Genomic DNA, 69,275 nt, shown 5'->3' with positions numbered 1-69,275 from the left:
GCCATGTCTGCGACCTACACCACAGCTCATGGCAAGGGCAACGCCGGATCCTTAACCCACTGAGCAAGGCCAGGGATCGAACCCGCAGCCTCATGGTTCCTAGTCGGATTCCCTAACCACTGAGCCGTGACGGGAACTCCCAATTCATTTTTAAAATGGTCTATAAATTGCCCGGGCATAGGAGGTGAGAAGTTAAGGTTGTTTGAGTTTGTATTTTGATTCATTTTAGAAAGGGGTCAATAGAACCTATTTTTTGTAAAGTTGGAGTTTGCTATATTTTTTAAAAAACTATATGTATATATAGAGTCATTTTAGGATAGCAAAACACAGAACAGTGGATCTCAATCAGGGACACTTTCACACCCCAGGTGACATTTGGCCGTGTTGGGAGGCATTTGGGTTGTCACAGCAGGGGGCAGGGAGGGGGACAGGAAGCTAGTGGCATCTGGTGTGTAGAGTCTAAGGATGCTGCCAAACATCCTACATTGTGCAGGACTGGCCCCCAAAACAAAGGATTTTCTGGCCCCAAATATCCATGGCATGAGGCTAAGAAACCCTGGCATAGAGATTAAGGATGTGGATTGTGGAGCCCAGTTCTCTGGAATTAAACCCTAGTTCCGCTGCCTGCTACCTGTCTATCCTTGGGCCCCTTCCTTGACCTCTCATCTGAGAGGAATAGTACGTTTCTGCCAAAGGGCGTGTGTGTGAGGATCACTAAGACCTAAGGTTCGCAGAGCATCGCGAATAGAGACTGGCTTCCATGGGCTCCCAGTGAGTGTCCACTCTTGTTTTAAAAACTTTTGAATAAGCACCAGACTTTGAATAAGCACAATACCTGGTGGCCGAGACCAGGACCTCAGGTAAGTTACTTAACTCCTTGTGCCTCAGTGTCTTCATTTGCTAAAAAAATATTGTGGCGGACAGATGAGATGAAGGGTAAGACAGCATGATGGAAGCCGTGGAACATCTGGCAGCAAATCCACTGGTATCATTATTATTGTCTCAGACTCCAGTAAGAGAATGTTCTGGGGGTGAAGCAATAAACTCTCCTGGGCCAGGCTGTAACTCAGCAGAAGGGACAGCAGAGAGAGGAGGTGCTCAGAGCAGGCCCAGGACGGCGCCTTAAGTGCATCCTCAGCTGTGAGTCCAGGAAGTCGCCGTTATTGCCTGGTTATGTGCAAGCTGCGTCCTGGCTTCACATACCACTTTCCCCGGAGGCGCTCTTGGCGACCCAGCAGACACGCCTGCTCTGCAGGCTCCTAGCTCTGGGAAAAACAACAGCTCAGATGGAAAGAGTGCCCCGAAAGCCCCTGGCCAGGGATCTGCTCCTCCTCCTCTTCTGTCTTCTCTGGCAGCAGTTCTCTGAGCTCTCGGATGACAAAACTGGATTCCTGGCCCGGACTCCAAGGCGCTCTGGCTGCAGCCACACAGGATTGAGTGAGGGTTATTATTATCTTCAACAATTATTGGCAAACAGTAATCTAGCAGGGACGGTGTCAAGCTAGTCACATAAATAAACTCATAATTCTCAGAACAACCTTGTGAAACTGAGTATTATGACCTTATTGCTGATGCTGTCACTGAGGCTCAGAGCCATTAAACAACTTGCCCAGAATGCGCAGAGCCAGATGCACATTGCTCTCAACCAACACCCGCAGCATCGCAAGCCAGAATGTGCACAGAGCCTAGCGAACACTAGGCACTTAATGTTTGTTCACTGTGTTTAATGAATCAGTGTCAAAGGGCGAATCTCGAACCAGCGTGCCCCTCATCCAGCTCTGCCCATCCTGCCGCTCACCGCCCCCTGCCCTGTCCCTGCTGGGCTCCCAGTGCCTGCTCACTCTCGCCTAGGGGCTCAGTGCCCTCTCGGCAGCAAGTAAAACTGTTCTTTCAGGGGCCTTCAAGTGACAGTTGCAGAGACTAGCCCGCTGCTCCATCTGGTGATACTGCTCTGTGCCAAGCACTTGGGGGGGAGCTTGGGGACACAGTGCTGAGTCATCCCCAGCACCTGACCTGAGGGGAGTCCACATCTGTGCGAGGGGGAGGGGGCGAGAGGGGAGACGGACGAGGAAACCAGCTGGCCACCAGCAGCGTGATCCAAGCAGCCCTTCACGGGAAAGGCGCAGGGACGTCTTCCCGAGGCTGAAGCTGCTTTTGAAATTCACATACCTGTACTTGGCATAGACTGGGCCACAGCTGCTTTCTTCCATCCGTCCCAATTTACCTCTCATTCTGTCCTGACACCACACAATGGAAAACTAAGAAACAGTCTCTCTAGCAGCTCAGAATCCACACTAGGGAAAAAGGGATCGAGAAACTGCTGTTAAGAACCTACTATGCGGAATTCCCGTTGTGGTGCAGTGGAAACGAATCCGACTAGGAACCATAAGGTCGCAGGTTCAATCCCTGGCCTCGCTCAGTGGGTTAAGGACCCAGTGTTGCCATGAGCTGTGGTGTAGATTGCAGCATGGCTTGGATATGGCACTGCTGTGGCTGTGGTGTAGGCCACTGGCTACAGCTCTGATAAGACCCCTAGTCTGGCAACCTCCATATGCGTGGGTACGGCCCTAAAAAGATAAAGGCAAAAAGACCAAAAAAAAAAAAAAAAAAGAACTTACTATGTGCTTGATACTTCTACTTTTTTTTTTTAGGGCCACACCTGCAGCACATGGAAATTCCCAGACTGGAGGTCGAATTGCCCAAGAATGCAATACACTGCAGCCACAGCAGTGCCATATCCAAGCCACATCTGCAACCTACACCGCAGCTCACGGCAATGCCGAATCAACCCACTGAGCAAGGCCAGGGATCGAACCCGCATCCTTCTGGATACTAGTCAGGTTCAGAAACTGCTGAGCCACCACGGGAACTCCTCTATCTACTTAAACTAAATGCTCATGAGTAACCACTGAGATAGGAGTTCCCACCTTGGTGCAGTGGGTTAAGAACCTGACTGCTGCGGCTTGGGTCACTGCCCTGGGGAAGTGGGTTAAAGGATCCAGCGTTGTCGCAGCTGTGGCATAGGTCACAGCTGTGGCTAAGATTCAGTCCCTGGCCCAGGAACTTCCATATGTCAAGGGTGCAGCCATTAAAAAAAAAAGCAGCCAGTGAGGCAGATGTAGCCATCGCAGAGCCAAGGGAAATGAGGTTCAAAGAGGTGCAATTTGCTCCAGGGTCCAGAGAAAACTGTTGATATGGCAACTTGTTTAAAGATAAAACAGGTGACGTGGCCTCTTTCCGTTTTGGCTGCCTGTGCAGGTCCATCCTCCTCAGTGTCGGGGTGTCCAGTGGGCAGCAGGGTCTGGATGGGGCGCAACGACAGCTCAGTTTCTACAGGCCCCCACGGGTTCTCTGGTCAGAACAACCCAGGCGATGCCCGCCTCCTCAGGATGCTCGCGGGGACGGTCTAACGGGCGTGGCATCTCAGACCCACATCCCAAAGTGGGCATTTTTCTCAGTGGGGCTTTGGGTAGGAATGAGGGCTCAGGGAGAGGCTCGGAAGAGAGACCCCTTTGCTCTAGCTGGGGCTGCCCCCACCCCTCCATAGCCCTGGCCCTGTTCGCACCCCTCCAGGGAATCCCAGGGTGAAAGAACCACGTGTGTAAAGACAGGCAGCAGCCTGCGGGGGGAGATGGGGTCCTGGGGGCGATGTCACTGGGGGAGGGGCTGAGACCAGACCCTGGGGCCTTGAAGGCCAGGCTCAGGCCGGGAGAGATTGCTAGAGGTGATGGGGGCCAGAGCCTGGGGGCTGCTTCCCGGCCTGGAGCCCCGGCCCCAGGGTTCCTTACAGGCGATGACAAGGGTGAGCAGGGGGGCTGTGGGGAGAGCCAAGAGCTCACAAAGGTTCTGCTGTGCCTGGCCAGGGCCTCCGCCAGGGCCTGCCGGCCCGCTTGCTTGGAGGGAAGGATCTGATTTAGAAAGGTGATTGCCGGGGGCTCAGGGCCAGGCCTGCTGGCTGCCCGCCGAGCACAGCACCCCTGCTCCACACTCCCCAACTCGGGGCCTCCTCGTTCCTCTTTATTTTGGTTCTCCTGGTTAGACCAGATAGGATTCCATAGCCCTGACCTGAGGGCTTCCTAGGCACCGGGGGCCCGTGCTAACTGGGGCGCCTGGGGTTGAGAGGGGCTCACAGTACCAGCCCGCTGGGCACTTTGTAGAGAAAGAAATGCACGAAGGCTGCCCTTCACTGGGCACCTACCCTATGCCAAGACTGGTTTATAGGGCTCGTGTTTAGTCCTCTCAGCAATCCAGCAAGGTAGGTACTATTATTTCCATTTCACAGATAAGAAAAGAGAGTCCTGGGAAGGTTAAGTGTCTTGCTCAAGGCCACATAGTGAGTCAGTGGTAGGGCCAGAATTCTAACTAGACGAGCCCTGCCTGGGAATCTAATCTCTGTCTAAGCCCTCCTCTGCTTTGTGCAGGCAGTGACCCCGTGTGTCACACATGTCTGGCAAAGAGTCGAGGGCAGCGGTGCCGGTGTCCTACAAATGTGGGCTTTATCAGACGCCTTCTCTGCTGGAGCTTGTGACCCTCACAGCCGCCCTGCAGGGGCAGTCAGGCTTTTCTCAATGTCATGATGCAAACCCAGAGAAGCTGAGCGACCTGCTCAAGTCACCCAGCTCACAGCAGAGGCTGAGGAAGTTGGGGGAAATGCAAAAGAAGGGGGGTGGCCTGGAGCAACCAGCCCAAGGGATGACAGGACCGTTCAGGAAGCTCAGGGTGCCCTCTGTCAGTGTCCCTGGAAGCTGCAGCGTTGAGGGCGGAGGGGGGTGGCTGTTTGTGGAGTCCTGAGCCCTGAGCCTCGATGGGCTCTCACCCGTCAGAAAAGCGGCGCTCAGAGAGCTGGGCTCAGGACACCTGCTGGCCCACGTGTTCCCCGTGCCGCCTCCGGCAAGAAAGGCCTTTATGGGGGGCCCATTTCCTCTTCTGTCAAATGAGAGCAAGCTGGACTAGCTCTTTGATTCTCTATTTTTACGCAGTGGCACGTTTTTAAAAAAATAACCTCACGCTAAACCTTAATATTCTTTCATCCATTCAACAAAGATTATTTGAGACCTTCCAGGTGCCTGGAGCACATGGCTACCGGGGTTTTCTTCCTGCTTGGAGGCACTCTGCCACATGGAAGAGAAATTAAGGGTTCCTACCCCTCCGCTGGGGGGGAGGAATTTGCCACCCGGGCTGCCAAGGATCCATATCCTCATCTGGGAACCCACCCGCCACAGAGCGGACCAGAGGGGCTCAGTGTCTGCAGACAGGACCCCGAGAGAGATTCCCATGCTCACAACTGGCTGTTTCACAGGTTAGGCGACGAAGGCCCAGATAGTAGACCCGGCCTCGGGTCCCCAGTCAAAGAGGCTTTGTGTCTAAGAGGAAAGAGCAGCAGGAAAAAGGCATGGCCTGAGCAAAGCCCTCGAGGAGGAAAAGAAGCCGTCTTGCAGAGGCCAAGCCCCCCACGCCCTTCCCTCCCCTGCCTGGCAGAGCCTTCTGAACCGCCTCCCCCAGTACCCACCCCCGCCATCCTCTGCCCAGAGCCAGGGTGTCAGGTTGAGGTTGGTGACAGCAGCCCCCAAGGAGGTGCTGGATGGCTGAAGCCCTCCATTGTAGAAGCCCTGGCATCTTCGATGAGCCCAGCCTCGCCAAGTCGTCTTCCTGCCAAGCTGGAGAGCGGCTGACTCCCCGGAGGACCCACTCCAAGCAGGTAACTCGATCCCCTGCAGCCCAGCACTCCCCTATCTCTGACCACCAGAGCCGGAGCCCTGAAGAGTTCACGGCAGCATCGCAGGACCTGTGAGCCACTTTTGGGGTCAGCAAAGGCGACTGCCAGGAGCCCAGAGCCAGGAGGGGTGGGGAGAGCACAGGGCTGCAGGCCGGAGACCCAGGTTCTAGCCCCAGTTCTTCACTAACGTGCTGTGTGACTTTGGGGAAATTGCTTCCTCTCTCTGGGCCTTCACGTGAGAGTTTGGCGGGAGGCGGGGTGAGGTTCCCAAAAGTTAGCAGAGAGGCAGACTGGCCGGGGTCTCTAACCAAGGTCCCCTCAGTCTGCAGCGCCCCTTTCTGGTAAAGGTCTGACTGCTCTGTTCCAGGTACTCAGGGTGCCTGCCGGCTGTGACCCCAGCACCAGGCCTCCTTCCCTCAGGCAACAGGGGAGCAGGGGCTGCTGGTTGCCATCTTGGTCCTCAGCCTCTCTCAGCTCTGGAGGAACGTTCCAGATTCAGTGAAGTTACAGTGGGTATGGCTTCTATTTCCCTCACGATAACCAAGTGAAACAGGATTTTCCTCAACAACTCTGATAAAAGTTTAAAAACAGGCTGGATATAGACTCCTAAATTGGCAAAAGCAGTGTATGCATAATATGTGGAATAAAGCTTTAGTTGTTTCTCCTCTGGAATTTTTTTTACTATCGTCCATGCAAAGTGTGGTATTATAAATGTACCACTGCCTCTTTGTAGAAGGACGGACTATCCTTTATTGAGATTATGCCTTTCCCATTTTATAGCATCAAAATAACTTTTCTTGGAGTTCCCGTTGTGCTGCAGAGGAAACAAATCCAACTAGGATCCATGAGGTTGCAGATTTATCCCTGGCCTTGCTCAGTGGGCTAAGGATCTGGCGTTGCCGTGGCTGTGGTGTAGGTCACAGACCCGGCTCAGATCCCAGGTTGCTGTGGCTCTGGTGCAGGCAGGCAGCTGTAGCTCTGATTCTACCCCTAGCCTGGGAGCTTCAGTGTGCCACGGGTGTGGCCCTAAAAAAAAGAAGGTCTATTCTTTTTTGTTTGTTTGTTTGTTTGTTTGCCTTTTCTTGAGCCACTCCCACGGCATATGGAGGTTCCCAGGCTGGGGGTCTAACTGGAGCTGTAGCCACCGGCCTACACCAGAGCCACAGTGACACGGGATCTGAGCCGCGTCTGCGACCCACACCACAGCACACACAACCCACACCACAGCTCACAGCAATGCCGGATCCTTAACCCACTGAGCAAGGGCAGGGATCGAACCCACAACCTCATGGTTCCTAGCCGGATTCGTTAAGCACTGAGCCACGACGGGACTGCCAAGAAAGTCTATTCATAAAGATGAAATGATGGTGTGATAGTACATGGCAATTCTTTGCATAAACTTTTTACAAAGTCTAACACATAGAATCATCTTGCTCACAAGTGTCCAGCTTGATCTGTTTCCACCAAGTTCACACTCTATAACCACCACCCAGATCAAGAAATAGAACGTTTTGCTAGTTCTTTTTTAAATCTTTACCAAGCAAAATAAAAAGCTGGCAACTTTAGGTTGGTCTCTCACTTCTTTATTTAAAATTTACACACCTGGGGAGTTCCCGCTGTGGCACAGAGGGTTAAGAATCCAACTGCAGTGGCTTGGGTTGCTGCGGAGGAGCGGGTTTGATCCTGGCCTGAAAACTTCTATGTGGTGTGGGTGCAGCCATTAAAAAAAAAAACCAAACCATTTACCCACCTGTAGAACTTAAAATGTGGCTAGGTGATCTCACGTCCCAGGTCGTGTGAGCACTCCGTGGCGCTCCCTGAGCCCAGAGGGAAACGGGGCTGGCCTGGGATTCTGCCCGCCCAGTTCTGGGAGAGAGGGAGGATTTGGACAAATGTCCCTCTGGGCGCCGCCAGCTGCTGGAAGCCAGGGCTGAAGCGCAGTGAGGGGGAGTGGCATTGGGCGGAGATGCTGGGGCTGACCCGCGCCCCCACGCAGCCTGCTTTTTCGCAGATTTCCATTGGCTCCTACTCTTCCCGCCCCCCTACCCGCCCTCCTAGACACCTGCGAATCCCTGGGGGCTCTTCTGTGTACCGTCTCCTCTCTCCCCGACCCCTCAATTCCCAGGTCAATCCTCCCAGACCCAGAAAACCATTCCCTACCATTTTTTCCTCTTTACTGATACATGGAGAAATCCTGGCAGCCTTCTGAAAGGTTACGAAATTCTTAACATCACGCAGCAGGCTGGGAGGCCGGGAGGCTCCGCCCGCTCCGCCGAGGCAATGCACACTCACCCAGGACTTGCTTCGTGCCCAAAACCCAGGGGAGCGTGATTCTAAGGCAGAAGATCCTTTCTGTTCAATTACTGTTATTCCCTTCAATAAGTATGCGCCCACGCCTCGCTGGGTGAGGGACTGTTGGTGCATTCAGCGAATATTTACTGGACAGCTTCTCTGTGTCACTTGGCTGAAGTCACTGTCCTTGGGGAGTTCACAGCCTGGTGAGAGAGATGAGGCCAGTGGTGACAGTAATGAGAGTGGGATGACATGGGACGAGCAGTGAAGGGGACAGAAGCATCCTATGGAGTTGCAGGGACCACAGAAGACCCCCGAAGGCGTGGCATTGGAACCTGCCCTCCACAGATGAACTGCCCACTCAGCTCAGCCCCCCAGCATCTCCCAGAATGTTCCTCTCCTGCTGGCATTTCAGGCCTGGCCACTGTTAGGCGAAGCCTTCTGCTGAAAATGACTGCCTTCCTGCCACTAGGGACCTTGGCTTAGGGGCTTTATATGACTCAATGTAAAAATATTGTCATTTGTTTCCGCTGTCGTGGCACAGCGGAAACAAATCTGGCTAGGATCCAGTGGGTTAAGGATTTGGTGTCACTGTGAGCTGTGGTGTAGGTTGCAGACGCAGCTCAGATCCTGTGTTGCTGTGGCTGTGGCGTAGGCCAGAGGCTACAGCACTGATTCGACCCCTAGCCTGGGAATCTCCATATGCTGTGGCTGCGGCCCTAGGGGAAAAAAAGCGGCCATAAAAAGACAAAAAAAAAAAAAAATTTTTTTTAACCTTTAGCTATACATGCACATAGTTTAGAAATTCTATAAGGCTTGTAATGGAAAGCAGCAGTCCCTGCCTCAACACACACACACTCAGATCATTTCACACTCTGCAGAGGCAATGACTTTCAATTCTAAATTATTCCCTTATATTGCTACTTCTTGATTTTTTTTTTTTTTTTTTTTTTTTTTTTTTTTTAGTTTTAAATACCTTTCTCCAATACACCCACACTTTCTCCTTGCTCCCTCCCAGGCACATCTCCGTCTGTGTTCCCTGCCATCCTGTATAATTGTCACAGGTTCGGTTGGAACCATATTCACTGTTTGCATTATTAGGCTGTGTAAATGCTGTTGACAAGTGAGCCATATAATAGTCTATGATTACTTCTTCTTTCTTGCGTCACAATTACAGTTATGTAATCTCCTCTCGGTGTGTTTAAATGTGTTGGATAATGGACCAGTTTCATCTTCTTGAAGGAATCCCTTCTAGAGTCTTCCATCCTGTTCCCGTCAGGATGAATTACTTCCTACTGCACAACCGCTGGCCTGGGGATTCCTCCCCCCACCTCCTTTGTGGCTTCTTCTCTTCCTTCAATGCCATGACCTCTTCTGTATGGTTTACTCACTCATTTCTGTTGAAACACATCCTCCAGTAGCTTCCTGAGAATGTATGCAGACACCTTACATGACTCAATATGTCTTTAGGGAGTTCCTGTGGTGGCTCAGTGGTAACGAACCTGACTCGCATCCGTGAGGACGCAGGTTTGATCCCTGACCTTGCTCAGTGGGTTAAGAATCCCGCATTTCCGTGAGCTGTGGTGTAGGTTGCAGACACAGCTCAGATCCTGCGTGGCTGTGGCTATGGCTGTGGCTGTGGTATAGGCCGGCAGCTACAGCTCTGATTCGACCCCTGGCCTGGGAACCTCCATATGCCATGGGTGCAGCCCTAGGGAAAAGAAAAGACCAAAAAAAACCCAAAAGCCTTTATTCCATCCACATCTTTGATAATCACTTGGCTAGGATAGGATTCTGGGATGGAAACAGCTTCCCTCAGAATTTTGAAGGCACCTTGCCCTTGGCTCCTGGTTCCCATCTCGCTGTTGAAAAATCCAATGTCGCTGTGACGCTCAAGCCGTTGTAGGAAGACTGCTTATTTTTTCCTTCTCTGGAAGCTCTTTTGTTTGTTTGTTTGTTTGTCTCTTTTTTTTGCCATTTCTTGGGCCGCTCCCGCGGCATATGGAGGTTCCCAGGCTAGGGGTCTAATCGGAGCTGTAGCTGCCGGTCTACGCCACAGCCACAGCAATGCATGCGATCCAAGCCGAGTCTGCGACCTATACTGCAGCTCATGGCTGGACCCACTGAGCAAGGCCAGGGATCAAACCCGCGACGCCATGGATACTAGTTGGGTTCGTTAACAAATGTTTACTTTATTCCAGTTGTCAGAGTCCCCCCCAGTATAGACAGCCCCTCTTACTCCATCCTGAGAATAGACCTTTCACCTTCTACCAGGTGGGAAGGGTGTCTGGGAGTCTGATTGTTCTTAAACAGATTTCCAAACGATTTTCCTGTTTTTAAGCCTCCCCAGCCACCCAATTTCCAGAAATACCTGGGGCCGCCAATTCCTAAACCATTTGGGGGTTTCACAGTGAAAACTGGGCTGCTCTTCAATTTTCTTTACTGCCTCTTTAGGATCCAGGCAGTTACCATTCTTTGTTGGCTGTGCCTGCTTTCCAATAGTTTGATAAATCCCTTTCCTGCTGTTTTAGCTGGTTTCAGGAGAGACCACAGTGTGTGTTCAATTTGCTATCTTTATCCCATTTCAATTTGTAAGTGAACAGCAACCCATGTCAGAGCAGGAATGCTCTGCTGCCAATTTATAGAAGTAAATAGAGTGTAACCAGAATATGGAAGAGCCTGCCCGCAAGGGTGGGGGTGGGGGGGCTTCCCCAGCGGTTCTGTGCATGTTTAGGCCTTTCCTGGCTCTAAAAGTCCAGGCCAGAAGCCACCCGTTGTGATGCTTCCCCAGTCCCCCAAGTATGTATCTTTTTTTTATCCCAGTTGGGCTTGCTGAGTGATAGACATTTTGGAATTTTTTTTTTTTTTTGTCTTTTTGTCATTTCTAGGGCCCCTCCGGTAGCATATGGAGGTTCCCAGGCTAGGGGTTGAATCAGAGCTGTAGCCACTGGTCTACGCCAGAGCCACAGCAACGCAGGATCCGAGCCATGTCTGTGACCTACACCACAGGTCACGGCAACGCTGGATCCTTAACCCACTGAGCTAGGCCAGGGATTCAACCTGCAACCTCATGGTTCCAGTCGGATTCATTAACCACTGAGCCACAACGGGAACTCCGACATTGCGGAATCTTATAGCCATGATTCCACTTGAAGCTTTACATGTTATAGCTATAGAGGCTACAAGGTGTGGAGCCAATGAGTGACAGGACTGAGGTGTGAACTGTGTCCATCACCCGGCCCCTCTGACCTTATCCCTAATGGCACGTGTGGTACCAAGTCAGCCCCAGGCCCAGGAAAGGAGTACCTAATAGGCGAAAGAAGCTGAGGGGCATGCAGACCAGAGGAAGGGAGGCTTCCTCCCGAGTGACTGAATCAGGGTGGTCTTTACAGAGGAGGTGGCATCTGAGCTCATCGCCATTACCACTTCAGGCTGACCTCTCTCCTTGATAGGCGGTGACAGTGAATAATAACGATGGTGGTGGTTTAATGTGCAAAGCATTTTTACACAAACCTCTTTGCTATTACAGAACTTTGTGGCTGCATGTTATGTCCATTTCAGACAAGAGACACATCAAAGCCCAGAGAGGTTAATCAGTCATCGGTTTCTGGTTACCCAGCAGAAAACGATGATTTCAGGATTCCAGTCCATCCGAGTCTAGGTTCCCTGCCTCCCGGCCCGGTCCACTCTTGCTTTATCCTGCCCATCGACTGAGGGGAGCCTTCCTACTCCAAAATATCGCTCTACTAATGTTTCCCAGTGTGTGGTGTGTGACCTGCCTGCTTGCTTTTAAAAGCTTTCATTGGGTCCTACCTTAGATCTGCCTAATCTCCGGGAGATGGGCCCTGGAATCCGCCTTGTAACAACTGTCCCTCTGATCCTAAGAGAAAACCCGCCCTCGACTCACAGCGGTGCCAAATGGCGAACGTGGACAGAGCAGGGACCCTGGGGTCAGCACAGCCCCTCTCGGCTCTGTATCAGTTTCCTGCCAGTGAAGTGCGCGAGTCACGCAAGGTTCCGAGGGCAGAAGGGCCGGGGGCCGGCCTCCCTCCCCACTTTCATCCGGAAGCCGCTGCACGCTCTTGGCTTCCAGGTTGCGGTCGCTCCTGATCCGCTGCGGCTGGGGGCTCGGGGCCACTTTCCGCACGTGCCGGGCCCCCGCCTGGGGACCACAGGGGACCCGAGGGCGCGGCGCTTTCCACCCGCCAGGCAGCCGCGACCGCGCCTCCCTCTGCCCAGCCCTCCAGCAGCCCCTAAATATTCCCTGGGTGCCCAGGGGGCGGAAACGGACTTTGCAGCGCGCCGTCAGGCCCTGGCCCACCTTCCCGCGCAAATCGTGCGAGGAGATGCCTGGACCCGGGTCAGCGCCTCTCGGTCCCGCCGGCCCCGCGCAGCCTAAGGAGCGCATGCGCGCTCGGGGACGCTGCCCTTGCGCGGGGTGCCTGGGCTGCGGGAGGCAAACGCAGCGGGAAATCTGCCGGAGGACACTGCCCTCGACACAAGGGTCAGGGAAGGCTTCCTAGGGATATTTAAGCAGCGTTCTGGGAGAGGACAGCACATGTGGACAGATGGAACCGACGATGCAAAGGCCAAGAGGGCGACCATTGGGGGAAGTTGCCAGCATGATGTGCCACTCAAGTACTGAGTTCAAGGTGAAGTGTCACAAGACCCGGCGGGAGAGAGTGGCAAGGACCCACCCGAGCATGCAGGGCGGGCACTGTAAGGTTCCAAGCAGGACCTGTGATTCAGCCAGATAATTCTAGTTGAAGAAAGACCGCTCCGGCTTGGCGGGGGAAGTGGAACAGAGGGACTGCAGGACATGAGTGAGGAGTCTATAGACAGGTCAAGGTGCCTGGGCCAAGGTAGCCCCCGTGGGAGTGGAGAAAAGGGGATGGTCTGGAGAAGCTCTGGTCCTTCTGGGTAGCACTCTGTGATGGACTGGATGTGGGGGTCAGGAAGCAGGTAACAGGTGGATGGCTCAGCCTTTCCCAAGTAGGAAGCAAGGGGGATGAGGGTGCCTCTTCCCACAGGTGTCCCTCCTTCCCTCTCCATCTAGCTTGGCTCCAAGGCCTCATTCGGTGCCCCACCTCACCACCTCCAGGAAGCCTTCCATGCTCCCTTATGGATTTCAGAACCTCAAATCTTATGTTTGGGTATTTGCTGTTTTGCATTGTTCTAGACTTAGCGTGTGTGCATCGGCCTTAAGGGGAGCCCTGCCTGATAGTTGAGACAACACTAGAATCCTAGCAGGCCTGCTCTGTGACCCAGGACAGTCATTCATTCCCTCTGAGCCTCACCTCCGGCATCCTCGCAATGGCGAGAACATTCCTTCGCTTGAAGGCTTCTGTATGCCAGGCACGTGGCGCATGCGCAGTGAGGGAGCTTTGTCCCACTAGCATTGCTCAGCCCGGAAACTGAACAGAGGCCTCTAGAATGTCTCCTGAAACTTGTTCTCTTGGGCTGTGGATGGAAGTGAGAGAGTGGGGTAGCAGAAGGATTTTAAGGCTGGGGTTGGGAAGCATGAGGCCCTGCTCTGGACTTTCCCTGTGACTTCAGGCAAGTCAGGGCCCCTTTGCCCACCTTGGAGGACAGGTGGTGGGCAGGATGGCTCCTGCGGTCCCCAGGCTGCCTCCATCATCCAGTTTCCAGTGGAGTTCCACAGCTCCCCGAAAGCACTGCTCATTCCCAGGCTCCCGTGACCCCCTCCCTCCAGCTGGTGAGTCTGGCTTCCCGCTAGGACCATTCTAATGGTGTGAGAACATTCTACAGACTTCCAGAGACCAGACCTGGGGCCCATCCTCCAGCAAGGCTTGGGGCTAGTGGGTTTGGGCCTGGGTTTCCTTGGGAGGCAGAGGCATCTGGCACATAAGCTCAGAGCTGCAGTTTCTAGAGGACAAACTGGCAAGGGCCTGGCTCGGAGCAGCTGCAGCAAGGGTCCGGACCTGGGAGGTGGGCTTCTTGGGAAGAGCAAGAGGAAACGTGTGAGCAGAGCCATGGGGGTTAGGAGACCTCAGCTGAAGGAGCCGAAATAGTGATTATCACACCCTTTTCTTTTGCCAGATGAAAATTCAGCGAGCCACCCATGGTCATGCAGCAGGCTATTGGCAGGGCGTTTGGGCTGCCAGGAGGAGCAGGAACACAGTGCTTCTGTGGTCACCATAGGTGACCTGAGTCATTGCGGTCAGGTAAGTCATGGGGAAGCATCTAGTCCAGTAGATGCTTAATCACTGCTACTTCTTTGAACACCAGACCCTAAGCTGAGAAGCCACGGGTCGCCCACAGTCTCTTTCCTCAAGGAGCTTAGAGCCTGGGAAGAGCAAGAGATGGACACAGAAACATTCTCGGCCTCAGTAGGGGTAAGAGGCAGCCCAGGGACTGGTGGGGGTACCCAGAAGAAGATGGGCTTGAACTCCTGCTGTCGGGCAGTCTTGGTGCTTGGTGGTGAACTTGGCGTGAAAGGTATTTTAAGGAAGGCTTCACTCAGGAGGTGACATTTGCACTGGTCTTTGGTAGCTCTGCAGGAGTTTTCTGGGTTTTTTTTTGTTTGTTTGTTTTTTGTTGTTTGCCTTTTAGGGCCGCACCCAAGGCATATGGAGGTTCCCAGGTTAGGGGTCCAACCGGAGCTACAGCTGCCAGCCTACGCTACAGCCACAGCAAACGCAGGATCCGAGCCATGTTTGCGACCTAAACCATAGCTCACAGCAAAGCCAGATAAAGATCCTTGACCTGTGGAGCGAGGCCAGGGATCGAACCCGCAACCTCTTGGTTACTAGTCTGATTCGTTTCCACTGCGCCATGAGGGGAACGTCTCTGCAGGAATTTTCTAAGCCGAGAGGTCAGAGACGGGTATTTTAAGAAAAGGCGGGAACATATGTAAGGCCTTGGGGACAGGGAAAAGATGAAGTGTTTCGGGGGCTGGTAAGTATTTTGCTGTGTAGGAATGGAAAGGGCCTTGAGTTAGGCTGAAGGTGCGTGGAACCCAGGGGCAATAGGGAGCCATGAAATGTTTCTGAGCCAGAGAGCGATGTGATCAGAACCCGTTAGAGAAGGGAACTTTGTGTCTTCGGGAAGCCTCCTGGAGAGGCCGGGGAGGGGAATCTGGGGCCTAGGGCCCCGTAGGAACCCCTTGCTATGCTTCATTCCACTGGGACTTGTTTGGGTCAGAGCCAGACTCCTGGGACTGGCGGCCTCTTCCCAGGGGGACAGTAGGTGGCGCTGCATCCATGTGCATCCGGCCTCATGGGCGGGGCTACCTGCCCCTCACCTAGGTTGGTGAGACCTCTGGTCCTGTTTGGGCCGGGTCCTAGGGCCCTGTCTGTGCTGGTGAGGCTCCGAGAAAGGCTGAGTTGGGGGTGGGGGTGCGGCCGGCCTTGCTCCCCCTCCCGCAGAAGCAGAGAAGGGCCCTTGCCTTGTCTCGCACAGGACGTGTGAGCAAAGAGTGCCTCCTGAGCTCTTCTGGGCCGTTTCACAAGGGTGGGGGGTCACTGAGGCCCAGAGAGGGCGGGGCTGGCTTGAGTCCCCCAGTGGGTTAGTGGCTTGGGGGTCGTTCCTGGATGCCACATGCGGGAAGTAGTCCTGTCCTTCCTCCTCCCATGTCCCTCATTGGTTCGCCTTGCCCTTGTCCCCCCCACCCCGCCTCTTTGACACTCAGTCCTCCGCCATCTACCTGGCCTGGGCGGTTGTCCCTGTCTTTTCCCAGGTCCCTGCACAGGGGCCTCTTCCGTGTCTGCCTGTGCCTCTCCCACCCCACCCAGCCCCACTGTCCAAGGATTTTTCTCACACGCTGATCCAACCTCCACCCTCCCTGCTGAAGCCCTTCGCTGCCCCACCAGCTCTGGGGGCCCCTTAGCCTGGCAGTCAGGCCCTGGAAACCAGGCCCACATCCCTCTGATGGGCCTCAGCCATGCAGATCTGCGCTGGGTCCCCTGTGCTGGCCCTCCCTTCCTGCCCTACTGTCACACCCCCACGCATCCTCCACGACTCGGCGGGGCCTCTGAGATGTGGGTGTTTAGGTATCCTCCCGGGCTCCCAAGGCTGTGACTGGTGCTCTCCTGGGCCCATCTCCTCGGCTGGGTGACGGGCGAGCCTCTGGGCAGGGAGCTCAGGGCAGCCTTTCTGAGGGACCAACTGAACCACAGTCTGGGAGGTGCGTTACCAGGTCCGTGGCTGCCACTGTGAACCAAGCGTCATGCTAGGCGCTTTTGCACACTCCCAGCCTCTCTGTCCCAACCTGGACAGGTCCGAGACTGCACTTGTTATCCAGGTTTTGCAGAACAGGAAGCGGAAGTGCCAAAGGTCGCACAGGGGGTAAGCAAGTGGAACCTGGCTCTGCAGGCTGCAGGAAGGGCAAGGTCTCAGGCCACAGCTGGACAGGACCCAGCCGTCTGAGGAAGGCTCGTGTGGGGCTGGCAGGTGGCCACACAGGGTGCCTGGGGCAGATGGGTCCTCCAAAGCGAACTCCTGCCCTCTCTGAGTGCTTGGGGAGCCCCCCCCCCAACTTTCTAAGTCAGGCAAGGACCTGGGGCCTGGGTATCAGGCGTGTTCACGTGGCGGCTGTGAGGCAGAGGCCAGCGGCTGGAGGCCAGGGAAGAGGCTGACCTGCTGAGCCAGGGAGGGGCCAGGCCCAGCTGGGCAGGCCGCTCAGGGTCTGAGATGAGGCCGGGCTCAAATACCAGGACTTTCCAAGGAGCCCTGTGGTGAGCAGGCCGGATGCTGGGAAGCCAGAGGTAAGGCTGCCCACAGAAAATAGGCGGGCGGGCCGGGCGGGACGTTGTGACCAGCTGCAAATATTTGCTATAGAGAATCCCAGGGCCGGGGGTGGGCAAAAGGAGGGGCCCACAGAGTGTCTCAAGCTTCGGGGTCACAGCCTCAGTGACGGGAGTGTCCTCAGCTTTTGCTGTGTGGCTGTGGCCTGGTCTAGGCACCAGTGAGGAAAATTCACGCCCAGTCCCCCACAGGGCCTGGTGACTGCTGCCCAGTCTTGAAGCTACACGCCGAAGTCAGAGACAGGAGGCCTCGGCCTCTAAGCCTGGGCCCCACATTGTCTGAAGGAGAAACTGAGTCGCCGAGCAGGACTGCGCCCGCCCCGTCCTACAAACAGCCAGGCCCAGAGCCCAGGCTTCCTGATTCCCAGTCTTGCTTTGGTGATGACTCAAAGCACGTCCCCTCCTGTTCTAAGCTGTGCGCTCACATTCTTTGGGGGCACTTTCTGGGGGTCGTTTGATGCAGCCCTTGTGGCTGGATTTCATCCTTCCCCTCTAGGAGGGGTGTTCAGAACGCCTTCCTGGGCTAAATCTGCTCCAGACAATGCCCGGGAACCTCCTCCCATCCACCCGGCTCCCTCTAGCCGCAGCCGTGCTGCGGGGGGCTGTGTTTGGGGCCCCGCATCACGAGGAGTTGCTGGTGAGGAAGGTGGGTCTCTGGCTACCGGCCCCGCCCAGCTCAGCCTGACGCATGCGCGCCCGATGGCATCTCTCGGTGGGTGAGGTCATCCACTCTCTGGGAGGCTTTGCTCCCCAGACCTCCTGTGGGGACCTGGTCAGGTCTTTTCCTGGCCTCAGCCAAGGGGCCCAGCCATCTCTAGAAGGCACTTTTTCCTCGGGGTCCCCGATCTCCGGGCGGGGCGCCTCTTCCAGTGACCCCTTCTGGATGGCAGGGTTTCCAGCCAGTGCTCCCCAGTGTTGCTGCAGGGAGACATCCCTGCTGGTTTCCCGGTGGGAAAGGTCAGATCAGCTCCTGGGGGACATGAGAGGGAGAGCATCATCCCAGCCCAAGTGGGGGAATCGGGCGAGTCTTAACGTGCCCCGGAGCCTCTGCTCCTGGCCTCCTGGCTCTTCCTCCTGGTGTCCCCTGCAGCATCCCTGAAATGCCCTCTCCCTTCCCAGGGAAGGCGCACTGGGGGTGCTCGCCCTGCCAGTCTCAGAGAGAAGGGACAGGCATTGACTGAGCTCCCACTGCTGCTTGGTATACATGGCTTCTCTGCCGGTCCTCATAGCCACTCTATGTGGTGTGGGTGTCACCAACCCTGATGGCCCACTGAGACCCCACATTGCCAAGCCGCTAAGTCCGGGAGCCAGGATTTGAAGATGTAAGTCTTTCTGAATCCTTACAGATTCAGAAGCTGTCCCCATTCGTGCGTCGGGAAAGACCAGTATTGCTTTGTCTTGAAATGATTGTAGCCGGTGAGAATGACCATGCATTTCAGCGGCGTGTTGTAGAGGAAGGGAGTGACTGGGCCAGTTCTCGGGGACGGGGGCTGGAGGAGAGGACCTGCCCTTACTGGTTGGTGTTCAGCCCTGGCTCAGGAGGAGTTGCCTCTTGGGGCCCTGAGGACAGAGACATCCTTGGCCCTTGCCACTGGCTGGGGTGTCCTTCCCCGTCCCCGCTCCAAGGGGTAGGCGAGACAAGTCTGAGGAGGGGTGGAGAACCAGGATTTGGGTGGGGGCTGACTTAATAGTGGGGTGTCCCTTGCGAGGGCTCCTGTGACTTGCCTTCCCGTGGGGCTCTCCTGCCTCTGTGCTCCCTGCCCGACTGGGAATCCAGCCCTGGGGCTCCTTGTCCCACAGACTCGACCTGCTCCACGAAGCCTCTGAGCACCCGAGCCTGGACTGGCCTTTGCGCTCTGCTCCCTTGTGAATTGTTGTCGCAGAAGTTCCATGTTGTCATTGACTAGTTATGTGGTTGTTTCCCCATCAGACCGGGAGTTCCCTGAGGGCAGGGCTTGTCTGATTCTTCTCTGAGTCTGCAGCTCCCATGACACGGGCAGGAAGGAAGGTTGTTGGCTGAGTGAATAATTGAATGAAGGAATGAATGGATGCAAGAAACAGGCAGCACACATATCCCCAGTTGACGAGCCTTGGGCTTCAGGTCTGTCGCCAGCCGCTGGGTGATGTTGGGCCAAGCCCTGTCGCCCTCTGGTTTCAAATCTTCCATCTGTCCACTGGGGGGATGGGGACCTTCCAGCTGCCGCGCAGAAACCAGGAGTCAGCATGAAGCTGCCCCCTCCCCACCCTTGTCCCCGCAGCCCCTCCCCTGAGCCCCAGCGAGGTAGGGTGGGGGAAGGACCTATCAAGTTACTTTAGTCCCATGCTGTCACCTTGGAAACGCTCCATCTCAGCTCTGATGGCTCTGCCCTGAGCAAGCCTGCTTGGCCAGCGGACCCACTGACCTCAGCCAGGGCTTGCTGGGGGCAGGTCCCGCCCTCTTCTCCCAGGGTTGGGGTCTGCAGTGCTCTGCAAGTGGCCGAGCCGGCACCCCTCCCCGCAGCCCAGGGGGCCAGCCTCTCAGGGGCGAATGTGGGACCCAAAGCGGCAGGGGCCAGACGGGCTCTGAGCATTGAGTGGCCCAGCTGGGAATCTGAAATCGTCTTTTTTTTTTCATTTAATTTTTTTTAATTTTAAAAATTTTATTGCAGTATAGTTGATTTACAATGTTGTGTTCCTTTCTGCAAGTGACTCAGACATGTATGTCCTTTTTCATGTTCTTTTCCTTTTTTTTTTGTTTTTTTGTTTTTTTGCCTCTTTTAGGGCTGCTCTGGCAACATGTGGAGGTTCCCAGGCTAGGGTCCAATCGGAGCTGTAGTCGCCAGCCTACGCCAGAGCCACAGCAACGCCAGATCTGAGCTGTGTCTGCGACCTACACCACAGCTCATGGCAACGCCGGATCCTTAACCCCCTGAGCAAGGCCAGGGATCAAACCGGCAACCTCATGGTTCCTAGTCGGGTTCGTTAACCACTGCGCCATGACGGGAACTCCCATGTTCTTTTCCATTATGATTTATCACAGGCTAGTGAATGGTGTTCCCTGTTTATCCGTCCTGTATATAATAGTTTGCCTCTGCTAATCCCAGTCTCCCACATCTTCCCTCCCCTGCCCTGTCCTTGGCAACCACGAGTCTGTTCTCTATATCTGTGAGTCTGTTTTTGTTTTTATTTCACGTGTCCAGTGATGCCATATGGTATTTTTCTCTTTCTGACTTACTTCGCTTAGTATGAGACTCTCTAGTCCAGCCTTGTGGCTGCAAATGGCATTGGTTCATCCTTTTTAATGACTGGGTAGTATTCCATTGTTTATATGTACCACATCTTCTTAATTCATTCACCTCTCGGATATTTAGGTTGTTTCCTTGTCTTGGTTATTGGAAATAGTGTTTCTAGTTGCCTCCTTAGCACAGTAGGCAGTGTGTCAGTCTCATAATCTGAAGGAAATAGTGTTTCTATAAATATAGGGGTGCATGCATCTTTTTAAATTAGAGTTTTGTCTGGATATATGCCCAGGAGGGGGATTGCTGGATCACATGGCAATTCTATTTTTAGTTTTTTGAGGAACCTCCCGTACTCTTCCACAGTGGCTGCACCAATTTGCATTCTCACCAACAGTGTAAGAGGGCTCCCTTTTCTCCACACCCTGTTCAGCGTTTATTATTTGTAGATTTTTTTAAAAATTAAGGCCACTGTGACTGGTTTGAAGTGGTACTTCATTGTAGTTCTGATTTGTATTTCTTTATAATTAATGAAGTGGAGCGTCTTTTCATGTGCCAATTGGCCATCTGAGTGTCTTTGGTGAAATGTCTATTTAGGTCTTCTGCCCATGTTTCGATTGGGTTTGTTTGTTTTTTGTTCTTTTTTTTTTTTTTTCCTTTTTAGGGCCACACTTGTGGCCTATGGATGTTCCCAGGCTAGGGGGCGAATCGGAGCTGCAGCTGCGGACCTACCTCCCAACCGGAGCAACGTGGGATCCAAGCTGCATCTACGACCTATACCACAGCTCATGGCAACGCCGGCTCCTTAACCCACTGAATGAGACCAGGGATTGAACCCGCGTCCTTGTGGCTACTAGTTAGGCTCGTTACCGCTGAGCCACAATGGGAGCTTCCTGGGGTTTGTTTTTCTTGAATTGCATGAGCTGTTTGTATATCTTGGAAATGAAGCCCTTATTGGTCGCATCACCTGCAAACATTTTCTCCCAGAGTCTGTAGGTTCTTTTCATTTTGTTGCTGGTTTCCTCTGCTGTGCAAAAGCTTCCAAGTTTGATTAGGTCCCATTTGTTTAGGTTTGCTTTTATTTCAGTTGCTCGAGAGACTGACCTAAGAAACCACTGGTACCATTTAAGTCACACCAAGGTTTGACTTATGTTCTCTTCGAGGAGTTTTATGGTGTCTTGTATTTAAGTCTTTAAGCCATTTCCAGTTTATTTTTGTGCACGGCGTGAGGGTGTGTTCTCACTTCATTGATTTACACGCAGCTGTCCAACTCGCCCGGCACCCCTGGCTGAAGAGACTTGCAGTCAAGCCTTAAACTCCAAACTGGTTTACTTCAATCCCTAGTTTTTCCTGAAGGTGTGAATTTGGGCAAGTTCTCGGTTTCCCCTGGGCCTCATTTCTTTATCTCTTTCAGGAAGATAACTGTTGCCTGAAGGTGCCTGGAGAGATGGAGAGGCTGCTTCTAGAGAAAGTACTAGACCCGGAGCCAGGCCTGGCTCTGTCTCTCTGGACCTCAGCAACCTGTCTGTACAAATGAGGCCCTGACTCTGTCCTGTTCCTCCTCTCCCACCCCCAACCATCAGCCGCACAGAGAGGGTACTGGCTCCAGGAGTGTCCTGCGTACTGGCCACTTTTCAGGCCTGGGCTGGGCGGTGGGATTACAGCTGGAGAGATCCCAAGCTTCTCCAGGGAGAAGCACATCTGTCTCTTAGTCTATCCTGCCTTCCATCCATCCATCCATCTGTCCGTCCAGTTAGCAAACATTCACCCAGCAGGGGTCCCAGGACTAAACTACGCTGTGATTGCAGTGTAGACCCCACAGGGTCCCCGCCCTCCGAGACTCACAGTCCATCTCCCAGCTGCCCCCACATCTCTGTCCGCAGCCTGGACTTTCTTCCCAGGTCCAGATCCTTATGTTTCACAAGTGCCCGACCTTCACCCCGTGATGTCTCCAGGCTCCTCCGTGGGAACACCTGAGCGTCACTACCCCCACCTCTTTCTCCTCCAGCTTCCCCAGGTCCGCAAAGGACCCCTCAGCTCTCAGCATCTTTCCAGACTCCTCCCTCCCGCTCACTTGCCTCTGACTCCCAAACAAGCAAGCCATAAGCTCGGAGGATACTACCTCCAAGTAGATTTTTTTGCTTTTTCCGGTTTTCTCCGTCTCCGCCAACCCTACCCTCGCTGAACCCTCGTCACTCAGGTCTTAGTGGCATCATGACGGTGGCTTCTCACTCACCCTCCACGTGGCAGTGGGACATCTTTCCAAAATGCGCACCTGACCTTGCCTCTCTCTGCTGAAAACTTCCAGGCTCGCCTTGCCCGTAGGCTAAAGCCCTGATCTGTGGCTCCGGGTCTGGCTGTGCCCACCTTTCCAGCCTCATCTTGGGTCTCCTCGCTGCTCTTTATGCCCAGCCTTCTTTCGGCTCCGCAGGCTCCTGCCTCAGAGCCTTTGCCTGTGCTGTGGTCTTTGTCTGGAAGAACGCGGCGTTCTGCTCCCTCCGTCTGCACCTCGTGGCATCCACTGCTGGTCACGTCCCAGCCTCTGTCCGCTCTCAGTTTAAATACCGCCTTCCTGGAGTTCCCTTCGCGGCTCAGCGGGTAGCGAATCTGACTGGGATCCATGAGGGTGCAGGTTCAATCTCTGGCCTCGCTCAGTGGGTTAAGGATCCAGCGTTGCCATGACCTGTGGTGTAGGTGGCAGATGAGGCTCGGATCTGGCATTCGAACAGCTCCGATTGGACCCCTAGCCTGGGAACCTCCATCTGCCGTGGGTGTGGCCCTAAAAAGCAAAATAAATAAGAAAAAAAAAAAGAACAAACACAGCTTTCCTCCCGGGTCTAGTTGGTTGTCCCGTGTGCTCTCTGACCGCTTCCCTCCCTCCCTCCCTCGGTCAGGACCATCCTTCTCCACTTCCTGCCTTCCTTCTCTCTGCCCGTCTTTATTGACGACCTAGTGTGTGCCAGGCATAGAAATACGGCGTGGATCAAGAACAGACAGGGTCCTTGCCGTCCTGGAGCTTGGAGTCTAGTAAGAGAGACATGAAGCAGGACACCCGGTTCGGAACGACAAACAGGGACGAGCATTTCTCGCGTCTCCCCCGGCACCTGTCGCGGGTTGGCTTCGAGGCCCTGAGCTGGAGACGGGCCTGTGGGGTGTTTGTCAGGACGGCCCTTGGAATGACCCGCCGTCAAGGGGCAGAGAGGAAGCGGGATCGGGTAGAAGAGACGGCGGCCGTGATGACACCGTCTCCCGAAGGCCTCGGCTGGGAACTGGGACAGGCTCAGAGTTGCCCCAGTCTGGGCTGGGGGGCTGGCCTTCCTGCCTGCGGGTTGATGGGTCCAGAAGGGGGCGGGGCACCCTCTTCAGCCGAGCTGTCCCCTGGTCCCCCAGGAAGGCTGACAGCTGACACGGCGCTCCCAGCACCTCATGCCTGGAAGAGGGACCTGGCGGGCCCAGCCCCACACACCTGAGGTCCATGTCGTCATTCTTGTGCCCTGCGTGGGGAAACTGAGGCTCAGAGAGGTCTCGAGATTTGCCTCTGCGGCTGCCCTGTGGTTGCCTGGCTTCCCAGCTTCAGCTTGTCAATCCGCTTCCAGCCTTCCTTTCTGCTCTTGGCACCTGCCTTCCCCCTGGGGAGCTGTGAGGCGGCTGAGCACCAGCGGGGTACTTCGAGGAATTAAGTGACCCCATGCAGAGGTGGAGCTGATCCCTCTGCCAGGTGGCTCACTGGGTGCTTAGAGGGACATGGCCAAAGCCACCTCTGGGGGATACGAGAGGGAGAGGAAGCTCTCCAGCCCCCTGTTGGCATTTCACAGCCTTAGAACTGTCCTCATTCAGCCTTTGGCGCCGTCTGGGTCCCCCACCCCATCAGAGGCACAGCCTGGGTGCCGGCTGAGAGCCAGCAGGTGATGTGCGCCGTGTGTTTTAGAGGAAAGATGGGTGAGGCAGAGCTGGGCCCTGCCATTCCCAGGATCATGGGTTAGACAGAATAAACAACGAAACAAAACAAAACACCCAGCTCCGCAGCCATCTGCAAGTATTGGTCGAGTGTTTCACCCATGCTCTGTGTACCCTGCAGCTAGTTCTCACAGCTCTGTGAGGAGGTACATGTAATGAGTGCATTTTGGTTTTGTTTTTATTTTTTAAACTTTTTTGGCCGTGCACGAGGCATGTGGCCGTTCCAAGGCCAGGGATTGAAGCTGCACCTTGGCAGTGACCATGTGGATCCTTAACCACTCGGTCACCAGGGAACACCTACTAGCTTTTAAATTTTTATTATCTTTCTTTTCCAGCTGCACCTGTGGCCCATGCAAGTTTCTGGGCCAGGGATCAAATCTGAGCCACAGCTGTGACCTATGCCACAGCTGTAGCAACGCCGGACTGGGAACCCATTGTGCCCGGCTGGGGATCAGACTGATGCTGCCACAGAGGCAACGGGGGCTACTTAACCCACTGTGCCACAGTGGGAACTCCCTCTTAGCTCATTTTAAAGATGGAGAAGCTGAGGCTTGGAGAGCTGTGGAGACTTGCTCACTATTAATAAATGATGGACAGGAGGAAGAGAACTCAGAATTCAGAAAGGAGGGTAGGAGTGGGAGCCCCCAAATACAACTCCCGCCTCATATACTCCCTGGGTTAGGAAGCAAAGGTCCCTGGGTAGGAGCCTTTGGTCTACTTTTATTTGGGGGGGGGATTTGGTTGGACCTGCCAACTCTCATGCCTTCCTCTAAGTCAGTATTAAAACTAGGAGCAGAGCTAATAAATAAATTGCTTTTCTGGATGCCACGTTGTAGCTCAGGGCTAGCTCGGACCCAGGGCCTGGAGCACAGGTGGGCCCTAGGAAGGGCGGTTGGTATTTCACGATGGGTAAAGGAAGGAGCAGGCCAACCAGGAAATCCTCAGCCACCCCACCCCGTTCAGGGCCCATGTCCCTTGCCTCTGCCTGAGAGGGCCTTCGGCAGGGCCTGAGCCCCCATTCATGCATGGGTGTGCTGCTTCTGTCCTTAGATCAGGGCGTCCAGGGGCCCCCAAGGCCACGTCTCGCCTTCAGGTTGGGGCTCAACCCCGTGGATTCCGTTCATGGTGCCTGATTGCTTAATGAGCTTGGCATCAGGGTATGAATAATTGCACCATAACGTATGTAAATGTAATCATAACAACAGCCCGCTGGGCAAGTCGCATTCTCTCAGCTCTCAGGTGCCCTTCTCCTGGGAGAACGCTTTCCTGGGAGCCGCAGCAGCCAGCTCCCTCCCGCTTCTCTGCAATTGTGATGTAGCCTGGCCTCAGCCCTCCCCCTCCCATCTGAGCCTCACAACCTCAATGGGCAAACATTTATGGAGGGTGTGCCGTGCGCCAGGCACAGCTCTCATCATTTTACAGATGGTAACTCATTTAACCCCCCCCCCCCCAACAGCCCCGGGAGATAAGCATTCTTCCATTTCACAGATGAGGAAGCTGAGTCTCAGGAGGGTAGCAAGCTGCTGCAGGGAGAAGCCAGGACATTCGGCAGGATGGGAAACGGAGGCCCAGAAGAGACAGACTTGCCCGACCTCTTGTCATTTTTCGGGGTTCACCCAGGTCTCCTGGGACCTCTGCAGCTGTCTTTGGGGTCTGAGAGGGCCCGAGTGTCACCCCGATATGTGCCTGTGTAGCTGTGTGTGTGTGTGTGTGTGTGTGTGTGTGTACTGGAGGTGTGGAGCGGGGCCCCATTCTGGGAACGTCAGAGGAGGCAGCCAAAGCGAAGAGCTATTTTAAGGCCTCCCCTGCCGGCCCTGCTCCGCACACAGCCCCTCTGCTGAGCCAGGCTGCCGTGGCCCGGGGCCTGGGCCAAGCGTGGAGAGTTTTGTTCCGAGAGCAGAGGGACGTCTTGGCTCCAGAACATTCACACTCAATGAATTACTTCAACGCTAGATTAGACTTGCAGGCTTGGAGCAAAGTGATAATAGGGCCCAATTAAATTAATTTATACGGACTCTATGCTCTGGGCCCCTCCCTCGGTGGTGGGGCGGGCCTGACCCCCCGCACCTTGGCCCCCGGGCCCGGCCCACGCCGGGCGATCTGCAAGGCAGCAGGGGGATGGTGCGGGGGCTGCTGCTTCCGTGGTGGGAAAGCAGGGCTGGAGCTGCCGAGGGGGAGGCTGGGCTTGTTGCTTTGTTTTTGGTCTTAGTCTGATGTGCAGGCTGGGAGAAAATGACTCTCATTAGGCAAAGCTTCGGGAAGCGCATTCCTGGTTGGTGAAGGTGAGGCCTGGCAGGTGTGGCGAGGGCCAGATGCCCAAGGTCTGAGAGGGGGCCCTTGAAGAGGCCGCTCGGGGAGGCCCTCCCCCATGGCCAGGCCTCTGTCCCTTACTACCCCAGGCAAGGGGACGTGTGGCTCTTTGTGGTAAGTGGGTGGATGCAAGAGACACCTGGGCACCTGGCTGTGGGCTGGGCTCTGCCGGCCGCCTGCTGCGTGAAGGCTGCGTCTGAACCCCTCTGGGCTCCGGCTGAAGCCCGTCCCCTCCACAGGCTCACAGAGCCCTCGCGATCCAGTCCCTGGCCCTCATCCACCGCCCCACCTGCCTCCCACCAGACGCTCTAGACGCCCTGAATCCACCTGCAGGTCTGGCTGCCGAGCTTTGCCAACCCCCACCCTCGCCCCCTGGGCCTTGGCCCCTGTGGTCACCCTGTCCAGGATGTCCTGTCCCCACTTTCCCTAGGGAGCACCTGCTCCTCTCCCTACTCTGCACTTAACACCCTGATACGGTCCTCTGTCTCACCAGGAGGTGGAGGGCGGGCAGATCCGATCACCTCCGTGGCTCCAGGGCCAGGACACAGAGGTGGCATCGAGGGAGGGTCGTTTGCAGCGCTAATGCTGGGACACTGTCGAGGTCCTAGCCCAGGCCCAGGGGACCACTCAGCTGCATGGGCCACACTGGGTGAAGAACCAGGGGCCTCGTGCATGACTCGGCTCAGCCACTGGCCTCAGACTTGGTACCTCCCTCTCCGTTCAGGTTCCCAGTCTGCCAAATGTGGCACTTGCTGTCCTGCATCTGGTGCTCGGAGATTCTCGCAGCTTCGGCAGGCTGACATGGGGGAGACCTGAAGCCATCGGGGGTGGGGGGTGTCTTGTTGCCCCAAGTGGAGGCCAGGGCTGATGCTGTGAAGCTGGGGGTGGCAGAGGTGGGCCCTCGGGGCTGAGGCCCAGCCTACAGGCAGCAGGCGGGATTTCGCAGGAGCTGGGCCTCCTTGCCGGTGCTGGCCGGGCTCACTCCCCAGGTTTTTTATCAAGAGCTCAGTGCTCCCTGCCTGCGGCCACGTCTGCCAGGGACACTCCACCTTGGGGTCCGGGCTGCCGTCGGTAGGTCTGGCAGCTTCAGCCGGGCCTGTACGGCCCTGAGCCCCAGAGAACCCCCCAAAGAGTCTGGGGTTAAGGAGTCAACCTTCCTCTTCCCCCAACTGGCCCCCCTGTTTTTTGAATCCAGATAAAGGAGTTTGACTGTCACCTAAGGATGCGGGAGTCCCTGCAAGGCTGGAAATGGCCTGGTCGGGCTGGGGCCCGGGCGATGCACCTGTCTGGAGATGCTTGCACATCGAGTCCCCGTGGGCAGGCTCCGCATCCTGCCCCGCCGTCCCCACGTGGATAAAATGCTCTATATCCCTCAGACTTTCCAACACGTTATTGAATCGGTGGGGCCAACCATGGAAAAACTCCCACCCCGCCCCACCCCCACCCCCAAAGACTGGGTCTTTGCGGGGCTGTAAATTTACGGCGGAAGCTGAGGGCCAGGGCCTGCCTTTGAACCTCAGCCCCACGCTCTGCACCCACCGAGGGCCTCTCCTTGGCCAGGAAGATGAAAGGCATCCGTGGGGAGGCACGAGCCGGAGTAACTCCCCGGATCCCCGGCTCAGCCCAGAGGCAGGCCCTGCTCGCTGAGCTGTGGGACAGGCTGACATGGGGGAGACCTGGGGCCATCGGGCCCTCAGCCTCCTCAGGCCTCCCCGGCACCTTTCTCTGGTCACAACATCCAGTGGGGTGCGGATCTAGAGCTTGGAATCCCAACCCTGCTTCCTCTGGGCCTCAGTTTCCTTTGCTGTAACAATCCGTAGCTCGTTAAGGTCATCTGTAAGCTTTATTACGGGTCTAATGTTCCATCGCCTTCCTTGTTCCTTTCTGAGCCCCTCTTGTGCCAGTGCTGGGATCCACAGAGATGCCAGGGGCCTGTTGGGGTGTCGGGGGCTCGGGGGGGCAGGGTGCAGGGAGCGGGGCCGAGGGAGCCCAGAACAAGCTCACCCACCCTGCAGGCAGGAGGCAAGAAGACTTCACAGAGGGCAAGAATTCTGTGGAGGACTGGAAGTACAGATGCGTTTATGAATTGATTAGATAAACATGGAGTGCCTCCTGTATGTCATAAAACGTTCTAGATGGTGATGATGTGTGTGTGTGTATAAAACAGTCGTGAAGAAAGACATGCATTGTGCTGAGAATAGAAGTTTTCACACAGGGGAGCTCCCATTGTGGCTCAGCAGTAGTGAACCCAGCTAGCATCCATGAGGATACAGGTTCGATCCCTGGCCTCGCTCAGTGGGTTAAAGATCTGGCGTTGCCGGGAGCTGTGGAGTAGGTCGCAGATACATCTTGGATCCCAAGTAGCTATGGCCTTAAAAAGCAAAGCAAAAAAAAAAAAAAAAGAAAAGCAGTTTTCACACGGACGTGGTAGGGGCGCGTTCCTGGCAGAAGGAGCCCTAGGCCAAGGCAGTGACTCATGAAAGGACATCGTGGGTTTGGACAGTGACACAAAGTTCTGGGTGGCTGAATCAGGAAAGAGGTGACTGCTTTCTGGTGTAAAATGGCTCTGGAATCAGAGAGACCCAAGATCGGATCCCAGCTCCGCTCTTACTGGCTGTGGGGTTTAGAGGGTTGTTTGATTGGTCTGAGCCCTTGGGGATTGTAGGGACTGGGAGAGAATCCAGCATCTCGGGGCTGTGAGAATTAGATGGAAGAAGGTAGGTAAAGCAGCCCGCCTAGTGACCAGCAGAGGTTGGGGCATAAGTAACCAATGAGGGCACCGCCCATAAGCAGAGCTTTCTAGCAGCCAAAATCTTACTGTGGGAGCAGCTGCCGGGTGGGGGGCAAACGCCCTGTCACGGGAGGTGTGCCCTGGATTAGGGGTTAGCAGTCAGAGAGGCTATGGGGGGAGAGTTCGAACCAGAAAAACCTCTGTGGTCCTCTGGTTCTCAGGTCTGTAATTCCACCAGACACACGCGACCTTCTGTCCCCAACATCCTTCTAGAGGTTTTGGACTAGCACCCACTTTCCCGGAGTCTGCTTTTCTCCGGGCTGACCTGGCCCAGAAACCTCACCATTCTTTACGTGTGTTGGGTTCCAGAACTTGGAACCATCCCTGGTCACCTCCTCTGGTCACAAAGTTCCATTTGCACCTTGGTCGCCACTCTCGAGCAATCTCGTCCGTATGGAGCAGATTGAGAAATCACCTCCTTGGACCTGGGCGCAGTCTCTGTTGATATGACCGAAGAAGTCAATGGCTCTTTGGCTGCCTGCCTTTCACTCAGCTGCAGCAGGAAGACCCACCCTCTTTGGCGAGATGCTCTCAGACATCTCAAGATTTGTAGAAGCACAGTGCATTCCAGGGAAGCAATAAATCCTTGTGGGATGAATGAATGAAGGGTGCAACGTTGGGCTCAGGCCAGCCCCGAGGAGGGAAATCCAGAGAAGTACGGGGCACAGAAGGATCCTCGTGGCGGGGGATGTGTTGCACTTTTTCCTTGGGAGCTTAGAATGCTTCCTGTCGCCCCATTCATCATCACCCCACCCTGCTGGCTGCTGTTTTCAGAATACCCCTCTTTGGGGGATGGAACGGCAGGCTAATAGACTCATAGACTCACAGGTTGTCAGCGCTAGAGAGGGTCCAGTTCGGCCTTCTCATCATGCAGCTGGTGAAACCGAGGCCGGATAGAGGGAGGCTGGCAAGGTTTCCTGAAGTCACTCGGCGAGTCCCCGATGGAAGGCAATTCAGGCAGGCGGTGAGGACCATGTTGGATGATGTAAATGCAGGTGGCCCCTGACCTAGTGGGGGACAGCTGCCCCCCCCCGCCAGATCTCTAGGTTCACCCCATTCATCACCCAAGAGCTGTGCAGAAACTCACAAAATCTCTGGGCTCAGTGACTCGGGCCAATTCCCAGAGCCTGGACCCCACCAGAGGACCCCGGCAGGGGACCATGGGAGAGGACCCATCCTGCGGTGTGGGCCTAAGGCTGGTACAGGGCGGGGACCTTGAACTCAGGTTCTGGTCTGGCTTCTGCTCACGCTCTCTCTGTGACCCTGGGTGGGACCTACCCCTCTCTGGGCCTCAGTTTCCCCATCTGTGAAACGATGGCCCTAAACTGGACCCAGAGGCCTCCGAGCTCTCACTCGCTGTTTATCTGAATGCTTTAGCAACGGGGGAGCTGCACTTCCTGCCTTGGCACACATCAAGCCCCCTATCTAATCCTGGGGTCCCAGGCCTGCCCTCCGGGGAGAAATTGCCGTGATTTAAGGGTCCAGATTTCCTGGACCATTAGTGTCATGATACTTTATATCTGGGCCTCGATGGCTTTTTAATTAAAAACGAAACCCTCCCAGTCCCTGCTTTTACATCTGTCTCCTGGAGCCTGCGGAGGCCCTGCTCTCCCTGATGCTTTGTGTAGCCCTGCCTCCTGCTCTTCTGTTTCCTGAATCCCCAGCTCCCCTTGTTTTCGGAAGAGCAGGACCTGGAATTCTCTGTGGACGCCTTCTTGGAGTGGGTGCTGAGGCCCCAAATCACACACCGCAGGCGCCCGGTGCCCCTTGTTTGAAGGCATCTGCGCAGGACAGGTAAAAAGAAACGATTTCAATCCAGTTCGGAGTCTGGTACTTGCGTCCAGCCCAAGCATGAGACCAAGCAAGGGCTGGAGGGACAGGCTCGGTGTGCAAGGACTGTCCGCCCCTCGTGCAGATCCTGGAGTTCGGGGGCGGAGGGCTGTGTGCCTGACTCTCACCTCACACATGGAAGGCTTGGGGCTGGAGGGAGAGGAGAGGGGGCGGCAGGGTCAACCCAGCCCCGCTAAGGTTTGCGGGCAAAGAAACAAGATTCCTGGGGATGCTCTGGAATGGCATGGGGCACAAATCCTGTAGCAAGGACCAGTCTAAGGCCTCCCGCCTGCCAGGGACGGTGACCGGAGCCAAAGGTGTCTGCCTGGGAATTGAGGGGAGTGCGGGAAACGGCAGCTGGAAGAGGGGGCATCGCCCCTGCCAGATGTTTTCTTAGCCAGGAGGAGGGGAGGTTGTTGAAAATCCACAGGAGGCCTCAGAGAGAGAGGGCTGGGTTGGGGCATTGCCGCTGTGGCCTCCGGCCAGATTCCGGCCACCCCAGAGAGCCCTGCTGTCACCGTTTTCTGTGGCTCCTCCCCCTCCCCTTCCACTCTGTCCCCCCTTCCAGGCCTGGCTCTGAGAGCAGTGGGTGACACAGAGCGGTGGAGGGAGGTGAGGAAATAGAAGAAACCCACCAACCCCCAACCCCAGCAGCCCGATCTGAGTTGGCGGGGGAAGGACCTTTGAATTGGGTGTGAGAGTGACCTGCTGAGGTCAGATTGGATGCCCCCGTTCATATCTGGAGATGAGGCTCTCGCTTTATCCCTCACCTGGAGCAGGGAGAGCCCACAGGGCCGGCTCGAGAGACAGTGTGAAAGTCATTTTTGGCGCTGGCACGCCGCAGCATCCAGCCTGTGCCGCATACATGCCAGTTAAACACACAGTATTTCATCGAATCTCACAGCCGTCCGTGGGGTCGATTTTATCATTCCCGAATTACAGATGAAAAAATGGAGGTTCCGAGAAATTCAGTGACTTGCCCCGGGACCCTTGAGTCAGGACGGAATGGATTCCAGTGTCTGGACAGAACTTTCTAGTCGAGCATATTTTTTTTTTCCGCCTTTGGGCTCAACCCCTCGAAACTCTGATTCAGGTCAGGAGTGGGGCTGAGGACTCTGCCCTGTCACAGTCGCCTGGCAGGGGGATGCGGGTACAAGAAATGGTCCCTCACTCCTGTTCTGGGAAACACCCCCCTCGCCTTGACGCCTCTGCGGTGAGAATAACACGGCAGGTGACGGGCAGCTCCAGAAGGTCCAGGCCAGAGGTTGTCCCCTCCGCCCCACGTTCTCTGTGCTCCCCAGTCCCCACCCACGTCTTATGCGTGAGCACATAGCGTGGGCCAGGAATCGCCATCCTGGGGCTCTAGAGCCAGACCCCCCCAAGCACGGAATCCAGCTCTGCTCCCTCCTAGTTGTGTGACCTTTGGACAAGTTACTTCTCTCTGTGCCTCGGTGTCCTCCTCTGTAACCTGGGAGGATTTGGGACCCTACCGCATAAGGTGGTGGTGAGAATTAATTGCGTGGGGTCACGTCACTCAGTGATCGGCCACATGTGAAATGCACGGGGAGTGAGCACCCCGTAAAGGCTAGTTCTCGTTGTTACGAATATCCGTAGCAGTCGTAGCATGACCTGTGTGAGTGAGACACCTCGGGTCCTTCAGGGCTCGGGACCCGGAGGGCCATGGCAGGTCTATGCGGGCTGGTGGAGGAGGTCCCTGAAAACTAGGTTGGAGAATTTGAGGTGGGCTGCTGCTGGGTGTGGAGAGAGGACACTGGAGCCAAGACTTCTGTTGGCAGATCTTGGCACTCCAGGAGCCGGGAGCCCGCCGTCTGCAGTGGGGTAACCCAGAGAGAGGTGGCCGTGGGGCCGACAGGAAGGGCCCATCTATTGGGTCAGTGGTTGGCGCCACCTTGCCTGGAGGGCAAAGCTCGGAGGCAGTCACAGCACCTGCTGGGCAGCTTTGTCTTGTTTGACCCCCACAACCACTGGAGGCAGAAAAGGCTGCTCTGTTCTTCTCACTGAAGGGATGAGAAAGCGGGAGCTGGCTTGCTGGTGCCTCGCCTGAGGCCGCAGGGCTAGTGGCAGAAGCAGGACCAAACCCGGGGCTTTAATCGCACCCCCACAGGACAGAATCCCTCCCGATTACACATCTCTGGATGCCCAGGGCTCAGCCTGGGTGTGGGGACAAGGCCCTCCCTCAGCTCACGCGGCGCACAGGTGAGCCGTCTTGTAGCACCTTCTCCGCGGGCCCCGGCCGGCTTGGAGCCATTCCCAGAGCCCATCAGGCCTCAGGAGCAGGAGGCTGGCGGGAGATTTATCCCGGGGGCCCAGTCCCAACAGCTCCCTTGGCTCGTCTTTTGGTTTTGGGGCCCAGTTGCTCCCTGGTGAGCTGTGGGTTTCCTGGGTCAGGCGATCCCGCTTGGTGTCAGGGCTTGTGAGCTGTTGTCTGAAGTGACTTTCTGGGGCTGCTGTAGGCTCAGGACCCATCAAGCAGGCAGAGTCTGAGACCCTCAGAGCTTCCATGTCTCCGGCCTGGGGCCAAAGTGGGAGAAGGAGCAGCTTCAGAGGGCGGCAGGGCTGTTCCCCACGTTGGCACCTCCTTGGGGCACAGAGGCGGGGCGTCCAGGGCAGCCAGGCTCAGTCAGGGCAGGCGACTTCCAGGCATTTGGTCAGCCCTCGGGGTCCTGGGAGCTGGCGGGGGGGGAGGGGCAATTCCTTTTTTAAAAACTTTTTTTCATTTTGTAAAAGAGTCTTATTTTCTCATTTTACCGAAGATGAGACTGAGGCAAAGGGATTTCAGGAATGAAGTGGCTCCGGGGAAGACAGGGACCAGGACAGAGCTGCTCAGGGGCCGCCGCCCGCCCCCCAACTATAATAGGGGTTCTTATATCTAAGAATTGGTATCCAAAGCTGAGTGTGTCCCCCCAACCCCCACCCACTCTATATAAATAGAATAAGGTAGACATGCTTTTAGGTTGCAGAGGGGGCAGGGGTGGGGATTAGGAATTGTTCTGGCCTCAGCCCCAAATGGACAGACCTTGCATGAAGCCACAGGGGGAGCTGGTGGCAGGCTGACCTGGGCCCTTCAGACAAAGACGCTGCCTGGTCGGAGGCCTCCAGCTCTCTGTAGGCCCTGCCGCCTCTGAGCCTCAGCTGGGTCCCCTTTCAGCTGGATCTCTGGCCTCTGAGCACCTTCCTCATCCAGACAGGAAGCCGCTCTGGTCCCCAGCAGCTCTGGGAAAGGACTCTCAGACCCAGAGTCCCCCGGGTCCCCAGGAGGGAACCCTGGCTTGAGGGGTGCTGACCAAGGGCCCTTCACAGAGTGATGCTTCTAGGCCTGCCTTGACGGGGCGCTCACTCCTCCCAGGGCAGCATCTTCATGTGGGGCAGAAATTTCCAGCACTGCGGAGCACTTCCTATGTGCTCCGCAGGGCTGGGCCAGTTTTGAGGGACCTGAAAGTTACCCAATTTTATGAGCCCTCCTTAAAAAACAAAATACTCCCAAATACAAAATCAAGTACAAAAGTAAATAATCAGAATCCGAATCAGAAAAGAGATTACAATCATTTGCGAAATTTTAAAAGTAGGTGATACCACAAATACCACTATGTTCAGAAAAATAACGTGACCTTTTCCTTAAGTTTCAGGAATACCTTTAGGACACCTTTTTCTTATAAATTGGGACCACATACTCTTTCTTTGCCTCATAATAACTTTTGTAATATTTTCTGTAGAAGGAAACAGATCTGGAATTCCTATTGTGGCTCAGCGGAAATGAACCTGACTAGTATCCATGAGGTTGTGGGTTTGATCCCTGGCCCCACTCAGTGGGTTAAGGACCGGCGTTGCCACGAGCTGTGATGGAGGTCACAGACGTGGCTCGGGTCCCGAGTTGCTGTGGCTGTGGTGTAGGTTGGCAGCTACAGCTCTGATTCAGTGCCTAGCCTGGGAACTTCCACATGCTGCGGGTGAGACCCTAAAAAAAAGCAGAAAGAAAGAAAAGAAAGAAAGAAAAAGAAGGAGAAGGGAAGGGATCTATGGAGAGAGAAGCCAACGGTCCTTCAGTGGAAGACAGTTCTGAATTCAGAACTGAGTGACCCAGAGCCTGAGCTTATAGCTTCGTCCCCAGACAACATCTGTTGTCAAGAGATGGGTGGCTAGATGGATGGGTAGATGGAGAGGTGGACGGACAGATGGATGGATGGATGGATTCCTGCCTCATCCTCTGATGCTTTGGTTACCCAGCTGTTTTTCCCGTTAGGCATAAACGACCCAAAGGAAAGCCCAAGTCTGAGGCTTCCCTGGTGCCAAGAGCTGAGCACGGGCCGGGCACAGAGCTTGGAAAAGGTCCAGGCTGGGGACAGAGAGATGAGCAGGGTCAAGTCCTTACCCTCAGGAGCTGAGCAATGATGTAGGGAGGGAGCTCCCTGGTAGCCTAGTGGTTAAGGATCCAGAATTGTCACTGCTATGGTGTAGGTTCAGTCCCTGGGCATGGATGACCCCCCCACCCCAAAAAAAAGCCAATATAGGGAAAGAAGCCACAGACTGGGCAAAAGTGACGTCAGGAGAGCCATGCCTACTGGGTCCCAGTGCCGGGTTCTGCTGGGGGGTGCAGCATGCAGGACGAGTCCAAGGCTTTCTTACCTCAGGCCGTGATGCAGCTGACAGGGGATCCTTGCATGGGACAGGGGGCTGGACAAGTTGACCCCTGGGGTCCCCAAGCCCTGGCAAACCCGCTCTTGTCCTTTCCTCTGTTCCGAGGCAGTGCCAGGCTTCCCTCTGGAGTTTTCCAAGGTGTCTGGGGAATGAGATGGCCACCCAGGTGGTCCATTCCAGGGTTCAAGAGCTGGAACGGGACGATGCCAGATTGCTCCAAGCCAGCTCCGTTCCGCTTGAGGCATTTTATGGGCTCGGCCTGGGTAAACACCAGCCCCATTAATGCGCCCAGGGGTTCCACCTCTGCTGCTGTCAGTCTCACCTCCCAGAGCCGCAGGCGCTGAAGCGTGAGGCCCAAGGGCAGCTTGGAGAAGACAGGCCAGGGCTGACCTGGCCACTGGCAAGGCCCCTCAGACACTTCCCCGTCTCTAATCACAGATTGGGGACCACGATTTGGGGAGGGGAGGGAGCAGGGCCCCACTGAGGCAGAGCCAGAGCTCAAGCACCTGCCCGGAGGTGAGGGGCTGGGGGTCGTGCTTTCTGAAACATCCGTTGAGACACATGGTGTGCCCATAGCTGACTTCTCATGGGAACAACTGCAAATCAGAAGTGCCTAGAAAATTCCAGGACACTGCTCCCCTGGCTCATTTATCACCCCATTCTTCCACTCACTCCATGTACCTTTCCTGATGCCAGCTGCACTCCAGGGCCCGAGCCGGGGCTGGGGACTCCAGGATGAGTCAGACCTGGCCTTTGTCCAGGATGAGGTCAGTCTGGTGGGGAGATAGGTGTGGACACAGGCAATGATAATGACAAACCAATGTGCTTGGTGCTGGGACCAGAGAAGCTCAGGGGCTGTGGAAGAGGGCCCCTGACACCGCCGGGGGTCAGGGAGCTCCCTGGGAGAACAGGGAGGTGAGGCCTGGCCCGAGTGTTGAAGATGAGCTCACCAGGCAGCTAAGCTGTGGGAACGGCAGAGGGACCGTGCAACATGCCAGTCCTTTGGGGGTACGGGACGATTGGAGAAGAGGGCCTGGCACAGCTAAGCCCTCGGTGACTGTCTTCGGAATGCGTGTTAAGAGGTTTGGAGTTTGTATAGTTAGTGACACTGTATTGTATCTTTGAAAGTTGCTAAGAGAGCCAATCTTTAAAGTTCTCATCACAAGAAAAGAATTTTGGCGTCCCTGTTGTGGCTTAGCGGTAAGGAACCCAACTAGTAGCCATGAGGATGTGTGTTCAATCCCTGGCCCCACTCAGTGGGTTAAGGATCCAGCATTGCCATGAGCTGTGGTGTAGGCTGGCAGCTGCAGCTCTGATTCGACCCCAGCCTGGGAACCTCCATATGCCCCAGGTGTGGCCCTAAAAAGACAAGACAAAAAAAAAAAAAAAAAAACACACCAAAAAACAAGAAAAAGAATTTTGTCACAACATATGGTGACAGATGTTAGCTAGACTTATCGTGATGACCATTTTGCACTATACACAAGTCTTGAATCACTACGTTGTACATCGGAAACTCATATACTGTCATATGCCAATGATACCTTAATATAAAACAAGGAATAAAGTGCATAAAAGTTGCGTCCATTGATCTGGAAGGGGCTAGGGTGTGGGTCCTTTGGGGGTAGCGGAGAGAGTTGGGTGTTGGATTTTTTTTTTCGCTTCACAAAATCCTGTTGCTGAAGTCTAATGTGAGACAGGTGCGTGCCCAGATCATAAATACACGGCTGAATAAATGATCAGACGTGAACACACCCGAGGAGCCACCCAGCAGCTCTAGAGACAGGGCAGCACCCTGGCCCTGTCCAGTCAGGACCACCTTTCAGGGCGACCGTGTCCTGCCCTCTGTCGCTCAGATGAACTCCGCCTACTTTGGGGCTTCCTAGGGCAGCGTGTACCCGTTTGTGTCCGGCTGCTCCTGTTCAACCCGGAACACGTGACAGTCGCCCACGGTTCTGCGTGTAGCCCCAGTCGCTTGTCTCCGTGCAAGGTTGTCTGATGTTCTGTTGTGTCAATAGACCACAATTTACTTGCTCTTTCTGCTGCGGGTGGGCACGTGGTGGCATCTGGTTTGGGGCCACTAGGCATAGCGCTACTCTGAATATTCTAGTCCTTTGTGTGAGACGTGTGCACCCGCGCCAGAGCCCCTAGGCGCCTCTCTTCCCAACTCCGCATTCGGTGACATCACACTGCCACATAGCTCAAAACAGGCCGTGGGGGCTTTTTCCACCATAGAGATGGCCAAATGCTCCAAACCGGGGCTTTTGGAAAGAGCTGGTTGGTCCACGCTCACCAGCACATCGCTGAGTCCATCCGTCGTGCTGGCTCCTAGGACGCATAACTCACATACTCGGCTTGTGCCAGTCTGCGCTCCTCCAACGGTGTGTGCCAGCCTCGGTGTTCACACCTTCACCACGGAGAGGCTTTCAGCAGAACAGGCTCACCATGGGGTGGCGGGGAGGGGGGTGGGGGATGGCGGGGGGGGGGGGGGAGACGTTCCAGGAATGGCCTTGCTCCCTCCCGGAGAGAGAAGCTGGGGGAGAGCAGGGGTCGGGGTTGGGGGAGGCGAGGCTTTAGGCTGCGTCTGCAGAGCCTGCAGCGTGTCCAGGGATTGGTAGACGCTTCATCAACGTCCAGACTCCACGCCAGTGCCCGCACCTCCCCACCCGGTCCTCAGCAGCCGCCCCCCTTCCTCTTCTTCTAGGGTTGTGGGGACACCTGCAGTGAATGTGGGTTCAGGGCTCCCTCCTGCTCCAGCCGCTCTGAGCCACACTCCACTGAGACAAGGGCCTGCCCTTTGCTGGACCTCAGTATTTCCTTCTGTCCAATGGGAAGCCTGGCTTCATAGAGGTAGCGAGAGGCAGACCTCCAGGGCTCCAGGCCGTCTCAGCCGCTTGGGAAGCTCTTCGGCCCTCCCCAGAGTGAATTGTTCCTTGTTTGTTAACTAAGAACTGGCGAGGGTTGTGCAGTGGACAAGCCCCTCTGGGAACACCTCGTCGCATCTGCTCACCGCCTCTGCTCCTCCGCACAGCCCAGCTCTGGGCAAATGCACAGGTCCTGGGATTTGCCTGGAACACCCAGCCCTGCAGGTGGCCAAGTCAGGATGCAAACCCAGATGGGCTATAAGATCTGACTTTTCTCTGGAGTTCCTGTTGTGACAGCGGGTCAAGAGACTAACTAGTATCTATGAGGATGTGGGTCTGATCCCTGACCTCGCTCAGTGGGTTAAGGGTCTGAGTGGTGTATGTCGCAGATGTGGTTCAGATCTGGTATTGCCGTGGCAGTGGTGTAGGCTGGTGGCTGTGGCTCCAATAAGACCGCTAGCTTGGGAACCTCCATATGCCGCAAAAAAGAAAAGCAAACGAACAAACATCTGGCTTTTCTTCACACCTCAGTGTCCCCAGCCAGACTGACAAAGTCTCAGGGCAGGGCCAGGGCATGCCTACCTGTCACCCCTGTGCCCAGCCCCCGCCCTGACATGGACAAGATGCTTGCTGGAAGCCTACTGAATTAAAAAACACACCGCACCTGCCCCAGTCCTGTGTGGAGCTGAACAGTTGGGGGCCCTGCGGTCAAGCCTGTGGATGGGCTGAGCGGGTGTGTCCGTGGGGATACATGCGTAGGGGTCAAGGACTGGTTGGGGGGCGTGGGGAGAAGGGGGACCCACCCCTGACCAGCTGTGTAGAGGAGGGGGCTGCACAGGCTATTCTAAGTCCATGGCCCATTTCACCCGGGCATCTCTCTGCGAGGCCAGGAAGTGGGTTGTATTTTCAGAAGGGGTTTTGCTTGTGGGGAGCAGACAGCTCTGGGAAAGAGTTCCAAGGGAAACAAGGCACGGGGGAGCGGAGCCAGCCCTTCCCCTCGAGGCGGGCAGGTGTCGACTGGGGGGCTGACAGATGAGCTGACTGAGCTGCCCGTGTTCCTCCCCTGATGCTGCTCAGGGAGGCCGTCTCCCGGGGGTCTGGGCCTCAGAGCCTCCAAGAGATGCACATGGGCAGGCAGGAAGGGGAAGGGGGCCCAGGCTCCTTTCACCACCTCAGGGACCCCCACAAATCAGGGCCCGTGAGGGCAGCAGGGGGCCCACTGCTGTCCTGCCTGGGAGGCCCGAGTGGGGATGCCAGCGGGGCCCGGAGGGCTGACTGGAGGCCGTTCGGCAATGGGTGTGTTCTTTCAGACACCCCATTCATCCATTCTCCTCTCCGCCATCCACCCAGCACTCAACACCAAACCCAAAGCAGCTCCCCGGGCTGGGAGTGGGGAACCGCGCGGTGGAGGCAGGCTCAGGCTCTGCCTTCAAAGGGCTCCAGATTTGGTGGGGGGCAGGGGTGGACTGGTGGGCAGCTGATGACAGACACATGGAGCCTTGACCAATCCTGCCTGGAGGTCGGCAGCAGCTTCCAGGAGAAGCTAACGTCTGAGTTGGATCTTGGTGGGAAGAGGAGGCTGTTGCCGGAGAAGGTGGGACGAGGCCCTCCCAGCAGTGTGGATGCAAAGCCTCGGGCCTCGGGGAACACTAGGAGAAGGTGAGGGGCAGGAGGTTGGGGGGATGGCCCTGGGCTGCCCGGGGTTCTAGTCCCACCTCGCCCCCGCGTCACCCCTGAGGTCCAGCAGGCGGGCCTGCCCTGCTCCGTCCCTGGGGGCTGAGAGCGGATCTGAAAATACCTGAGCGAGGGCCTTGGGGTGTGAGGCTCAGCTCCCCCTGCCTGACTCCTCTGTGAGCCAAGCCCATGGCTCTCTTTCCTGGAGGACCAGGGCGATGGCTCTGCAGGCAGAGATGGGGGGTGGGGGGGTGGGGGAGGGGGGCGGGGGGGTCGGGGAGGGGGACAGAAGCAGCTGATTTAGCCTGAGGGTCAGGAAGGGCTGTTTGGGGAAGGGGCGGTCTTTAAAGTGAGAACTGATGGGCAGTGACTAGGCAGAGGGGTGAGAGCAGGGGGGCCCAGAGCTTAAGGAGGCTGAACGAGAAGGAGCAGGTGGGGCACGTTCAAGGCCAATGCGGCTGGAGGGCTGGAGCTTGGGGGCAGCCATCCTAGGTGGTGTCGGAATCTCCGGAGCATTTCCACGACTGCACGTGTTCACTGCCAGGGCCCGGCGGGATGCTGGGGTGACCAGCGGAAGAGGGTGCCCCGGCCCCTCTCTAAGGCTTCGCCAGCCTGGATGGGACATCAAGGCTTGGAAAAGAGACTTAAAGACTGGACCCCTGAGTAGGGTGTCCTGCGGGGACAGCGGGCCCAGGGGGAGGCTTTTGCAGGCCTGGGGCAGGGGTAGGGGATGAGGTTGCCCAGGAGGAGAAATGCCAGGAGAGAACAGAGGGGCTCAGCCCAGAGCCCGAAATGCTCCCAGGAATTCTCGCGTCCTCCCTGTTTAAGTCCCTTATTGCTCCCATGGTGGGACTCAGGCTGGGCCCCCGCGCCTCCCTCAGTCTCCAGTCTCATCCCCTCCAACCCATCCCCTGCCAGCAGCCAGAGCCTGAGCCTGGCCCATGAGCCCCTTTTTGATTCAACCCCCACCCCACCCTCCTTCTCCCAGCCCTTCTGCCCTGCCCACCTCAGCCCTTCCCTTCCCGTGGCTTCAGCCTTTGGGGCGTTGCTTGGGTCTCCCCGATGTGAAGCAGGACCCCTGAACCTTTGTCTGTCTCAAGAGTCCTCCTCAGCACTCAGAATCAGCTCGGCACCACCTCCTCCGAGAAGCCTTCCTGGATCAACCCCTTCCCCAGCAGCATTCAACGGCCTCCTCTGGGCAGCCCCTGGCCTCGCACATGCTCAGGACACTGTGTTTCAGAGGCTGCCACGTGCTGGGCTTCCCAGTGGACTTTCTCACGCTCCTTCCTTCCCCATAGGGAGGAGCCTGAGGCCCCCCACTGCCCCCTGAAAGGAACTCAGAGGGAGAGCCAAAGGGTGACGCAGAGAGTGTCTTTGCCCAGCCGGGATTCGGTCAAGGAGATGTGCTAGGGGTTACATGTCCTGGGGGTGCGTGTGGTGCCAGGTCCACGGTGGGGGCTCGGCCAAGAGCATGAGTAGGTAGGGGGGTCGAGGTGGGCTGGCCTGGCCCAGCAGGTCTCTGTTTGGAGAAACAAATGCTGAGGAGGTGGGGGGTCGGGGGGACGCATGCCAGGCAGGGCCAGGACCGCGTGGATGGTCTGCGCGGAGTGCCCTGGGTGAGGGGTCCTTTTGCCAGGCCCCTTAGGGATGGCTGTTCCCCTTGGCGTTCATCGTGGCCGGGCCCTGAATTTGCTGGGGTGTCTCCACAGCTCCTCTAACCACACAGCCACCTGTGGGCTCGGTGTGGGTACCATTCCCATTTGATGGAGGAGAAAACGGAGGCGAGCAGAGGCCTCATGACCTGCCAAGGTCAAGGCCAGGACCAGAGCCCTGCAGCGTCCGACCGCAGAGCCCACGCCCAGGGCCGCCATGCCCCCTGGTGCCTTGCTTTACCTCTGCCCATCTCGGGGAACAGAGGTCCCAAGAGGGCAGCAGCTTCACTGGGGCTTGGATATTTAAATGTCCTAGAACTGAATAGTTTGTGGATAGGTATTAACAGTTTGTATTAATAAAGCAATTCGCATTACTCACAGTTCGAATTACTCACAGTCACTCAGCATGTTGGGGACATACTCAGGGGTTCCAGACGTCAGGGTGACCCCGTGAGCTCGGGGCAAAGGACACAGACTCAAATGCTGCCCACACAGCATGGTGAGAGCTGGGAAACTCAGGGGTGCTTGGAACCCAGAGCGGAGGAGCCTCTAGCAAGGCTGCCTGGAGCAGATGTCCCAGCCTTGAAGCATGGACATGAGTCCGGGGCCTCTGGGGAGGGGGGCCTGCGGGGAGGAGGCTCTGGGTGTCAAAGAGAGAGGGGACAGGGCTGTGTGAGCCTCCAGCTGAGGCAGAGGTCCTCAGCCCAGGGTGGGGAGATGGGGGTGCTGCTGGAAAGAGGGCCAGCTCCCCAACTCCGCAGTGGCCCAGCCTGTCTTGGGGTGAGTGTTGACGGCCTCGCCCCAGGCCCTGCCCAGGTGGATGGTTCTAGACTTTGAAAAACCACCCCCCCGAGCTGCACCTGGCCCCTGACACAGGGGCTACTGAATCGGGCCTCCTCCCTGCCTCTGCCCTGGGGTGGGAGACCCTGGGACGCAGGAGGCCCCATTCAGAGCGGGGGGTTCCTCTTCCAGGGCCATGCTGACCCTTCTGTCAAGGCCCTGGGATCTATCCTACCCCCGCCATGCTCTCCGGGCCCGCTGCCCCATGTCTTCTTCCTCTGCTCTGTGCTGTGTCCTCCATGCTGCAGACACAGAATGTCCTTCCTAGAGCAAAGTGTCCCACGTGGCGGCCTCCCCATCCACAGGCCTCAGCTCAGCATTCAAGGCCCTCTCCCGTCTACCCCAAAGGCCTGCTCCAGCCCCTCTCCTGCCCCATCTCAGGGCCATACCAGAGATACCCCAGGGCCCAACTGGGCCAAGTCTCCTCCTGCTAAGTATTTCTCATGCTCTTCTCTCTGCCTGGAGCTGGTCCTTCAGCATCCATCTCCCAGGGCCTCCTCTGTGCCAGAACCTACCCGTGAGGAACCCTGTTTGTTTGTGTGATGCCTGTACCCCGCCCCCCTGGTGGGTGGGTGTGGGGAGTGGTGAGGCAGATGCAGGAAGGCAGGGAGCCTGGGTGTGACATGGCACAGTTCAGATCCTGTGGCAAAGGAACAGGTCACAGAGGTGGGGCTGGAGTGACCCTAGCTCTCCACCTGGGCCGGTTCCAAGCCACATGGCCCAGCAAGCATGAACCCCTGGCCCCATCAGGAACTCCCATCTTGGAGAAGTAGAGTCAGAAAGAAATTTCTGTCTGCAGATGGAGCCCTAATGTCTAGAGAGGGATGGGGGGGGGGGTCCTCTAGAGACAGGGGTCTTTCCAGCCAAGCCAGGCCCCTCTCGTGCACTGGAGGGGGGATGCTGGGAGCTGCGGCTGGCCTGGGCTAGAGCTTTCGCTGTGGATGTCCTCACAGAGCAGCTGGAGGTGGGCACGAGGGCACCCGGGCCTCGCCAGTGCCCTTGCCTGCCATGCCGCCCGGCCCCTCCTGCTCTTCCCGTCTGGGAGCTCTGGCGGCAGGAAGGAGTGGGCCACACTATTTTTGTCCTGGTTCGCCTGATTGATGGCCCCTGTCATCACACGGTGGTGCCCCTGCCATCCGGGTAGGGAGCCAGGGAGCCCCTTATCTCAGAAGCCATACCTCTGCCCCCCACCTGGAGCCTGGCTGGCACAGACTCAAGGGTGCCTGAGGTCACATATTAACAATAACAGTAAGAAAACAGAGAGGGATCCCCCGCCCACCACCAAAGGCGTTCACACGCGTGGTCTTTCTGGACACTTCTGTCGATCAAAGCGTCAGCGGGTGGAATCTGAGTCTCTGAGAAGGTACGGGGCTTGCCAAGGCCACCTCACAGATGCCAAGGTCAGGGCCCCCTTTCCTCTGTGCCCACCCTGGACACTGAGCAAGAGAGGTTCTGGTGCACAGGCCCCACTGCTCAAGACCTGGTAGTCCCCTCTCCCGGCCTCTCCTTCCCTGGGTGTGGCGGGAACCCAGCTGGGGACAGCAGGCCAGGGTCCTCGCCAGCCCCTGGACACAGCTGCATAAGTCCCCTCTGAGTCTTGGACTCTCAGCCACTCTGGGGACCCCTCCTCAGCCTCCCCCATCCAGGCCCTCATCCCTCCTCGGGGGTGCAAGCCCGCCAGGTCTCTGCCGGCTGAGACCAGTGGGAAACTCAGGCCCCCTCTTGTGAACTAAGACAGTAGGTGGTTCTGAGCCAGACGAGTGACCCAGGTGGCAAGCTGTGGGGGCTGGGAGGGGGGGACTGCCACGGGATGGACAGGGTCCTGCAGCCTGGCTCAGGGGCCCCCTAAGCCCCCCGGGAAGTCCCAGCTCCCAGCCCTGGGATCCTTACCTGAAACAGGAGGGTAGTGGCAGCAGGTGCTTCATGATCTTGCTTTGAGAATCCAGGGTGAAGGCTTGTCGAGCACTTAGCAACTGGCTGACACTTAGATGCTTACTAAGATGTGGCTACTAACACCATGAATATTTTATTTTGGCTTCTTAGGGTCGCACTCGCGACATGTGGAGGTTCCCAGGCTAGGGACAGAATAGGAGCTGCAGCTGCCAGCCTACGCCACAGCCACAGCAATGCCAAATCCGAGCACATCGGCAACCTATACATTGCAGCTCATGACAACGCCGGATCCTTAACCCACTTTAGCAAGGGCAGGGATCGAACCTGCAGCCTCATTGATGCTAGGCAGGTTCGTTCACCACTGAGCCGCAACGGGAACTCCACCATGACTATTTTCACACAAGTGGTAGACGGGCCAGCTTCGCTCAGGTGCAGCCCGGGAGCTGAAGGCCGGGCCTGATTTAGAGACGGGGCGAGTTCCTCTCTACTGAGTTCCCCCGCTCATCCATCATTGCCTCTGGTCCAGTGACCTTGGGGGCGGGGGGAACCTCAGAGAGACGTGCGTCCTGGCTGAGGCTGCGTGGATTTGGGGGGTGAAGCCGGGATTCTGTGGGAGCCTCTGTCCTGCACACTGCACGGCTGCACCCCTTCCCCAGGCAGACCCTGATACGCCCCTCACCCTCGGGCCCTTGTGCTCAGCATCGCTGGGGTCTCTGGATGTAGACGGAAGCTCTCCCAGGAGCTGCTGGTACCTTCCCTCATCTTGTTCTGGAGCTGTCTTCTCAGGCCCAGCTCTTTCCCGCTCAGGTGCAGCTGTGGAGCGAGCTGTCACGTGACAGCTTCCGTTGTGCCCCATTGTTTTAAGGGTCCCATCTGGCTTCGGTCTTCTGGCTCTGCCTTTGAACTTGACTGGGGTTGGGAGCTGGGTCACCCACTGTCTGGGTCTCCCCACAGGTGTGAGGCTATGGGCAATTCCTTCCCCAGCCCCTGCCCCCTGTTTCACCTCCTGCGCACGCAGACACCTGCTGAGTGGCTTCAGCGACAATGCATTCTCTCGGTCAGCAAATATTTGCCGCCTGTGGCTCAGCGCACCTGCGGGCCACCCAGGATGGGGGCAGAGGGGAGGGTGGCCATGAGCCAACAGTGCAAGAATGCCAGGACCACCTCTGGCCGCATCACCGAGAGGCTTGGGGCCGGGACCGTGGATGGGCTGTCTTGCTTTAAAGAACTGCCCCCTCTGGAACTGGTCCAGAGGAGACAAAACATTGGGCAGGTCTTCCAGTGCATCCTGGGAAGTCTGGCTGAGATGGCAGGGGTGTCCGTTTGGAGAAGGGCAGGCTGGAGATGAGGCTGGGCGGCTGGAAGGCCACCCTTGCCAGCTCTCTCTGGAGGACCCGAATCTCACCAGTGTGTCGTGTGGCAGCTCCACAGTGGGAGGGGCTGTCCTGGGAGGCTGAGCTCCCTCCATGGAAGCGATGCGAGGGGATGGATGTGAATTCCTGCCTCGAGGTATTGAATCTTCACCCTGGTGTGTCCCGGGGGCAGCTGGATGTAGGGAAAATACCACTTAGGGGGTCTAACACGTGGCCTCCAGGTGTGGTGCCTCGTGGTGGCATCTGACCTAGGTCCCCTGTCCTGCCGAGCCTCAGTTTCCTGATCTATAACGTGGGTATGCTCATGCTTACCTCTCATGGCTGTGGGGCAGTGGATGAGATGGGGCCCAGCCCACAGCAGGTGTCTAGAGGCCTCTCTAGCCCATGGAAAAGCTGGTACACGGATGTGTCATCATCCCCGTTTTATAACTCTCTTAGCTTTGGCGATCTCTTCTCAGGCGCCCAGACACTGGGTCAGGCTGTGCCACCAGAGGACCTTGCCACTGGTGCTCCTTGGGTGAGGGACACAGAAGCTCTGCATGGCAGACAGGCTGGGCTTCCCTGGGGCTGGGCAGAGGTTCTGCCCTGGGGGTGCCTGGAAGGAAGATTCAGGAAAGTTGCAGCCTGGAAATACCCCTTCCTCACTCCTCTTCCCGGATTCCCCACCCCTGCCCCTACTGAAGCCCCTCGCCCAGCTGACCACGCCCTGCTCCGGAGTCTTCTGTGGCTCCCCAGTGCCCACAGCATCCTTCTAAATCTATAGGCTGGAGTTGTCTCCTGGGCCGGCCCTCCTCTCCAGCCTCACTCCCGTTGCCCTCCGGCCACACCCAGCTCCGTCTCTGCAGGGCCCCTCCTGCTCCTCGCTCTTGCCGCGCCCTTTGTTGCCCTGCCCTTCGCCCCCCAACTCGGCCTGTTAAAATCCCATGACCAGAGATTACAGAAGGCTTGGAGTAGATGCTGCAGATGGAGGGGACATGAGTTAACTAGGTCAATGCGTTTGGAGTTTGAGTCAGCGCTGTCTGTTTAGAGTGCGGTATGAGACGAGGGAAAAAATTTCTGCTGCCGTGTGCTTTCTGTCTTGGCTTCTCGAGTCTACGCATTGAAAAGGGGATCCCTGGGTTCATCCACTGTTGGATGCACTTTGAGACTTGGTGCAAAGAGAAAAGGCAACAGGGTTGAAACTGGAGAGATCACCCACATTTATCTGGCCCCCAACAGGAATGGGGGAGCAGGAGGGCCTGGGCTGTGCTGCTATCGCCCCGTTCCCCCCTGGCTCTGCCGAGAGTCCCCCAGCAGACGCCGGGCTAAGAGCCCGGGCCCAGGCCTATCTGGCCCCAGGTGGGCCTCCCCAGTTCATCCTGCTGGCAAAGCCAGCAGACCGTGGTACCTACAGACCGTGACCTCCTGCTAGCAGACGGCAGCTCCATCATCATAGCCAGCTCCAGCGCCTCAGTGGCTCAGCCCCCTGCCTCCTGGAGCCCACCCGTGAGAGCCAGAGAGGGGCCGGGGGTGGTGAAGGAGGCCTGGGACCCAGAGGCAGGCTGGCATTCCTGGCTCAGCTGGGCTGCCGCATGGCTGTGTGACCTTGGGCCAGTTACTTGAGCTCTCTGAGCCCCTGTTGCCTCATCCATTCCTTTGCAGGTTCAGTGAACCAAGGTGTGCAAATAGGCTTGGGACAGGCCGTGAGGATGGCGGGGGCTCCCGCTATGCTCGAGCTCTCTCCCATGACCCATTTCTCCCGCCCTTTCCGAGTGACCCGTGTGGTCACGTCACATTGAAGAGGAATGCTCCCAGGCGCGTCAAGGACCATTGCCCTGGCTTGAGGGCCCGGCCTGCACACTCTCCCACACAGAGACCCCAGGCCATCGCAGGCAGGCGGGGGCCTTGGGGATCTCTTGTCCAGCCTCGGCCCGTGCAGCGGAGGTGCAGGGGCCTGGGCAGGAAGGGATGGGCCTTGTCGGAGAGCAGCAAAGGCAGGCAGAGAAGCCAGGCCATGCTGTGGGGCAAGCACAGCCTAGGAGTCAGACAGACCTCGGGTCGGATGTTGGCTTGGAGGTGTGGGGCGAGGGGGTGCCGCGCACCTGTGCAGGTGGGCTCTTAACCTCTCCGGGGGCCACTCTTTGCATTACTGTCATCTGAGATTTGTATATTTGTTAATGCAATTTTCTGCTTTGAGGAAGGGGCACATGTCTGTGTGTGAAAGTGCCAGCTCCCCTTTTGTCATTGATCTCTTCCTGCATCTCCTGTACTTGCCTGGCTCGGAGACAGGGACTGGGTCTGCCCATCTGTGTCCAGAGCCCAGTCCAGGGCTTGCCGCAGAAAGAACCCTTCCCAAGCATTTGCCGCCTGACTGAGTGACCACCCCCCTCCATGTGTGCCCTGAAACTGAGGACCTTGTTAGGGCCTGGACCCAGACAGATGGGGGGCATGATTAATGCCTAGGTGGGCGAGTGCAGTGGATCAGGAAAGGCATTCCCACCCAGCCCAAAGCCCATAGCCTGAGACACCCCATCAGGACTGTGTACAGTTGTTCAGGTTGTGCACTGCACAAAGAACTAACTGAGGGGCTGGGAGCTATAGTCCATACCATGCTTCTGCACCCTGGGGTAAGGTTGGGCAGCTGGGGGAAAGAGCAGATTGTTCTAATTCGTACTGAGGCACTGCCCGGGGCAGTAACAGCCGTGCCCTTGACCTTTGTCCAAACGCAGCCCTCTCTCCAGAGCCCCCTAGGCCTCCCAGTCACTCTCTTGAGTCCGGCTTCACCAAATTGGAACAGGGCTGTAGACTTGAGGTCTGGCAAGAGTCATTGTGATGCAGATATGTGACAGGTCAATAAGGCAAGGGTAGTGCCCGTGGCCTCTGGAGTCAAGAAAGATCCAGTTCGAATCCCACCTAGCTTTGTGGCTCACCAGCTGAATGACCTTGAGAAAGTGGCCTAACCTCTCTGAGCCTCAGTTTATTCTTTTTCTTCCATCACAGCATTTTAAATGGAAGTGGGACCGACGGAGAATGAAAGACACCCATCTCCATACATCTCAGCTACTCCAGATGGAAATACCTGTGTAACCCCACCTGAATTAAGATGCAGATTTTTATCCTCCTAGAAAGTTTCCTTGATGAATCTCAGTTTCTTTCTTTTCTTTCTTTCTTTCTTTTTTTTTTTTTTTTTTTTTGTCTTTTTGCCTTTTCTAGGACCACTTCCTGTGGCATATGGAGGTTCCCAGGCTAGGGGTCGAATCGGAGCTGTAGCCACCGGCCTACACCACAGCCACAGCAAATCAGGATCCGAGCCACGTCTGCAACCTACACCACAGCTCACGGCAATGCCGGATCCTTAACCCACTGAGCAGGGCCAGGGATCGAACCCGCAACCTCATGGTTCCTAGTCGGATTTGTTAACCACTGAGCTACGACGGGAACTCCCGAGTCTCAGTTTCTTTATCTGCGGAACGGGGAAAGCATAACTCCGCAGAGTGTTATAAAGACATAACGAGATGAAGGTTGTCAGGCATCCGGCCCTGTGCCTGGTACGCAGAGTATGCTCATTCGTGGTGGACTCTGATTATTCTCCTCTCCCATCCAGACTTGTAGTCATCACTGCCTTATCTGAGCTTCTCCCCAGGTCTGCCCTTTACCCCTGGGGAAACTGAGGCTCGATGACACGGTACTTAGCTTTGCTGTGTGACTTGAGGAAAATCACCTCCCTCCTCTGGGCCAATGAACGAATCAAATTAGAAGCTCTGTGGGTCTTCTGCAATCTTTTTTTCTTTCTTTTTTTTTTTTTTTTTGTCTTTTTGTCTTTTTTTGTTGTTGTTGTTGTTGTTGCTATTTCTTGGGCCGCTCCCGCGGCATATGGAGGTTCCCAGGCTAGGGGTTGAATCGGAGCTGTAGCCACCGGCCTACGCCAGAGCCACAGCAACGCGGGATCCGAGCCGCGTCTGCAACCTACACCACAGCCCACGGCAACGCCGGATCATTAACCCACTGAGCAAGGGCAGGGACCGAACCTGCAACCTCATGGTTCCTAGTCGGATTCGTCAACCACTGCGCCACGACGGGAACTCCTCTTCTGCAATCTTTTAATTAGAGTCTGTTTAGGGTCTGTGGTCTGAGTTCGGGGCCCTTGAGGGTTCCCGCTTGGTCGGGGGTGTAAGCCTGAGCTGCCGTGTGGGGTGTGGTGGGGCTGGGGGGCAGCAGCAGGGTTTTGGCTGGCAGTCGGCGGGGCCAGCCCCTGGGCCTGCACCCGCGGAGCTCTGTCTGCATGCACATCAGCCCCAAATTGTACACGAGGCACTTTTAGGAATCTCTTTACCTCCCCTGCGGCCCCCGACCCGTTTCACATTTATCAGGGAGAAATCGGAGGAGCCAGAGTTGCCCTTCTTCACCTCAGCCACTCCTGGGACATTCCTGGGTCAGAACAGAGTCGAGGTGACAACAGAGAGAAGAATAAATCCTGGAAGTCAGAGCTCCACGTTTCCTCTGTTAGATACAAAGTGGCACATTCCAGGCTCTCCCCATTCAGCCGAGGGGAGCCTGGAGGCTGGGCGGGGAGAGGAGAGCAGAAAGCAGGATTTTGATAAAAAGAACCTGCTCCCCGGGGGACGGGAAAGCTCAGCCTCAGCCCCGCTATCCCAGCAGCATCCTGGATTTATGGCCGGCTAGCTGGCCCGCGGTCCGAAATCCTCGCCGCCATCCGCTGGGCTGTCTCATTCATCAGAGCCACTCGGAGTGAAGCCAGGAGATGCCGGGAGGCCTGGGGCAGGAAGGCAGCTTTGCAGGGCGTGAGCCCCCATCGTTGGAGGCTTCAGGCGGAGATGAGGGGCCCACTGGGCAGAGAAGTTTTATGGGTTCCCAGCCCGGCTCGAGGCCAGAGTTTGAAGGTTGGCTCCCACCTCTATTAGCTGGTTGATTCGGGACGAGTGGGCACTTACCTCCTGCGTCCTCCACGGAGCCTTTAGAAGGATCACACCCGTCTCCCAGGAGGGCAGGGGAGTGGCAGTGGTGCAAAAGGTCTGTTAAATGCCCTTCTGAGGCCTCGCGACAGGATCAAAGGAGCATCGTGGGATTGGTTGGTTTGCTATCTGTATTCGTGTTCTATGGTAGAAAGAAAACAAAAGAAAAACGCACAAATTTAGTGGCCCAGAACAACAACAAATCTGTCTTACAGTGTTGTAGGCCAGACGTCCAAAACAGGTCTCACTGGGCTAAAAGCAAGGGGTCTGCCGGGGTGCATTCCTTTCTGGAAGCTCTGGGGAGAATCCACTCTCAACTTCTAGAAGCTGCGTGTTTTCCTCGGCTCCGCGGTACCTCCTTGCTTTGAGCCAGCAATGGCTGATTGCCTTTTCTTTGCATCCTGTTGCTCGGATGTTGACTCCTCTTTGGCCTCCCTCCTCCAATCTCAGGGAGCTTTGTGTGTACATGGGCTCCCCCAGGTAGTCCAGGATAACCCTCTATTTTAAGGTCAGCTGATTCACAACCCGAACTGCATCTAAAATCTCAATTCCCCTTTGTCATGCGCTATCGCATAGGCACACACGCGTTCTGCGGGTCAGGATGTGGGTCCCTTTGGGGGACCGTTGTTCTGCCTACGGCTCCATCCGAGTCACCCGGTTGCTCCCTCAGGACCAGGAGACTCTGCTCATCCGGAGCTGAGTGCTGCTGCAGACTCGGGGCCCTGTTTGCTGTTTCCTTTCGTTCCTCTTTCAAACAGGAGTTGTGATTGCAGTCGCTTTATTTTCTCTTGGCTCTCGTGGGGTAATGGCAGGTTGGGGCGGTTTTCGTTCAGGCCACAGATTACAGGGCCTTCAAAAGGGAAAGAATGCAAGTCACTCAGAGATTCGGAACTCAGTCATTATATGTCCTCGATTTTTAGTCCACCGAAGGGGGTAGACGGTGTCGGGCAGGGTATTTATTTGTTTATTTATTTAGGCTACGGTGTGCAGCCACCTGGTGTGGGATCTCAGTTCCCAGGCCAGATGCCCCAGCAGTGAAACCACCTACTCCTAACCACGAGACCACCAGGGAACTCCCAGGCAGTCGTTCTTTTTACCGGCAACATTCTTTCCCCTTGCAGTCTGGAAACAACCCTCTGATTTCTGCATTGGGGGCCCTTGCTCCTCTCACCCACTCTTTTCCATCCCCAGCTCCAGAGACACAAGCCTGACTGCTCAGAGCACCACGAGTTCCCAACCACGAGAGCTTGTTCAGGGATGGACATGCGACATCAGAACCAATAAGGTGAAATATTGGAATACTTGCTGGGACTGCTGAGAAGGGTCTACTCTCTCTGTCTCTTTTTTCTTCTAGCTGGATCTGAACTTGAAAGATAACCTAAGAATGAAGCCATTATGGAAACCAGGAGAATCTAGAGACAGGGCCAACAGGTCCTGGGGACAGAATCGGAGCCCTTGAATAAACCATGCTTGAAATTCTCATCCTTTGGATTTTTTTAGTTACATGAGTTGATACCTTTTTTTTTTTTTTATCTTTAAGCCTGTTTTAGGGCAATGGAACTGTTACATGGCAATGGAACTGTGATTATAAATAATATCCTTATGCCATGGGAAGCGGCCCTAGAAAAGGCAAAAAGACAAAAAAATAAAAATATAAATATAAAATATAAATAATATCCTTATAGTACCCTCCCATTTACAAAGGACTTTTATATATATCTGCGACTCCATGTAATAACCACACTAGCTCATAAAGTAAGGATTGCGAGCCCCATTTTATAGATAAGAACACCAAGCCTGATTTGATTTGATTTGTTCACGATTGCAGGTTATTTACAAGCCAGGGCCCGATTTCCGAAGGTGAAAACTTATGCTTTTTATCCCCTCTTGTATCATCTCCTCAGAAGGTCAGGCGTCAGAAAAATTTCTAGAATGAAGTGGAATTTGAGCTGCGCCTTGAAGAATGGGTAGGATTCCAATAGGAAAAGGTGGGAAGGACAATTTCGGGGGAAAAAACTCATGAGCAAAAGCCCGGAGGTGGAAGGGGGCAGGTGCGGTGGAGAGTGACAGGCGACCTGAGGCCCATGGGGGACAGGCACACAGGCGGGGGCAGGGTGGCACGGGTGGCAATCAGGCCCCCGAGGTCCAGGAACGTGGGCTTTGGAGGAGGCAGCAGGGTCTGTGCGGAGCCCCACAGATCACACGCTGTGGAGTGACGTCACGTTGCTCCGGGTCCAGAGGCCACTCTGCTTCGGATCCGAGAAGGGGTCTGCTGTCAGCTTTGTTCATTTATTTATTTTTTTCGCTTTTTAGGGCCACACCAACTGCGTTTATTTATTTATGTATTTACTTATTGATTGATGTTTAGAGCTGCACCTGTTGTCATCTCATCGCGAGGTTGACAGCCCTCGGCTCACCTTTTGGCCCTTCTGCCTCTAAAACAGGTGACACCGGGCAGCTCACTTTACCTTGCTGAACTTTGGTGTGCCCTCCGTGACTCACGGAGTGCGATGAGCCGTCGCAACGGTGAGAGGAAGGTGCGAAACCTGCCGCTCTGATCATTAGCCTCGACCTCAGCATTAACGTGATGGCGCATCTGCACCCACCCTTCTTTCCGTTCCTTCTCCCCATGCGGACAGCAGACCAGCAGCCCCGTTCCTCTCCCTGACGCCTCTGGAGCCTGGATTTCTGTTTCCCTGCAGCTCTCAGCGTGAGCCTGATTCTTACCCTGCGGAAGGACATATTCAGCCTTTTGACTCAGGGACATTGTAACTCTCACCACGGCCGAGACTCATGACTCCTCCTTTTGTGTTTGTCTCCTGTTCTGCATGTTCCTTATCAGGTGGGCCTGTGTCTGACTTGGTCAACGTCTCGCTTAGAGCCTGGTGCAGGGAAGAGCGGCCTAAATATTTGCTGAAAGAAAGATTGAGTGAGTGACCCTTGATTGAACTCTTGGAGGGAGCACACACAGCAGTATCTGGGGTCATGGGCAAAGTCCCCAGCCTCTGAGCTCCCGGGATGGCAGAGTGAGCTGAGCATCTCCTGGCCAGTCTCTGAGGTTAGATAGGATTTACCCCCCCTTTGAGCGTCATGAAGAAACTGCGGTTTACAGAGGCGTGCTCCAGATCAGCCCCCCTGTAAGTGGGGAGCTGAGCTTGACCCAAGATCTGTGACCGGGACCTGTCTAAAATGCCCATCCAATGGCAATTTCGGTGCCTGCAAATCTGTGTGTTTATTTTCTTCTGAATGCTTTATTGCTTCTACGGATGCTCTCTGTTTGCCATCGAGCTTTTTGCTCTCCAAAATGATGTTGGGGAAAAACCTAGCAAAAGGGGCAGCCCTTCTGGAAGCATTTTCCAGAGCCAGGGAGGCTATCGGGGTGCCAGCCCCTGCTGTTGCTCTCAAAGAGCCTAACGGCAGTCACTACCCCCACGAGCTGCTAACCTGTAAGCAAATGTGTCAACTTAACGAACAATCAAGTAATTCCCGATCCGGGTTGGATATCAGCCGAGCGCTGGATATTGGCCAGCCGAGCGAGTTGCACAACCCTCTCCCTGGAGAGGAATCGTTGGATGGGAGGGATTTTCCAGCTCGTGACTTGGATGAACCCAGAGTTATTTCCCTATTGAGCAGCCCCAGCCTGAGAGGCACCAGCAGCCTCGGCTGAGGGTGGCCGGGATGGAGCGGGGAGTGGTCCTGCCCTGGCCTGGTGGTGTGGTCTGCAGAGGTCTTGGTGGGATTGAGGCTGCTGAGCCCCTCAGAACCCCGGCAGCCCGGGTTGGTCGGGGGCTGGTTTCCAGGGAAACAGGGCATCCTCTGCCCAGCAGGGAGAGAGGGCCAGAGCCTGAGGAGAGGCCAGAGCAGCCAGGGAGGAGCCCCGGGCCCTCGGAGCTGCAGGGCCCAGGGTGGGGGTGGAGGATGCCGTGTGGGAAGCGGGCAGGAAGGGGGATTTGGCACTGGCCTCCGCTGCCTGGTCTCAATTTACTTGTGAGGAGCCTCCTAATAGCCGGGTGAGAGCCGTGCACGCTTTCCTGAGAGCCTGCTAAGTGTTTATGGAATGATTTGTGAGGAGAAGTTTCTTTGGAAGCAGCCTGGGGAAGGTATGTTATTAAGAGCTCTCTCTCCAAGTTCCCCTTGGCCCGATTCCCCCCAGGCCCCTGGGGTCTGGGCAGCCCCTGGTCACAGCAGCTGTTTGCTATTTTGTAGCCATGGGGCCGCTTCCTCCTCCCTGAGGTGGCGTCATGCAGCAGAGAAGCGCTGGGGCCAGAGTCGGGAGCCGCCTCTGAGGGAGGCGTGGGGTCTGTCACAGGCCCCGGGGCAGCCGGGGGGTCGCGGACGAGGGAGACGGAGGCACGGCCATTAGCCCCTCAGATGGTGGAAGAGGCTGGGCGTGACACGGGCAAGCCGAGGTGATGGGAGGAGCCGGCGACCCAGGGGTGTGTCTGCCTTCTCCACAGACTGGGGGCTCCCTGACATTAGGGCCGTCTGGCTCCTCTCGATGTCCCCAAGGTGGACAGATATTAGGACTAGTCCAGAGCTGGGGTTCAGCTTGGTGAGTGGGGGGCCCTCTCCCAGCCAAGCATCCCAGTCAGACAAGGGCCCGGGGAGGGCACTTGACCAGCCCTGGAAGTTAAGTTCACTGTGACTTTTCTTTTTTTAGGGCCGCACCCGAGGCATATGGAGGTTCCCAGGCTAGGGGTCGAATCGGAGCTGTAGCCACCGGCCTACACCAGAGCCACAGCAATGCGGGATCCGAGCCACAGCTGCAACCTACACCACAGCTCATGGCAACACAGATCCTTAACCCACTGAGTGAGGCCAGGGATTGAATGTGCATCCTCACGGAGACAAGGTGGATTCTTAACTCTCTGGGCCACAGCGGGAACTCCTCACTGTGACTCTTGGACCGGGAGGCCCTTGACTGCCTCCTAACAGTCCCATCAGCAGAAATCCACCCAACCCCTCTTTACCTCAGGCCTCAGCAGCGGCTACACAGTCCATTAGGAAAGGCCAGTGATTGGTCGTTTCCCAACCTGTGCGGCCCTTGTCAGGCCTGTGGACCTCTCATCTGCTTTATCCCAACTTATCAGCACAGCAGCCCTGGGGAGGAAGAGGGAGAAATCGGGCTTTTTACTGCCCCCTGATTGTGTAGCTGAGAAAAACTGAAGCCCAGAGACTGTGGTCATTCTGCTGAGGTCATACAGCAAGTACCTGCCCAGGTGGGGATCGAACTCGGGTAGGTGTTCAAGACCAAGGTGGTACTCTCATCTGCCAAAGATGCTCAGCCCATCATCTCGTTTGGCAGCTGTGCTGCCTCGTCTGCGATGACTCTCTGGGTCTGTGTCCCCTCTTACCTGGGAGATCCCTGAGGATGGGAGCGAGGTTGACTTCATCCTGGGCCCTGGGCCTGGCACAGGGGGGATGGAGGGAGGGAGGGGGGGATGGATGGACGCCACCCATCACAATTTGGAAGCTCGTATATGAGCAAATTAACAAAGCTATCGTGACAGGGCTCTTGGAGGGTGGCCTGGTGGGGTGGAGGGGTATGTGTTTGGGGCAGTGGGTCTCGACAGATTTCAAGTGCCAAACCAAGAGGTTGGACTGGAAATCCATGGGTGTGATTTTTTTCATGTCACAGTGATTGGGGATCTCCACTGACATTTTGCACATGAGGACATTGGAAAGTCTTGTGGGACATTTGCATGAATGAAAAGCCTGTCTATAATCCCTGGAACCTCGAACCTACCTGTTTTTTACATATAAGCGTGAAGTATTTTTTTACATGATTCTAATACACCCTGAATTTTCCGGGAACACGGCTGCCTTGTAAACTGAGGGAAGACTGTCTTTTGTCTTCCATTAAGACAGGGTCACCGTTTTGGAAAAATTACGTCACTGACGGCAGCGCTTCTTGATGTCTGAGTGACCTGGCCCGGTCTTGCAATCACAGTGAGCCCGCATATAGATTCTTCTGTCTTCTTAGGATAGTCAGCCCTGGGCACAAAAATAGTGCAATATGTATTTTTATTATAAATTACTTTCCATTTATTTCATTTCAGTTTTATTCCATGGTGCACTGGAGCCCAGTCACTAAAGAGCAGGTGGGGTATGTGTTTCTTCCTACCCTGCATTCAGTGTCGTCCTGTTGGTAGCTTGAAATTCGCCATCGTGGAAGTATTTACATCCTGGAAAGGGACAACAAAATACAGATCTACCTTGGAGATACTGTGGGTTCAGTTCCAGATCCACCCCAATAAAGCAGGTATTCCAATAAACAAGTCACATGAATTTTGGGGTTTCCCAGCACATGTAAAGGTTATGATTATACTATACTGTAGTCTGTTAAGAGTGCAAGAGCAGGAGTTCCCGCTGTGGCTCAGCGGTTAACAAATCTGACTAGCATCCAGGAGGGCGCAGGTTCGACCCCTGGCCTCGCTCAGTGGGTTAAGGATCTGGCGTTGCTCTGAGCTGTGGTGTAGGTCACAGATACAGCTCCGATCTGGCGTGGCTGTGGCGTAGGCTGGCTCCCTACAGCTCCAATTGGACCCCTAGCCTGGGAACGCCCATATGTTGCAAGTGCGACCCTAAAAAGCAAAAAAAAAAAAAAAGCATGCAAGATCATTATACCTAAAAACACAACATATGCCCCTTAGTTAAAAACACTTCTATTGCTAAAAAATGCTAGCCATCACCTGAGCCTTCAGGGAGTCATCATCTTTCTGCTCGTGGAGGGTTTGAAATGTTGTGAGAATTAGCAAAATATGACACGGAGACATAACGTGAGCAAAGGCTGTTGGGAAAAAGGCGCCAATAGACTTGCTCCACGCGGGGTGGCCACGAACCCTCAATCTGCCAAAAACGCAACATCCGCGAAGCACAATAAAACGACGTGTGCCTGCATAAATCAAGTGTTATTTTTTCCTTTGGAGAGTCGATTGTTAAATGTTTATCAGCTCACTGCTGGCTAGCTGGCTTTTTCTCTGTGTGTGGACGCAGGCTCTAGGACCTGGGAAGACCATTTTCTGACACTGTTTCAGCCCACTCTAGGGACCCAGGCGGTGGAGACCCACAGGGGGAGGGAACGGGCCTGCAGGCGGCCGTCCGTGGGTAAGGACCTCTTGCCCACAGCAAGTGAGAAGCCCAACGGCCCCTGAAGACGCCAGGGAGCTTTGAATCCTTGTGAGGAGGCCTGTGTTGGGGAAGGTGACAGCCAGCCACAGAAGCATCTGCTCCCCCCCCGCTTCCCCTCCAGGGAGGCAGGAGCCAGACCAGAGGCAGCCCTTGCTTCCGCACTCTGAAGCATTTAGCAATTTTGCGTGACGGATGCTGGGGCTGCTGTGCTGGGCTGGGCTATTTTGTTCATTGCTGTTTGGACAGATAGAGCTGGTCAGGAAAGGAGAGGCCAGGTGACCATGAGAGTGACCAGCCCTTGACTTGCCCTCTGGGGGGATCTGGGTCCCCCATCAGGTGCCCCGGGGTCGGCCCTAGCCCTCCCCATCCTGTCCCGATCCAGCCCACCAGCCCCAGGCTCCTCATTCACTTATAGTAACAGCCCCCAGCTCGGGAGCTCCTACTGTGCGCAGCCCCGTGCTAAGTCCTTCTCATGGATTTCTCCACCTCTCCTGAGAGGTCATTTTATTTTCCCCATTTTCCAGATAAGACGTTCAGCTCGGGGAGAGGCTAGGACTTGCTCAAGGTCACCCAGCCAGCCAGCAATGGAGCCAGGACTGCAAGCCAGGCTGTCTGACGCCCAGCTGGGCTCTTCACCCCACACTTGACTTTCAAAGGGCAGATGCTATCTTCTCAATTCCTTCTTCTGATCACGTCCAACGTGCAGGTTCTGGAAACGACCAGAGAAATGACATAATCCCATGAGTCTCAGTAGCTCAGCAATCCCCGCCCCCCAATAGCTTCCCTATCAAAGGACCCGCTCCCACCGTGAGAGAAGCGGAGGGCCTCTTTTTCTAGAAGGGATGTTTCTGCTGTCTGTTTATTGTAGGGAGGGCTGGGCTGAATAATGGTGATTTCAGCGGTGTCGCTGAGAGCCAGTGTTATTGCTATGGCTTTGCAACACAAACAGAAAAAGAATCTATTAGTCACCGAGGAGTGTAAGAAGCCTGTTGAGTAATCACCCTGCCGGCCATGGTACCTGCAAACCACAAGGATGATACATGAAATACCGCAGCCAAATTCTTGGACACGCGAGGGTGGGTGTGGGGTCTGTGGGCCCAGAGGTCACGGGCCTTGTTCCGGAAACTCTGCTTCCTACCAAAGGACGGAGAACCCTCTGCTCGATTTCAACTTCCCATTTCACAGATGGGGAAACTGAGGCTACAAGGGAGAAATGGTTTACCCAGGTCCCTGTGGAGTTCAGGGCTGGGAGCCAGTTCTCGCTGGCTGCCCGCAGTCCGGGAGGACAGCAAGTGCTTGCGAGCGTGGCTGGGCTCACGCGGGGCATTCTGCATCCCTCTCTGGCCCGCTTTCCTCCTGCCTCTGACAGGCCCTGGCTGACTTCAGAACCCCATCTCCTCCCCTTTGCAGATAAGGCTGCCAAGCCTTGCAGAGGGACTTGGGGACAGGGTGTGGTTTCCGGAATGTCCAGACTTGGGGACGGACTGGAGACAGACCAGGATCTGTGTCTCCTTTCCCCTTCCCCAGGCCGGTCCACTTGCAGCTGTGCGGCTGGATCCAGACACTCTGGAATTTGGAAAATGGGCAGAGACACCAAAGATTTTCCCCACATCCAATCAGAAAGGGCCTTCTTGGAAGGAATAAAGAGGAAGGAAAGAGGGGGCCAGAGCTTTGACTTCTGAGCACCCTAGATTCTGGCTACCAGTGTGAGCCAGTCCTTTCCCTGTGCAGGCCTCAGTTTTCCTCTTCTGTAAAATGGGCAGAGGGATGCTCATCCATTCAGTGAAACTGCAGAGTGCCCATCATCCAAGTTCACACTTTGGCACCCACCACAGGCCAGGCACTGAGCTAATCTCTGTCCAGGCTCTCTTGCAATTCAGTCTCACAAGCATCCTCAGGCTAGGTTTTATATTTCCTATTTTAATGACGAGGTAACTGGGACACATAGAGTTTTGAACAGCTTGTCCAGGATCCCACATAGATCCTGGGTCCATACCCAGGGGCCCAGGGGAGGAGCCTGTGCCACATTCTGAAGGTACTTTATTTAAGCTGGAGTGTGGTGTCAGCTGGAGCCGGAATCTTCTGTCCAAACGTGGGGATAGCAAGGGAGCCCCCAGAAGATGCTCCTTTACACTGGGCACAGAAGCCAGCCCTGGGCCCAGCCCCTCTGCATTTGAGAGGGGGGCCTCGGACTGCCTCCCCCACCCCATCAGTGGTAGGCTGCTGGGGGCGCCCATTCACAGAGCTGGAGAGACAGGGGGCTGTTTCAGCGCTTGCCCCCGATGGCTGGCTCCCTGAGTAACAAGTATGGGCCCTGTGAGGGCAGCTGAATTTTTTTCTTTTGCGTTGTGGCATGCAGAAGTTCCCGGGCCAGGGATCAAACCAGATCAAACCAGCGCGATAGCAGTGTCAATGCTGGATCCTTAACCTTAACCACTAGGCCACCAAGGGAGGTGAGTTCTTGCCTTGTTTTCTTTTTCTTTCTTTTTTTTCTTTTTTTTTTGTCTTTTTGCCTTTTCTAGGGCTGCATCAGCGGCATATGGAGGTTCCCAGGCTAGGGATCTAATTGGAGCTGTAGCTGCCGGCCTATGCCACAGGCACAGCAAGGTGGAATCCAAGCCGCGTCTGCAACCTACACCACAGGTCATGGCAGCGCCAGATCCTTAACCCTGAGCAAGGCCAGGAATCAAACCTGCAACCTCATGGTTCCTAGTCAGATTCGTTAACCACTGAGCCACGATGGGAACTCCGGGAGGTGAGATCTAAGAACCACAAGGCCAGCCGCCAGGAAATGAGCTAGGTATCTTATAGACATTTGCTGGTTCGATCCGCCAACCTTCCTGTGAAATGGGGATTCTTAGCCTTATGTTATGGTTGAAGAGACTGAGAGCCAGAGAGGGGAAGTGACTTGGTCAAAGTCACTGTGACTTTTGACCAGTGTCTCTGTGCCCGCAGCGTTGGTCTTCCATGGTCCCAGCACGAGTCTATACTTATTCAGGTTGCTGCACAAGTCACGACGCCTCCCTGGGTCTCGGGCCCCATGAGATGAGAAAATTCATTCCTGCCATCGTTAAGAAGAGATGGAAGAGAGTTCCCGTTGTGGCTCAGTGGTTAACGAATCCAACTAGGAACCATGAGGTTGCGGGTTCAATTCCTGGCCTTGCTCAGTGGGTTAAGGATCCGGCCTGGCCACGAGCTGTGGTATAGGTCACAGATGCGGCTGGGATCTGGCGTTGCTGTGTCTGTGGTGTAGACTGGCGGCTACAGCTCTGATTAGCCCCCTAGCCTGGGAACCTCCCTATGCCATGGGTGTGGCCCTAAAAAGACAAAAAAAATTTTTTTATTTTGAAATACTTAGAGATTCACAGCAAACTAAATGATTTTGAGAAAGAGTGTTAAAATGGGAGGAATCACTTACCTGCTTTGAAGACACAAAGCTGCAGTGATCCAGACTCTGTGTTAGGACGCACAGATCTGCGGGACTGAATAGAGAGGCCACAAATAGACCCTCATGAACGTGGCCATTTGATGCTTTTAAAAACAAACAAACAAACAAACAACTCTAGGAGTTCCCTTTGTGGCTCATCAGGTTAAGAACCCGACAGAGTGTCCATGAGGGTTCATGTTAGATCCTTGGCCTTGCTCAGTGGGTTAAGGATCCCGCGTTGCTGTGACTGTGACATAGGCCAGCTGCTGCAGCTCCGATTTGACCCCTTATGCTGCCGATACGGCCGTAAAAGGAAAAGAAAAAAAACCTCTTTATTTTGAAATAATTATAGATTGTAATTGTATAAGTTGTAAAGAGGTTGCAGCGAGGTCCTGTGTACCTTCCGTCCCGTTTCCACCGAGGGGTCCACCTTAGATCTCTTCGTACAGCTTCACCCCTTGGGACCCTGACCCTGGAATGATGCGCGTGTGTGATTCTAGGTCATCTCGTCCCAGTGCAGAGATCTGTGTCACCAGCTCCACAACCCAGCTCCAGAGCGGTCTGTCGCCACAGGTCCCCCTCCGCTGCCCTCAGGGTCACACCCGCCCTCCCCGCACACTGGCCCTTTGCACTTGCTGCCGGTTCCCCAGTCCCCTTGGTCCCCTCACGGTCCCCACCCTCTGGACACCTGGCTGCCCCTCCTCCGCCCACCCCTGTTGCCAGATTCCTGCCATCCAGCCCAACTGTCCCTAACCACTAGGGACCACTAGTCTCATCTCCATCCTTGTCATTTTATCACCTTAGGAATGTCATGTGAAGGGAATCAAAGAGGAGGGGACCTTTCGAGATTGGCTTTTTGCACTCAGAGTGACGCCCCGAGGTCCACGCGTGCTGCCCGTGCCTCACCAGCTCTTCCCTTGATGGCTGAGCGATATGGCCCTTTCTGTGGTCACTGCTCTCTCCTCCCAAATCGCTTCTTCTTTTCCTTGCCTCTGAGCCGTGATTCGACCTCTTTCCTTCTCGTCAGAGCCACGAGCAGGGAGGGCAGGTGGGGTCCTCGGGCACCTGGCAGGACGAGGGAGCCCGCATCTTTTTCCACCAGCCTCGGGGGTGAAACATGCACAAGCCACGCAAAGCAGCCTGTGTCTTTCTTGACGGCTTCTTGTAGCTCGACTACCATATTTTTGTTTTATTGAACTCCTGCTCTTTCTCCCCTTTTCTGCAGACTGTTCAGAGGGTGCCCATCTGTCATCCTGGCTTTGGGGTGCCTGGGGCCTCAGTGGTGGCTGGGTAAATGCTCCACTTACAGGGCTTAGCCTGGGAAGCCTGGCCCCCACCTGAGTCGGTCTATACCTGATCCTTCTGGGGGTGAGGCCAGGAGGCATAGACAGGGGTCCTGCCATCAAAGGAAAGGCTGCACCCTGGGATCTGGATTTCAGGGGAGCCTCCCTGTTTTTGCCAGGGCCACCTGTGCCAGAATCTATGGATGGAGGGGGCGGGCTGGGGGGCTCCCGCACCCTGAGCTGATGTGCTGGGTGAAGGTGAGCCCTCCCGCTCTCTGGGCCTCAGATGTGCCCAGGGACCCTCATGGTGTGGACCCCATGATCTCAGACCCCTCAGCTGCGACATTCTCAGGGTGCCCAGGGACCCTCCACCAACCAAAAATGTCCTGGTTCCCTACTGCCGTGAGAGCGGGGTTCAAGATTATCAGGGCTGGAGTTCCTGTCGTGGCGCAGTGGTTAACCAATCCGACTAGGAACCATGAGGTTGTGGGTTCAATCCCTGGCCTTGCTCAGTGGGTCGAGGATCCTGTGTTGCCGTGAGCTGTGGTGTAGGTTGCAGACGCGGCTTGGATCCTGCGTTGCTGTAGCTCTGGTGTAGGCTGGTGGCTACAGCTTCGATTAGACCCCTAGCCTGGGAAACGCCATATGCCACAGGAGTGGCCCTAGAAAAGGCAGAAAGACAAAAAAAAAAAAAAAAAAAAAAAGGTTTTCAGGGCTGTCAAGGCCCTACATGGACTGACCCCTCGCAACTCTGCAACCCCGCAACCCCAGCTCTCACTACTTTCTGCCTCCTCCTTCTTTTTCTTTCTTGGCTGCCCCACAGCATATGGAGTTCCTGGGCCAGGGATCACATTCCAACCCCAGTTGCGACCTATGCTACAGCTGCGGCAATGCTGGATCCTTTAGCCTTTAACCCACTACGCCAGGCCGGGGGTCGAACCTGTGTCCTGGCACTACAGAGACACCACCAACCCTGCTGCCCCACAGCAAGAATTTCCCTGCCTTCTCCTTTGAGGCTCCAGCCACATGGAACCAGCTGTCGCTCCCAGACTCTGGGGCACACCTTCTCGAAGCAGATATTACTTCCTCTTGGAAGCCCTCCCTGACTGCCTTCGCACCCCTGCTCCTGTTCTCACCCAGACACCCCACTGTTCTTGTCTGCTGTGTCTGCCCCTGCTCTGGGCTGGCCGCTCCCAACTTGGAATGTGACAAGAGAAGAGTGACACAGGGCCCTGGCGTCCAGGACCAGTGCCAGACACAACTTGGGCCTTCACTGAAGGGGCTGGAGCACGGGCCACCTCCAGCCTGGTAGGGAGATGCTGCCTCTGCCTCCTGGTCCCAGCCTCGCCTCCTCCCCCGCCCTCCCCTCCTCTGGCTCCGTGGGCTGTCCCGCCCGGGGCCGGGTGAACTCACACTCTGATGTGGCTTGGCCGAGCCCCAAGCTTTCCTTTGAATGCAATGAAAACCAAACAACGCATTGCTCATCGCTGTTAGGAAAGTCCATAGGATGGAAAAGCTGCCTCCTTAACCTCCCCGGGTGCTACCAGCTGGATTTTCCTATTCCTCAGAGCCCAAGCTCTCGGGGGAACACAGACTGCTAGGATCTTAAGAATCACAGGCTGATGGAACCTTGGGCTAATGTCATGCTGGAATTCTACAATCATGGAAGCAGAAAGCCACACATAACAATATCTTAGTATGATATTACGTTAAAGCCAGAGATTCCTTTCACCCCACGGAATCTTTTGCATAAGGAATCATAGAATCCCTTACAAGGTAGTGCTCAAACATCAGGTTGGATCCCAAAGTCCAGCTCCTGCGGGATCCTCTTGCCAGGCACTGAATGCTTGCGCCCCTCTAAGTTCATGTGCGGGAACCCTAATGCCCAGGGTGGTGAGATCGGAGGTGGGGCCTGGGGGGGGGGCGTAATTAGGAGATGAGGGTAGAGCTCCCCCCCCCACGATGGGATAAGTGCCCTGGTGAGAGACACGAGAGATGATTTCTCTCTATTATGCGAGGACCCAGCAAGAAGCTGTCCATCCGCTAACCAGGAAGCGCACCCTCCCCAGACCCCAGGCTGCCCAGCACCTTGATCCTGAACTTCCCGGCTGCCGGGACCGTGGGAAATAAATGTTCATTGTTTAAGACTCCACGAAAAGGAGTTCCCACAGGGACACCACAGCTTGAGAATCTGACTGCGGAGCCTCGAGTCGCTGTGGAAGTGCAGCTTGGATCCCCGGCCTCACTGGGATGGGTCCCAGTGCAGTGGGTTAATGGATCCGGCATTGCTGTGGCTGCGGCTGCAGCTCGGATTCAATCCCTGGCTCAGAAACGTCCATATGTGGCTATTAAGGAAAAAAAAAAAAAAAAAAAAAAGACACCATGAAAAGCCTCCTTACGGGGTGACAGAGCAGGTAGAAGCAGGACCTTCCAGTCCAGGCTCCCACCCCACTCAAGACCCCTGCGACCTCGGTGTTGGGAGGAAGGAGCTGGTGACGGGCAGACCCCACTCTGATGATGCGATCGACTTGTGATCCTGGCCAAGGCTCCCAGCCTCTCTGACCTCCAGTTTCATGGCAGCCAGAGCATAACGCAGTCAGCCGGCGGGGAGCTCGTGTCTGACCATGTTCTAGGCTTTCTCCTGCTGTGAGGCGCTCAGGGGCTTGAACAGGGGGGGCGCTCTCAAAGCTTTGGTGACCACACAGGATTCAGAGGTGAGGGCAGGAAAGCCTGGTGCCCCGGGGACAAAGCTACACCAAGGCCACAAGCGACACTGGGGATGCTGAGTTCAGGCCTGCTGGGGAAAGGGACAGAGAAGGCCCCTGGTTAAGCCTTTCTTGGGGGTCCACCCCGCCCTGCACACCCCGCCGACAACAAATCTGGGAAATTCGCATCATTGGCCGCGCCTCCCTTTTCTTGTCTGAAGAGCAGGGCGGGAACCCTCCGGGTTCCGTGCCCAGGCCCCGAGCTCCCGGGTGTGCCTCTCCTCTCTGAGGCTCAGTTTACTCATCTGGGACTTAGACCCTGTGCCTTCTCACAGTCAGGCATTCACGTGGTCATTTAGGCTGCCTCTCAGAGAGGTTGAGTACCTTTCTCCAGGTCACACAGTAAGGCATGGTCTACAGGGGTCTCTACCCCCATTATTCAGTCTCCCTATGGCTGTTTTTCTTTTTCTGTTTGACTCCACTGGGTGGCATCTGGCTTCACAGCCTCTGACTTATTTACGTATTGGGAGAGAGGGGGTTCAGGCTGGGGGTGCCTCTTACAGGACATCAAAGCCAACTGAACCTCCTGCACCCTTGGTGGGAGGTCTGGAGGAGCCTGCCCCGTCAGCATGTCAGCAAAGTCAAGCCCCCTCTGGAGGGGCAGGAATGGGGGGGGGGCGGTTGGGATCAAGTTGCTCTAAATGGAAACAAACTCCAACCCCAAACCAAACCCAAAAAGAGATTCCAGGAGGACTTGGATGTCCCAAGCTGCCCCAGCCTAGGCTGGAACAGTGATTGGAGGTGGGGGGGGCGGTCAGACAATGAACTCAGGGCCCTAGGCTCCCCCAAGGGGCATGCGGTTCCCAGGCCTGTGCTGAGCCGCCCTCCCTAGGAGACCCAGGCAGATGGAATTTCTATCCCGAGAGCCCACAGCCTGCAGTGCAGGAGAGCAGCTCCAGGCCTGACAAACATCCACAGAAGGCTTGCTGTCTCCTAGCAGCCAGCAGAGAACGAGGCAGGCAAGGGACGAGGCCAGCACCAACGTTTCCAGAGTAGTAACATGAGGGCCGTGGGCACATTAAACTGATGGTAACTGGCCTTATTAGGGTCCTTAGCACCTCCTAGAACATTATGACAAAGCACAAATCAGGCTCATGTGGGGACCCTTGGCCAGCAGCCTATGCTCATTTGTGGATGTGCTTCTGGCTTCCAAGGAAAGTAGTAGCTAAAGGTAAACCAGGCCCTAACACCAAGAGCAGGCAGGTCCTTTAATTAGCTTCAGTGGGGACCCTGGTGTAGGAGGAGAGAAATGGAGAGAACCCGAAAATGCTGAGTGCCTACCATTGGTTTGACCCCAAGACAGCCCTGTAATAAAATACATCCTCATGGATAGTCCAGAGCGCTAAATGCCCTGAGAGGTAAGGCTGATTAGCGCCCCCATTCCGCAGAGGAGAAAAACGGAGGTTCAGAAATAATCATATCGCCAGGGGTTGCAGGGATGAGGAGGGCAGTTTCTTGGGTGTGGGTTCCCACTGCATCAGGCAGCCAGAGCTGCTGCTCTTTGCTCTTTTCACCCAGAATGCCAGCCTGGAGGGGCCTCAGCTGTGGCCTGGGTGCCCTTAGGGTAGCGCTTTAGAAACGTGTCTGTCACTTTTGCTTTCTTACTTTATATTTCCTCCATGTCTAGGCTGTTTTTCCCACTTTATGTATTGATTTTGCCACACATTCAGTTCCTGGGCCAGGATGGCACTGGCACCACAGCAGGGACCCTAGCCACAGCTGTGAAAACCAGATCCTTAACCCACTGCACCACAAGGGAACTCCTCTTTTTAATGTGTCATGTATATTCCTTTTGTATCACTGTGACCTTGTCTTGTCTCCTCCTTTTAATGTGATTAACTTTGTTTTGTTTTGTTTTTTACTGGTAGGCAGATTCCTCTTGAGGTGAGCTGAGTCTCTGAAAGCTCCGGGTGGGCCACACGGAAGGCGGATGCAGGCAGCCGTGTTCACCCTCCTGGGATCCTGACTCCTGATTGGGTGAGCACGGACACGTGACCCAGGCTGACCCAATCACGTGTTCGCTTGCTGAATTGGGGGTTTGGAGTTCAGACTCAGACCTGGTCTTGACAGTCAGTCTCAGGTGTGGCTGCTGTTGAGGGACATTGGAAGGGAAGCCTGCAGGTGTCCGCTTCCCCGGCGAGTCCAGGAAGCCGTCCTCAGAGAAGTAGTGATAAGAAGAGGCCTGACCTGGCTCCTCAGCCTCTGGCTGCTTCTCTAGTTCTCAAGGGACCCAGGCCATCCGTCACCCCTGCCAGGGGTTCCACGGCACACTGTGCCCTGAGGTGATAGCCCTTTTGGCCTAAGGTCACCTGAAGGTCTTAACAGAATAGCTGATTTATTACAACTTCAAACTGGAAGAGCCACTTCATACAACTAGGCCTTGTCTCTGAGTTCCTGGCACCCTCGGCTTTGCCCACGGTTCTGAGACGGCCCCTCTCCAGCGGACTGTGATGAGGCCTCCCCACAAACAAAACCTCCTTTTTCTCTTGGTGCCACGCTCCCTTCAGGGCCATGTATTCTGCACACGCCGCTGTCCCTGCTGCCCTCAGCCCATCACTTTGCCCTTCTGCCCAGCTGTACCCTCTTTGTCCCCTCCTCTGGCCCTCCCCCCTGGTCCAGAGGGCTTCAAACTCAATGCCACCTCACCTCCATCCCCAGCTCCTGTAACCATGGACCTTCTCCATCCAGAGGAGAGAGCACCTGGGACGCTGGGGTGAAGGGAAAGCCTGGGTTGGGGGGCAGGAGGCTTGAGGCCCAGTGCCCCATCTGCTGTGGGCCCACGTGTGACCTTGGGGAGGTCTCTTTCCCCCCGCGCCTCTGCCTTGGCACAGAGAGAAGTCAGTTCTGGATGACAGTGCATTTAAGGCTGCAGAGTGGAGCCTAGGGTCTTCCGAGGAGTGAGCCCTAAATCCGTATGACCTCGTCCTTGTAAGAGGAGGAGACACGAACACAGACACAGGGAGAAGCCGTGTGACAATGGGGGCAGCAACGCTGATGCAGCTGCAAGCCAGGATGAGCCACAGATTGCCAGCCACCACCAGAAGCTAGAAGGCGGCAAGGAAGGCTTCTTTTCTAGACCCTGCAGAGAGAACTGCAACCTTGCATGACCTTGGATTTGGTTACCTGGCCTCCAGAACTGTGAGAGAATAAATTGCTATTCTTTTAAGCGCCCCCCCCGCCCTGTGGTGCTGGGTTATGGCGCCCTAGGAAACACACAAGAGGCCTTTTGAATGACTCTGCCGCCTTCACCAGCTTTTCTCCCAGCCTGAGAGCACTTTGTAAAGAAGAAATCGGATCCGGTTGCTCCCTGCCCGGCTCACAGCTCTTCTATGGCTCCCTGGTGCCCTGGCACCCACAGCCTTTCCCAACGGGTCCCACCACCTCCTCGGGCGCCCCCTCTCCCTGCTCCCCGCCTCCTTCTTTCTGTTTCAGCCGCACCAAATCATCATTCCAGCTTTCCCTTCCACGTCTTTGCACACGGGGTGCCAGAAAACACACCTCTTCACCCGGTTCACTTCTACTCGAGCTTGAAAAGCCTCCCTTGGACAATCGTCTCTTCCAGGAATAACAGGAAACATTTAGGGACTCTTGCTGTGGGCCAGGCACTATGCGAAGCGCTCTCTACGCACAGCTTCACGCAGTCCTCGAGACGGCTCTGGGAGGGAGGTGTCCTCGTCCCCATTTGACAGATGGGGGAAACCAAGCCCCAGACAGGCCTCTGTGCGCTTCCCACTGTCATGAGGGGCACAGGGCTGCGTGCCAGAAGCTGTGCTCTGCCACTGCCCCGTGACGCCGCCACCCCTGCCTGGGGACACCTGCTCCTCCAGGCCTCCAGCTGCTGCGTGTTTCAGGAGAACAGATTATGCTGTAACAAGAGGTGGAATCGAAT

The 69,275-nt window shown here is 55.8% G+C and overlaps 1 protein-coding gene and 1 long non-coding RNA gene across 5 annotated transcripts; one reads left to right on the top strand and one right to left on the bottom strand.

The window, feature by feature from the left end:
• The first annotated feature begins 12,121 nt into the window (after positions 1-12,121).
• Positions 12,122-57,684, top strand: LOC102162516 (uncharacterized). Of its 4 annotated transcripts, none has more exons than XM_084975359.1 (5): positions 12,402-12,660; positions 13,565-13,724; positions 14,069-14,193; positions 51,972-52,065; positions 53,225-53,359. In XM_084975359.1, exons 1-4 carry the CDS (start codon positions 12,577-12,579, stop codon positions 52,062-52,064), a joined length of 462 nt encoding a protein of 153 aa, XP_084831485.1. In that variant the 5' UTR covers positions 12,402-12,576; the 3' UTR covers position 52,065; positions 53,225-53,359. The 4 variants fall into 4 exon arrangements, 2 of the variants coding, with proteins under 2 accessions (XP_084831485.1, XP_084831486.1); XR_014814749.1 differs by lacking the exon at positions 12,402-12,660 and adding an exon at positions 57,333-57,684 and having other exon boundaries at positions 13,384-13,724; positions 53,225-55,453; XR_014814748.1 differs by lacking the exon at positions 13,565-13,724 and having other exon boundaries at positions 12,122-12,660; positions 53,225-56,594.
• Positions 28,083-35,724, bottom strand: LOC146399735 (uncharacterized). The gene is made up of 2 exons (XR_014816654.1): positions 35,521-35,724; positions 28,083-33,567 (listed from the first exon to the last, which is right to left on the bottom strand). It is a non-coding gene; the product is annotated as an uncharacterized LOC146399735 (long non-coding RNA).
• Positions 57,685-69,275: the final 11,591 nt, after the last annotated feature.

Source organism: Sus scrofa, chromosome 9, assembly GCF_054392235.1.
Source record: "Sus scrofa isolate SSC_HxYL_T2T_F1_AM1 chromosome 9, Sscrofa_HxYL_maternal_Yorkshire_Landrace_v2.0, whole genome shotgun sequence".
NCBI classification, from domain to species: domain Eukaryota; kingdom Metazoa; phylum Chordata; class Mammalia; order Artiodactyla; family Suidae; genus Sus; species Sus scrofa.
This window is presented reverse-complemented; position numbering and strand designations above follow the sequence as displayed.

Excerpts from the sequence above, each read along its gene's own strand:
- LOC102162516 (XM_084975359.1), top strand. The coding sequence starts at position 12,577 with ATGGAACCGACGATGCAAAGGCCAAGAGGGCGACCATTGGGGGAAGTT. Across the intron at positions 13,725-14,068 it reads TGACCCCCTCCCTCCAGCTG|ATGAAAATTCAGCGAGCCAC; the intron begins GTGAGTCTGGCT and ends TTCTTTTGCCAG. Across the intron at positions 14,194-51,971 it reads ACCTGAGTCATTGCGGTCAG|CTCCAGAGACACAAGCCTGA; the intron begins GTAAGTCATGGG and ends TTCCATCCCCAG.